Source organism: Amblyomma mixtum, chromosome 9 (assembly GCF_055824585.1).
Source record: "Amblyomma mixtum isolate Tamu chromosome 9, ASM5582458v1, whole genome shotgun sequence".
Classification (NCBI taxonomy): domain Eukaryota; kingdom Metazoa; phylum Arthropoda; class Arachnida; order Ixodida; family Ixodidae; genus Amblyomma; species Amblyomma mixtum.
In genome coordinates, this window is record NC_143020.1 from 29,237,135 (window position 1) to 29,309,223 (window position 72,089).

The window sequence follows — 72,089 nt, forward strand, 5'->3', positions numbered from 1 at the left end:
AGGAGAAATGAAACTAACAGGAAAGTACTAGCTAAAAATGTATAGTACTTGAAAACAACATAAAGATGAAGCTGGGATTTTAAGGCAAAAATGCAAGGAAAGCGTGCAGAAATATAATTCTGGACGTAAACGTAGTGCAACCAGTGTAAATGAATAGCTTAGAAATGATATGGCTCAAAGATAAAAAATAAAAACAATTTTTCAAAACCTAAGTTGGGACGATAAGATTGTCCTAGTAACGAAACAATATCTATGAATTGAAGCGGCTGCATACAAAGAACATGCAGTTATGCCTGTTAATAGCATGATTGCATGGTAATAACAACATGAACTGGTGGGCGAGTTGGTCTGACATATCTAGTGAACCAGCGCAACGGCACAAGGCCAAGGGAAGGGAGGGACAAACACCGTGCTGAACTGACAACAGATGTTTATTCCAGATGCTATCAGCATATATAGTTTAGCACCTTAGAAAAAACCAAAATAAAAGAAACAGAGAGATGCGGAAAGTTTCAAACAAACTCACTATGCGCATGCATCTGCATCGCGTGTACATCGATCATATGATATCAGACAATTGTGCTCTTTACACGAGATGGCTACGGAAGGGATGCTGATACAATTCGCACCCTGCTTCATGATTTCAGATGCTTCGATAATCTCTCGTGTAAGTTTATCCTTGTGTTTGGTAACTACATGGCTGTTTTTGAATACTGGAAAACATGAACACTCACATGAACGCGGCCGCCACATAGGTATTCACTGTCGAGAGTGTTCCTGTTTCCCAGTATACAAAAACAGCCATGCAGTTACCAAACACAAAGATAAACTTACACGAGAGATTATCGACGCATCTTAAATCATAAAGAAGGGTGTGAATTGTATCAGCACTCCTTCCGTTGCCATCTCGTTGAAAGAGCACAACTATCTGATATCATATGATAGATGTACACGCGATACAGCTGCAAGCGCATAGTGACTGGATTTGAAACTTTCCGCTCCTCTCTGTTTCTTTTGTTTTTTTTCTAAGGTGCTAAAGTATATATATGCTGATAGCATACGGAATAAACATTTGTTGTTAGTTCAGCGCTGTGTTTGTTCCTCTCTTCCCTTGGCCTTGTGACGTTGCGCTGGTTCACTAGATTTAGTAATAACGTAAGTTTAGAGTTCCGCATACTAATTTTAGACACATCGATCTGCTGTGCATGAGCAAGTCATTTGCCATGCTCTGCAATTCGCTGCCTGAGTTGCTGAGGAAGATAATTTCATCGGCAAATTTCTGATTAATAAAGTCATCATCATCATGAGCCTACAGGACAAAGGTCTCTCTCATATCTATTCAACTAACCCTATCTTCTGCCAGCTGCGGCCACCCTATCCCTGCAAACTTCTTAATTTAATCCGTCCACCTAACTTTCTGCTCTGCCGTGCTAGGCTTCTCTTCCGTTGGAATACAGTCTGTTACTGTCAGACCATCGGTAATCTTTCCTTCGCATTGCACGAGCTGTTCAAGCCCACATCTTCCTATTGATTTTGATTAGGATGTCTTTGACTTGTGTTTGATCCGTGACCCACAGCGGCCTCTTTTTGTCTCTTAACGTTAGACATATGATTTTGTTTCCATGGTTCGCTGAGCTGTTCTTAAGTTGAACGCTTTCTGTAATCACCATAGAGCATTAACTCTTATCCCCAACTGTTCTGAATCGAGGTCTCTAAATACCTCCTAGTACAATATTGTGGAATGGTACAATAGTACTAATACAGAACAGATAAAGCATAAATTAAGTATTGCACAAGATAAACACATCTACTTTTCTTCAAATCCAAAGGTTGAAAGCAAGACTAGCTGAAGACAGAAAAAGTGGAAGTCTTTAAGCCTATATATGCACCATGAAACGAATCAATAGAGAACTCTCCCCTTGTTCGGGTACAAGAATAAAAGGGACATAAACTTCTGCAACTGGCAAAAACTAGGCGAAGTTCAAGTTATGCTCAAGACCTTTCGTTTGAGCTAGTTTGTTCAGTGCTAAGGTTGATTCTGAAGATGGCGCGAAAGGGAAAGGAACAAGCCGGGTACAAGGAAAGGCACGGCGTCATTCCCGTTGTTTTCTGGCGATGTTTGGCTAAGTCTCTCTTTTTTATTTTTGTGATGATATTATGCTGTTTTTCTTTAAGCCTCTACGAAGGAAATGTCACTTTGGCCTTTCCCGCCGCGGTGGCTCAGTGGTTACGGCGCTCGGCTGCTGACCCGAAAGACGCGGGTTCGATCCCGGCCGCGGCGGCTGAATTTCTTGAAGGCGAAATTCTAGAGGCCCGTTGCTGTGCAATGTCAGTGCACGTTAAAGAACCTCAGGTGGTCGAAATTTCCGGAGCCCTTCACTACGGCGTCCCTCATAGCCTCCGTCGCTTTGGGACATTAAACCCCAACAAACAAACAAACTTTGACATTCCGCTTTTAGGCCTATAAGGTTTTTGCAGTTGGTCTATTCCTCCGTTTTTAATCCTTTTACCATTCACCTTTATGAAAATGTTTATAATCCTAACCCTGAAACTTCCTGCGCTGTACGTCAGGTAGTTTTGCGGCCTTCATCATAGACAATTAAAAACACTAATTTCTACCTGTTAGCTGTGCTATTGTATGTTATTTATTTACTCTATCTTTATCTTTGCTCATTATGATTTTATTTTATTTTGGACGCCAATAATGTTTTCTTTTTAGTGAACCACATGCCTTGCTCTCGTGCAGGCTATATGTGCCATATCGGGTTCTGAATAATGTCTTTAACTGCAACTGGTTTGGTGCCTGCAATGACAGCACTGCAAGGTTTTGTGCCTCGTTCCCCCCGACGCTGTTCACGTTTTGGTTAATTGTTCACGCTCCTATGTATGCATGGGATCGGCAACGGTGATGCGAAAACTGGAATTTCAGGAATACTGTCTGTTTTCTCCGTTTTTCTTATCCTGTATTCTCTGTTACATTTAGGACATAAGGAGTGGCATTGGCTTTATTTATTTTGTCGTTTCCTAATTATGGGGCTGTCTTTGAATTAAACAGTACATCTTCAGCGTCACAATCATTAGTCAATAGAGAACCCTGTTGCCTCTACTTTTTAATATGTCTCGAGTAACTACAAAAATTATTTGATTTTCGTAGGATAATATAGTTGTATGCCGAGCTGTCAGTCAGCTTAAAGAATTATAAAGCCTAAGTTTATTGCGTACAACTAATTATTGCAACATTATTTTTTGTGGAACCAACTGTATGAGAGGCAAAAAATTAGGACCCTTCTCAACGCTTGCTTAAAGAAGAAAATAGCATTTGGGCTGTCGGTTTTGCCACCTACGATATAATTGTGATATTTTTCTGCAATTATATTTTGTACCCTTCGCCATCAATATTCTCGGTTGACATACAAAAAGGAGCACTTCAAAGAGATACCGACATGCGGCTTCTGTATTCGTGAAATTCTGACAGACGGACACTCGGGGCACCGCCAGCGCACATATGCCTACGTTTCCGCCCAAGAAGCACGTCCAACCGGATTTTCCGACCATTTTCACATCGCGCGACCTTTTTCTGCCAAAAGCGGTTGAAACATAATTTTATCCCCCTTTGTCTGGCACTGCCCAACACAACGTTTTTTTTGGCGGCTTTTACTGAAGGAAGAAACGGTCTGGTTGGGATCGCAGCCAACAAATTGGCTGTTTGGCTTTCCTCGCAAGAGTGCACCGTACTGAAGCAAAAATATTTTTTTATCAAGTGGTTTGTGAGCTTCAATTGCGCCGTATACCACGGTAAGACTTCCGTTCAGCCAGGCGTGTTCTGTGGAAAGTTGTCTGATGACTTCTTAGCAATCGAAGACGACTTTTCTGAAGAGTGTGCCTCCTTCGACAAGGATTGTGTTAGCTGCAGCGACAGAACGACAAAATGTCGCAGAAGGGCGGACACAACTTAAAGAAACCGAAGTAGTTAACACTGGTACACGGTCCGCGGTGTACTGTATTACTCCGCCAGCTAGTCAAAAGAGTAAACGACATCAGCTTCTTAACGTTTGATATGATTAAACAAGCCAGGTGGCAAAATTGTAGAGGTTGTAACTATTTCTTTGTAGATTAGCTTTTTTTGACGAGGTGACCTGAGAAGTTTTAACAACGAACTTCTTTTTTGTGGTAAAAGAATTCTATTCCCCGGTCTTGAATGTGGGCGGAGCTCCACGGCAGCTTTAAGCTGTACCCGACTAAAGATTCTAACCAGTGCGAAAGCATGAATTTGTGCAACGTACAGGACAATGATGACCGGATAGTCCCGCAGTATAGAGCGCTCGCGCTAGGCCAGCTGCGAACACGCACCAAATGATTTTCCTCGTGTTTACTTCATTCGAATCAGGGCAAGTGCACGGATTTGTTCTACTTATAATATAGCAATGAGCGGAATGTGCCACACGGAGGAGCGGTTGCGCTTCTCGGGCATACAATCGGCAACAGACGATTTTGCTAGGCTCTGAACCTCCGTATTAGTGCCGCGTAGATGATGACGGTAAGCGGGCGCTGCCGCGGGCCGGAGCGGACGTACACGGTCAATCACTCTTAGAGGGAACATGGCTCCGCGTGGCTGCGCACACGCGGAACACTATTGCGACCAAGCCGGTAGCAAACCTGTGCAAAGGGGCAGATGACACGAAGCACCACGTCGAGGTCCCTCTTCTCGTGCGCCACTCTGCATTGATTAATGAGAGGGTTAGAAGCAACGGCGCTCCGCAGGTACGTGGTGTTCCCTCTAAGTGGAGCGGTGTTCGCTCTAAGTGTGATTGACCCTGCACATCAGCAAGAGACGATTTGGATAAGCTCGGAACCTGCGCAATAGTGATTTCGTACTCATAAATTGTCAATGCACAAGTTGTAGATCATCTGTCGCACAGGTGGCAAAATTTAAAAAGCTTCCATATGACAGCGATGCTGCTATAGCCTCCCAAGGCACGCCTCAAAGAACAACACTGTTTTTTTTCCGAAGCTGCGACATAGTTGTGATAGAGCTAGGCGAGTGCTTTTGGCGGGAGTTGTGTGCTAGCAGCTGTCACGTGGTAGCTTTCTTTTTAGGCCGGCAAATAAAGCCGCGTACCTATTACTTTGAAACAAAAAACTGGTAATGGCGCAAGAAACGGGGGCACAGAAGGCACACAAAAGACAGGACTGACGCCAACTTGCCGCTGGAGTTTATTGCACCAAGCCTGCCTTTTGTACCACAACCAAGCCATATCAACAAATGCATTAAAACCCCAGTTGCAAGTTGGCGTCAGTCCTGTCTTTTGTGTGCCTTCTGTGTCCCCGTTTCTTGCGCCATTACCAGTTTTCTCTTTCAACATGAACCAACTCGCCCAAACTAGAGTTTTACTGGTACTTTGGTGCGAAAATTTCAACTAGTTGTGTTTTTCAGGTGCATCTGAAACTTTTCTACTGCCACTTTATTCCTGGAGCTAATATTATAGAATTCGCCAATTAATGCTTGCAGATCAATTAATTTTGGAAATCGAAAAATGCTGCCCACTAGGAGATGTGCTTAAAAATACAGTTTGTTTCACCGAGCAACGACACTCGCTCTATTTTAAAAGCTTAGCCACTTTTAACAGGGGCGGTCGCGAGTAAAAAAGATTAGCCCTAGTGATGCGCTACCGGAGCGGCAGACAGCAACGCTCGGCGCTGCGATTACGAGCACGCCGATAACAAAAATGCCAGGTGCCTTCCCAAAGAAGAGCGCTGGGTAAGCCACAGGGTGCGATTTTCGCCGCTTCGGTAACGGCATAGTGCTAATCTTTTTCACTAGCGATTCTATATTTCGACGTAGCCAGTGGTTTTCCATGTCATAAATAGTAAGGTGGAACATTCGCTTTACTAACACTAATTTGAGCGCGGTACTTGGAATCATAAAAATGTGTTGGTTCAAGGACAGGGCTTATTTTGTATTAAGTTGAGTATTTTTCAACATAATGAATCATTAGTGTCCAAAACGTCGCTGACACATGTGAGAATGGTCGGTAGTAACAGCGGTACAACGGTACTTACAGCTGCAGGTAGTCAGAGTGGTTGTACGTTCTATGACAGCAGAGGTGTCATGATATTTTTTTAAGGGTCTGCTTGCAGGCTCAACCTCTGAAAATTGGTCCTACCAGGGACGCGGTTCCAGATTATATTCTTCAAAAAATAGCAGAAAGGTGTTCAGGAAGCGCTTATGTGAAACACTGTTCTGCATATTTTACTGACTTCTGTGTGCGAAATGCTGTTCCATTTATTAAAGTGAAACTTTTGTAAGTTCCACGCAAGTTTCTAGTCACTGAATAGAACCAGATTAAGTGTGTAATCTTCTCATAAGTGCCTTGGACGTACTGAAATTCTTGAACCAGTGCTCTGAAATTCCGTATCAGAAATTTGAGCCAGAAAGGCGTGGGGTGAACTATTTAAATCCTGAATCTCCGTTTTGCTATTGCACATCTTCATGTGCTATGTACAAGTGATGCCACGAATACACATGCACCTATTTAAAGGTTCGAAACGCCAACACCTGTGGCGTTACTGATGGCTTGCTTTGAAAGTATTTCTAGCGGTGAGAATACCCTTGTATATTTTGAACGAGCTAAGTTTGCTATTTCCCTAAAACATTTTTTACAGCTAATTGCCTTCCCGATCAGTAATGCTGCGCAGCGGGAGAAACCGTCTCGCCATGAATAGTGGTTTCGTGAAATACAACGGGGCATTTCAATGAGAACCAACCGTTCAATGTTCATATTCTTTGACAGCATCTCTAGAAAACAAACAGCTCTGCATATGATAGACGGTCATGAAAAGCAAATCTTTTAACCTTGAAGAAAACAATGACTGCGCTTAAATAAAATGTATGTTGGCAAACCACTTTAAAGCCTCTCATATCAGAATTTTCATGGGCCGACCTCGTATTTCTAGCAGTTCCTGCGGCGAGATAAGCGGCCACAAGCAATCTGCACCACAGTGTGTCAATTTGACATGACATGAATAAAGGCTTCTTTTAAGCTTCAGCTTTGCCTTGAGAATGTTGAAAATGTGTGCTGAGATCCGCGTGTTGAAAGAGACGCAGTAGTTGGAAAGCACTGCATTCTTCAAGGTACAATAAAGTTATTTGCAAGAATTGTAAACGGTCAGTAAGTTGCCTACGACAATTGTAAGAAACTGAAGTCACCTGTGGTAGCTGTTGTTTTTTTTTTTAGCTTAACCACCATGGATCGAAAACCTCAGTGTTCCGCAAATAAAGAAACTAAAGAAGGGGATGTGTGAACTGTGAAGCAGTAGTGTAGCATGAATGAAAATAATGAAATTAGATTTGCAACTTACTAAATCACTAGCAGCTCCTGTAATTCGTCCGGTATCCACTTATGGAAATTCTATTCCGTTGCTGAAATAATGCGCAGTGCTGACTTCACTCATATGGTGTTCTCGTCAAACAGACTGCAACATAAGAGCACTGCTTTGCTCAGTAGATGCTCACACTTGCCACAGCGACCGGATGGAGTCCCAGTTAAAGTTTGGCCTCCACGCGTACAGTCTAAAATACGGCGAATAGCAGACACTTTATTGTGCGTTCATTGTTGATGGTAGGTCAATGCACATTACTTTTTTTTTTCCTTCACAATGCCAACGGCGCTTCAGACGGAAACGACGCATCTGGCCTGAACGGTTGTTTTGAAGAGTGACATGCAGCAACTATCCTGTCCTGCATCGTCATGCCCGTCACTAAGCATGGCGGATGCCGACAAGGCTGAGTAAATCTGGAATTTCTGCTCGGAGTATAAGGCACCGTTGCTCTCATTCAGAAATGTAGGGACGATTGCTTTGCCATTTCTGCGTTTGACGCGGAAACTACGGTTAACTCTGCATTAAACCAAAACAGGAAACAAGAGATTTAAAATTCAGGGACGACCACGCACTCTTACAGAAAAAACTGCACCCAGTCAAAGCAGCCAAAAGTTAAGCAGTGTTGTGAGCAGGAGGCAGACAGGGAGGCGTACTAAACCTTTGAAGGAAATCATTTTAAAAGAACTTGTGCCCACGAAAAAAAACACATCATAAAGTCATCGGCGCCGGTGGTAGGAACAGGCGCGCTTCACTGTCACTCGGATCAGAATGACCGTCCCGTTTCAAAAAGCTCAAATTGTTGATGACTGTAAACTGTTCGTATAAAGGTCGAACCCCATATGCCATATACGTTGACAAAAAAGTGAAGAGCTTGATGCGATGACCTACGTAAGACGGCTGGCATTCAAACATTCGCCGGTCACGCTGATCTCCCACGATCGTATGTTTACGCCCGACGTCCTCGGATCTGGTTGCCGTAGAAGGCGCATGCTAATTGCAGCGCAGACGGCTGAAGTGTTGTCTGTATGAAGACTTTGCCTTGAAAGTTTGTTTCACGTCAGTTCGTGTTCATAGGCTTACGACACTGTTAGCAATCTCGAAGGGTGTAGAAAAACTTATCGTGTGGAATTGCGGCTGTTCCGGAGCAATCTCAACGACACTCACTACTCAAAGATAAATTGACAGAGACACGTGTTGACAGGAATGAACAAATAAATTGGCAACGCAGACGTAGCAATCTTCGCTGTACTACTTAATCACAGTGACAGCCTATAATCAGTGCCGTAGATAATGTCCACATAAGGCGAAGAATTAAGTTAGTGCTTATTCAATAGTTTACTGCCTAAAATGCAGTTAGATGAAATTTGCGGCGAGGTCTGTGGCGTGAACGATGGCGCCCGATATATGCTAGAATCTCGGGAAGCTTATTTGAAAGCAAATGTTGCATTTCTTCATAAAGAGGAGCCTTGTCAGTAGGTGTAACAACCTGCCAAGTGGCTACACACTTTTAGCACTGTTCTAGTCTTTTTGGACAAAATGTTGGCCTTTGCGGGGATGAACCGGGCTGCCGCAACTGTTGGCCTTTTCACGAGTAAATATTGAGCAGATTAACCGTAACACTGCCACCAATTATTCCTTAATGCGAAAAGGTTCGTCAGATGCGTTCTACGTCGGGGTGTAAGCGTTCATGCAAAGAAAGTAGCGGCTGAAAGAAAAAAAATCTTCCTCTCCGTGCCGGGAATTGAACCGTTGTCCTCTCGGTTGGGAGTCATGCGTGCTGTTCCCCAGACCAAGCCTACTCTATTTTTGGTATTGCGTTTATTTCAAAAACAAAATACTTACTGGAAAACAACCAGTCGTTGTGGCGTGAACACTCCTTCTCTTGTCCCTTGTTTTTTGTGACTGGTTTGTTTTGTGGGGTTTAACGTCCCAAAGCGACTAAGGCTATGAGAGGCGCCGTAGTGGAGGGCTCCGGAAATTTCGACCACCTGGGGTTCTTTAACGTGCACTGACATCGCACAGTACACGGGCCTCTAGAATTTCTCCTCCAAAGAAATTCAACCGCCGTGGCCGGGATCGAACCCGCGTCTTTCGGGTCAGCAGCCGAGCACCATAACCACTGAGCCACCACGGCGGCGTTTTTTTGTGACTGGTTGTTCGACATTAACAATGTACCAACTGGCCCCCATTTCAACCCTTCTGACCACGAGCACTAGTGCATTTCAATATTTCAAGAAGACTAAAATGAAAGGTTTCATTGTTACATCACGCAGAAATGTCACATCAGTGAAAACATTCCAAAAAAACAAGTACGAAAAAATTAACGACGATTACATTTTTGCCTAATGCGATATTTGAGCGCAGCTCATCAGCTGTTTCAGCTTTTCGACCGATTGAGGCAAAGAATTAGAGCAAGACATGTATGTACAACTACAGACAACTTGTTATTTTTCACACATATTCTTTTTTCAAGAGACACTCCACTAACAGTTCTTGATTGTAATGAAGGAAGCTTTGTGGCCGGAGAAATAGATAAATATAGGTTTGACTTGCTGCACCAATGCCTGGTTCTCAAAGACGAGGTCTGCGAAAGTATTTCGCGAGGTTGTCACAGATGTAAGAGCCGTGATGAGCGAGAGGAACGGGTAGTTCTCACGAATAAGTGGGAAGAAATTCCCGCTTGTGTTTATGTCTACATTAAAGTTCCCACCCACCCTGCCACCCCGGCAGGTGGCAGCGTTTCTGGCACTAAGTTTTCAATGCCAAAGTATGCAGCGCACATCTGTCACTACCGCCACATAGCTTAAAGCGCGATCTAGGTGTCCATTGTTCCAAGAGGGAAGTTATGCGCCTTCCCTCAGGTTGAAATGTACACCGAGATGTTTGAGACAGATGCTGCAAATTTCCATTCTTCAAAAAAATACCAAATACATTATGAGAGAAGCCAACAGCCACAGAAACCAAGGGGCACAGGGGATTTTTTTATTATTATTTATTTTTGTGGTGTCGTGGTGTCGGAGGTCGTGGGTTCGGATCCCACCGGCGGCGTGTGGTTGTTTTTCCTGCTGCTTTTCTAATCAATTAGCTTTAAGCGATAACATATTCAGTAATATTTTAAATTGATCAACACCACAAAAATAAATAAATTAATAAAAAAAAATCCCCTGTGTCCCTTGGTTTCTGTGGCTGTTGGCTTCTCTCATATTTATAACGAGCCCCTCAATCCCCTTCCCTTGTTTGCTCAAATACACTATGGAAATTCTAAAGTGTGCTTGGCGAAAGCCTTGCGTTGAACCCACCGCCGCTTCCAAGGACCGCTTGGCGCGAAATCACTGGGCCGCTTCGGAGCCATGCGTCACACTCATTCGACTGCAGCGAGACGTCTCGAGAAGGAGCGGCTGTGTAGCTGCCACCGCCGACGCGCGAGCGCTCGTTCTACCGCTATTGCGTGGCGTCATGGTTGCTACGGACAGCTGTGCCCCCCACTGGCGCGCCGGTTGCTAAGGGAGGCAGGAGGTTCCGCTTTCACTTCCTTCTATCTAAGCTCCCGCTCCATTGCTTTCGCAGCTTAGAGGGTGTCCACTCCTGATACAACGGACAACGGCGACGGCGACGCCGCGAAACGCAGAAACGGGAGCCTAAGAGCTGCGCTCTAAAATGGCATCAGGAAGATATGCGTCTAGGTCAAATATAGCGATAAGAAAGTTTTAAACTCGGAACAGGCTTTGCATTGATTAATGCTAGTGGCCAGCCTACTGGAGAGCGTGTAAGTTTGCGGAAAACATGTATTGCGATTAGCGTAAGTGCAACAGGGCGTTTCAAGAACTTCAAGATCATGACCACATCGGTTATAGATGAAGTACGAAGGCAAAATCAACAGATCCTTATATATTCCGGTGAAATCACGATATATATGGGAAAACAGTTCCAGTTTTGAAGTTAATTTACTGTGCGCTATTGTTTTCCCCCAAAAAATTTCTTTAAATAATTTAGCACAGTTGCGAAAATCAAAATTTGCAGAAACACATCTGGCAGGACGGTTTTAAATGCTTTAGAGCTTTTCTACAAGGTACGAGGTTGAAAGGCCTTATGCTTGACAAGTGTGCTCAAGTATGGAGCGTATATATGTAATCTAAAGTTGTTTAGTTTGAGCTGGTGCCTTGAGACATGTTGTCGTAACATTATTTTAAATGACCAGAAACTGGGTTTCAATGGAATATGAAGAGAACTCTTTCTGCAAAGTTCGCAGGAAAATGTTAAAAAAAACACATCCTAGCAATCTACAAATAAATTTTCAACAGCTTCCGGCTTCCTGCATAAAGGCTCAATGAACCGGCCTGCAGCACAAGAACTGTCCATTTCTAATGCGAGGCTAATACTGAGTGTGTTTTTTATTGAGAAAGCAAAACATAAACAAACATGGTTTCTGAGCTCAAGAGAAGCTTTTTGCTGCATAGTATTACCAGTGCTGCCCAAAAAGAGGCCAATTATGTTAATTTTTAAAATGAATAACGATATTCTAAAAGTTCGCCTGTAAACTATTACCGATAAACACATGTTTGCAATTAAAGAATGGTAGCCGTCCGTTAGTAATAGCCACACCAGTTATTAGAATTTTGAAAGCGGAATTACCGTGAACGCTGGTGGCTCGAGTAATTTTGGCAATTTTGCGCGTCTTTAGAAAGCTGCGCGCTTGCAGGAGAGCGCAGAGTGACGTGAATACAATCGCGGCACTGCGCGACGCACGTAGAACGTGATATTGTGAGCCTCGTTCATGCTGGAGCAGTGAAGTGGCAAGGAATGGGAGCACTCCAGACCGAGCAGTGCTGAGATTGTCTTCAGGAGCGTGCGTCATGGACTGTCGTGGTATGATTGACCTGGCTTTGTGTCCCCCCCCCCCCCCTCTCAAGCGCGCGCTTTTCGAACATCAGGAGAAATGGACCAAATTACTTGAGCCCTAGCAGCGACGGTAATCGCAAGTTTGAATCTCTAAAAACTGATAAGGCTATCACTAACGGCCAGCAACGAGCCTGTAACTGCAGTCAGGCGCATATCCCTCATAATGAAAATGTTAAGCACTTTAGTTAATAAACTTACTAGTGAGCATGATTCGACTGCTTTTTGAAGTTCGTCAACAAAGGTATTAATATGCTGCAAAAAGCTGCACTTTACCTGAAAAGCTTTAAAAATTTGGCATCTTAAAAAAAAGCATGGTATATGAAGCATGTAAGTTGTTAGTGTAAACCACTAACGATTTATGGACCGCATTGCTGTTGTTTGTGTCAATAATTTCTGCTTTATTGTGATTCGGTTCTGTACAAAACTCTTATGAGCCTTGAACATAGAAGCTGTGCTTAGAACGCCGTTCGTCGCGCAGAAACTGTGATCGAGCCGGTTGTGTCTTCAAGCAGAGCGCTTCGCTGCTGGCGCTGCCATGATCTTACAGCTTTCACTCAGTGCAACTGGACCCCTGCCGGCGCCGTGTCGGCGTGGTCTTCTTTCCTCGCCGCTGCCGCTAACAGCACGTGATGTTTTGCCGCCGAGGACAGTAAATAATGCTCCAGGCGACGTCTAATGCGCATTGCCGTGAAGACTACTGGACATTCGCCACCTCAGAGCCGCGTTTTGGTAATGCACATTAAAAAACCATGTACATAAAACAACACAAAAAAAATTTATATAACATTTATGCCCACCTCTCAGTCACCCCTTTACACGTTCCGAAAATGTTCTACTACACGTAGTCGAACTCTGAGCTTCCCGTCGCTCCACTGCCAATAACAGTTTCTTGAAGCTGTGGTCATGGCCCCTGCCGGATAGCGAGGACTGGTTCATGGACGACCTTATGGCATTGTTTCTTTACCGGCTGCGTACTCGCATTGCTCCGATTAGAAAAGGCTGCAATTTCATACGCAGGAAACAAGTCATCAAAGTTGGTCACTTGCAGCGGAGAAGAGCAAGGCTGCGGCGACAAAAATATGCTTGTGCTGCCTACTTTCTGTCTCTTTGCTATCGAGGGCTAAATATTTAGCCCTTACAGCTTGCGCAGGTCTTCCCTGTCCTAGGGTTATGCTTTTACATGACCAAACTTCATCTCATGGGACCAACGGTTGTCCTTTTTCCCGAGAGGACAAAGCATCGCTTACAGAGTAGCGTTCGGCTGCTAAACCCGAGTTCCTGGGTTTAGTGTAACCCACTACAACCACATACAAACTGACGCAAAATGTGTAAACCTCCCAGCGCGGACGGTTTCTTTATATTGAGAGGGTTTTTGTGACTATGACGTGCATAGGCTATTTTGTGTTTTGAGTTCATGTATGAACGTCGGTCCGGCTCTATTTTGGGCTTGCGTGATTAGCCGTTGCTCCGGACAAATAGAAAGCCCGGTACAGGTAATAAACACCCTCCCTCCGTGAGTAGACATAAAATCCTCACATTCTTCAGTGTCTGTGCTGGCGGCGAACTGTCTATGGCGGCCGCGCCATTACAGCGCCAAATACAGAACCTAAACAAATTTCAGTTGATATAGTTCGCTTGAGCGTCTCTTCAATTAATCTCTGAGAGAGGTGGATGGCTTCATGTGTTTTGCATAAAGTGGTATTTTTCCCAATTTTATTCAATTCTTTTTCATACAATTGGAAGCTAGACCGATACTTCCAAGACGTAAAGAGTTCATGAGGTGTTGACGTAATGTGATATGATTTTTGTTGACATTCGCCCGTGTTCTACTGGTGTTCTCAGTCATTTAAATCGCTTTTGTGACGTTGCTTTGTGAAGAACTCACGTCTTTCAAATACGTACCACACTCACGGTATATGGAGGGGAGAGTCATAATTACGTGAATAAAATGGGAGAGTTGCTGATCGTTCTCATAAGTTTAAGAGGCTTGGAGGAGCAAGGGCTGAATGCAATCAGAAGTTGAAGGGTTTTCAGTGACCATTGCAGCAATAGCGTTTAAGACAAAGACTTCAGAGAACATACGTCAAGGAAGTAAAGATCGTCGTGTCGTTGCTATGATTTCCGCTCCTATTCAGGTGAAATATAAGCAAAAAGGAGTCAGTGGCTGCAGCAGCAAATTAGCAAACAATTCAATGAAATATGTTGCACATAAAAATATCTGACGTTGGATCCCGCCTGGAAACCTCTGCATAATTCAGCCAAAATTTTAGTTATCGATTGCATTGTAAAGGGAATAAAGACCGTAGGTACGCAGATGTTATAACATTCAAGGCCAATAATTATCTATTACATAGAAGTTACTCCCTTTCGGCATGGTTCGCCACCGTGTTATCAATGCGAAACTCTCAGAGCTAAAATGTCCCTTTATTTGGCATAAAATCGCATTCTAGTTCGGGTAGAGGTAAGCTAGTGCCTTCCCTTAGGAAGTGTGCGCTGAAATTGCTTTCTTATACGTATAGCATTCAAGGCTAATAATTATCTATTACACAGAAGTTCCTTCCTTTCGGCATGGTTCGCCACCGTGTCATCAATGCGAAACTCTTAGAGCTAAAATCTCCCTTTATTTTTCATGAAATTGCGTTCTAATTCGTGCAGAGGTAAGCTAGTCCCTTTCCTTAGCAAGTGTGCGCTGAAATTTCTTATGCGTATAGCAGGCTTACTACTGACGTTCATTTTCCTGCATATATTCGTACCAGTGTACTCTAATTGGCATGTGGCTTTGCCTTCTTTTTGATGTGGGTCGCTTTTTGCGGGCTGTTTCGAAAGGTCTTATTTTCTCCCCAATTTAACCTTTGATTATACTCTATCCGCTTTCATATTTAGGTGCATGCAGGCGCTCTGCCATTTAACGTGCCATCCCCAAGCCTTCGCATTTTTACATTTTCCGCATCTGCCGCTAGTGTCTGCAATATGCTGGATGTTGGTGCCATCAGAAGTACTAAAATACTCGCGGATGATCTACACACTCAGTTGCACTTTGTGCATGTTGTAACGGGTCTTTCACTGCTCTGCAGGCCCCACAGTCACTTCTCTCATGCTAGCAGACGGTGTCCTCCTTTCACGTCGTCGACACTATACTATTCAGGCTCTGCTGTTTGCCACAAGAACATTCGCGTTATGCATCTGCTGAAATAAAACCAAAAATAGTCGTCTCTTGATAGTCAGCGACTTCTTTAACCTTTAGGTTTAACAGTACCGAACGGTTTCAGAGTGTTGAATTCAGCGACAAGTTCAATCTTTTGGTTTAATAGTGTAGAGCGTGTGCGGAAAAAGGAAATGTCACCACTCCAAGCTGCAGACGCCATTGTACAGTTGCTCATTTCTGAATCATAAAAATGTCGATACTGTTCCATTATTGTACAAACTGAGCAGTACTACATCTTAACAGGGAGTTTTTTTTTAGCTCGAGCTGACCGCTGAATGACAAAATTCGCCGCATTAATGCAGCAACAGCTCCTGCGTATGCCAATTGTCCATTTATTTTGTTGTTCTCCTTTTAACTACACAGATAGTACCATCCGATGACGTGACACTTTGAAGTTACTTTTTTTTTACCGACGTCTTTCTAGGTGGGCAGAGGAGAAATAGCACACTGGATTATGCGACACATGAGCTGATACAGCAGTTGCGCAATGTGACGCTAGATGTAGGCTTAGCAAATTTGGGGGACACTTTATCTCCGCCTTTAAGGTTACGGCTCGATATCGTAATTTGGTTCCGTCAGCGTGTTCTCTCACGCAGACACATATGCTGTTTCCTCATTATTTTTTAGGACAGCGACGACATATACATGGTGTCCCAGCTAACTTGGACCAAGATTTATTAAAGAACTGAGCGTTCTTTAGATCTGAAATCGTGTGGATGTTGTTAGGGTTTATCTAAAGTTACACTACTATTTTCTCGGTCCTCCTATTTCTATAATTAGTCGAGTTAAAAAATTAACTTTTTAAATATATCTTGAAACGTTCAGGCGTCAATAGGAAAGTTGTGGAGCTCCACAAATATTGTCCAACCCAGGCACTTCAAACGAGATACACTTCAGGACGAACTAGGCCGCCAGTTCGTCCTCAGCAAATTCATTAGCAGTTTTTCGGGCTCTTTCCCTCTGAACCATACGTGTCGTCTTGCCTCCTTCGTGGCGGTGGCCTCGTGCAAAGCAAGGTCACTCGGATTCTGCATTCGAACTGCGCTTTGTGGTGTGTGTATTCTTTCAGTCCTCGTTTCATTCTCGTGCGCTCGTTAAAATTTTTGAGATACACTCAGCGTGGCCGTTTTTATTCGGGAAAAACGAAACCCCGCGGACTTTAAAAGAATACCACGTGACAGCGCGCTCCATCCGCCAAAATGCGCCGCGATTACAGCGCTCTCATCCGTGCTTTGTAACAACCATCACTCGCTTCGCGCCTTTCGTGCTGCCCAAGACGGGGCTTCACGTTGCGCTTGTTTCCAAGATAAGCGCCAGTGGGTTCGGGCAGCAATTGAAAGAAAGCGCGGCTCCTGTTCTTCAGCGTAATCCACACGACGTTATCAGGCTTGTTATATGCGTCTTTGCTTGTTGGGATCTTGATCCCGAATTCAAACTCATGAGATTGTCATCGTTCCTCCGCATGCATTCTGCTAACGTCACAGCGCAATTATCGCCGCAGAAACAAGAGAAACTGCACGGACACGAAGGAAAAAGTCAAAATAGCATGCATTTTGGCAAGGATTCTTGCTTTAGAGAGCGAAACAGACGCCGCAAAGGCAGTCAAAGACCGTATTAAGCGGCAGTTGCTACTCAACGGGTGTACATTTTTTGCCTTGGCGCTTCCCACGAGAGTCTGCAACCGATTGACGTGGGCTTTCATCCGCCACGAAAAATGGTTCGAGGAGACTGTGCCTCACCTCGGTGGCCACAACTTCAAGAAGTCGTTTCGAGTGAACCCCTCAACGTTCCGGTTTCTCGTGGAAAGCTTGCGCCATGTGCTCGAAATACAAGTTACCAGCATGCGTGACCCGATCACTTCGGAAAAGCGTGTCGCCATTGGCCTGTACAAATTGTGCTCTTAAGATAGAACTGTGGCAAACCTCTTTCGCGTTGGGCGCTCAAACGTCAACGTCATTTACAGAGAGTTTTGCGCAGCTGTTGTCGCTGTGCTCGAAAGTGACTGGATCAGAATGATTACTGAAGAGGAAATGCCTAGGCACATCCAAGAGTTCGAAGCCGTGTGCGATTTCCCTCGAGCTGTCTGTGCCCTTGATGGCTGCCATTTTCCTATTTCGCCTCCAAAGGAGTACGCCACCGGCTACTAAAACTACAAGGGTTGGTAAGTGGCCAAGATTTAACTTGTTTCGTGTAAGTGTTCTGTTTGGGCCCATTTTTATAGTAGTAAAAAAAAGTAACTGACTGACCCATATTTTATTGCTAAGTCAAATGTTATACAATTTTATCAGCAGCTCTTAAGAAAACGCGTAATTTGGCTCGCAGAGTCTTGCAGTGTTTAAGCAACATACTTCGTATGCGACAATTTTAATGCGACGACGAAATGAGTTCTCCGCAGGACTGCAACTCCTATAGGATGTCGAGTACGCTAACAGCGACCGGTTGTGGCATTATGTGAAATAATTTAATCCGAGCTGCACTCACAGCTATTAATAAAAGCAAACTGTAAAATCGCATCACAGTAACTAAAGGCAGTGAACTCAGCAGTGCCATGCTGCACTCAACTTTTTTCACTTTGCACTTAGTTTTTTCTTGCCGGCACAGTATTATCCTACTAGCATTGGTCGACCACAAGTATCGATTCAGATACTGCAATGTCTGTGCCCAGGACGCTGCCACGACGCACATGTGTTTGGTGTTTCACGGCTGTCGAAGATTGTCAACAGTCCCCGTTTCAAAGCACCTGTTGCCGCAGTGGGTACTGATATGTGTTGCCGTACTAGTAGCGTGTCCCACCAGGCATCGGATCCAGGATCACCGCCGCAGTGCCGAAGGAGGAAGGGAACGTGGGCCGGAGACGGGGAGTAGGGGAAGTGAAGGAAAACTGTATTTACATGGTTACATGATTATTTACATTATTTACATAGAGCGCTGGACTGAGAATGGCTCTCAGTGGAAGGGGAACGTCTTCGTCAACCGTAGTCGACTGGAGCTAGCAGGCTTCTCTCGACCACACTCACGGCCGAGTTAAATATCGTTCGGTTTCCCCAGATCCCTGGCTGGGGAATAATGGTCGACGAGCACTGTCCAATCGGATGGACCGAAGGGGACGTTCTTGTTACCACCCACGGCTGGGCAGGTGCGAGCTTTTCCACTCTCTCGCAGCTGGGTCGATGAGAGGAGGAGATGCCGACTCATCCAGCCCTGCGGGAAAGGAATCTCCCGAAGTCTTCCAGCAGGTGAATGAACTTGCTTCCCCGCCGATTGCCCAGAACGCGAGTCGGGGCCACAGAATTGAATTATCCGCCAGCGTGACCGGCGCCGGCACGTAGCCTCCTCTGTGGTCGCTCGGACAATACCTCCGGCGCGTCCCCGGCTTTCGCCGCTATAGTGGTCATCTCCGCTGTGGTCGCTCGGACAATACCTCCGGCATTCCTGCTACACTAATCCGCTCAAGGAATTTCGCTGGGGTTACTGCTGACAATGGCCCTTGAAATTCCTGCTAAACTAATCCGCTGAGGCTCGGAGGGGCATTCCAAGCATCCCACTTCCCACCGCCGTCGCGGGGTTGTCGGCCTCGATGAATGTTCACGGTAGCTGCTTGATCGGGCCCACGGGGTCCGAAGTACAGTCACAACAGCACGTCCGCCGCCCGAAGAGGTCTCGTAGTGGTTGCAGCCAACGCTGCTGCGCGCAGAGACCTGGAGTTGTGTCCGTTCGGCTTTTGGTCACAGCTGGGCCCAAAGGTTCTTCTTGCTTCGTTGACAACTGTAACGGTCTCAACCAGCAAGGTACACAGCCCAACAAGCAGAAAGCGCCAAACCGACTTTAAGAACTGCCAAGCTGTTTTCGGTCGACAAAGTCTGTTTAGAGAAAATGGGCTGTCGCGTGAAATTTACGTCCTCCTCCGAAAGTTTCCAAGTTTGACCAAACCAGAATACAGAGAGCTTGTTTAGCCAAATGGGAAAAATTTCCTAAAATTTTGGGGGGGTGCCGTAGCACGGCGTATGTCACAGAAAGCCACCGCCCGTGAGAGCACGAAGGGAAGGTGGAGCTGCTGAACACACATACAAAACAGACAAAAATGATTCCCGCTAAAGCAAAAAAAAAAAAACAAAATACAAATTTGCATAGCGGATTAACGTCCGGGGAGTCAGGAAAGGGCATTACACGGGAAAGCTTCGGCTGAGGCCAACAGCGTTGGCATTATCTCGTCCCTTTTTGTAACGCATGTAAACTGAGTCCGGCAATGCCAATCTCCAAAATTTCGCTCTCATTTCGGATAGGAGAGTGTAATGAACAAAAGACAAAAAACAAGCATTAAACTCAATATGAGATTATGCGTCATATCCGCCCCTTGCGCGGCCGTGGTCCGACAGCTGCTTTAGCAGATGAGACATTACATAATGCTAGGAATTTCAGCTTGCATTTCTGTACAGGAGAGTTAAATGAACAAAAAGAAACAAGCAATAAACTGAACAGGATTATTCCTCGAAACCGTCCAGAAACAGCGTTACGATTAGAGGAATTTACTGGTTCCTATTCTTCAGCCGCCCCCTGCGCGGCCGCGGTCCGATTGCTGCTCTAGCAGGTGCAATAGGACACAAGGCTAGGAATTTCAGCTTGGGACCCTTAACTGTTCCTCGTCCAAGTCTCGCGGTTCTGAAGTTTGGCTGATGCTCAGAAAGCAGAATGCGAGAAGGGAACGAACGAGTGCGAATGCCGTGCCAGCGTATCCGTCTCTCTCGGATTGGGTTCGCGCGTTGCGTTCTCTTGGCTTGTGTTCCCACCGGGCCGGTGCGAACTCTTGAGCACCGAGGTGCCAAATTGGGGTGGCTACGCGGTTTGGATTTCAGTCGAGCAGACAACAAGAGCCGCACTTTCCCTTTTATTACCCCTTCCCGTTTGGCCACCTCTATACGCTTCCGCTCCGTGGAAACCCTCGCTGTTGGTTTGCGGGGCGCGTCACTAGCCATCGCGGAACCGTCACAGGTTAAGTCGTCGGCGTTCGCCTCATTGTCAGTTTGTGATCCAGCCTGCTCTGGCTCACTACCGTGAGAGTTTATCACGCTTACTGGGTCATGTTTGCCCTCGTTAACTACGTGCTCTGCTGGCGCTGCGAATTCTGGAGCCTTCGAACTGGTGAGGACCTGCGCAGCGTTTTCTCCAAAACTAAGGCCGTTTTCTTTGGGCAGCATATCCAAGCGAGTTGAGACAATCAAGGGATGCTGCATAGGCAGGTTTTGGGAGACGGCTGCCTCGGTCAGACGCAGCTCGAGCGGGCTCTCGATCGCGACGCGGGCAGTAAGTTGGTCGTGTTGGATACCTTTCCTATCCTTATACTGGCGGTACAGCAGGCCAGAACGGAGCTGGAAAGGTATGTTCTTCCGTGACACACCTATGTCACTTTGGTGACTCAAGTTGCGTAGAGATTGGTCTTTCTCTTGCTCAGCGGTGAACGTTTCTCTGTCCACACGAAGGAGTTCAAGAAAGCCATCTGAGTGGGGCAACACTAGATTGGTATTCAATTCCTCACCTAGCCCCAGCTCATCACTCGCGCCTGATTCGGAAGACTCACTATAGCTTGCACTACTATCGGTGCTCTTTACCCCTGTGCTACAAGTGAGTAAGTCCTGTGCTGACTCGTCATTAGGTAACGCGGAGCCGTCACGGGTTAAGTCGCCGGCGTTCGTCTCATCGTCAGTCTTTACTAGAGATTGCTCTGGCTCGTCACCGCGAGAATTTACAGGCTTCGGGCTTACAGGTTGAGGTTTGCCCTCTTCAACTACGTGCTCTGCTGGCGCTGCGAATTCACGAGCCTTCGAAATGGTAAGGACCTGTGCAGCGTTATCTCCAAAACAAAGGCCTTTTTCTTTGGGCAGCACATCCAAGCGATTTGAGCAAATCGAGGGATGCTGATTAGGCAGGTTTTGGGAGATGGCTGCCTCGGTCAGACGCACCTCGAGCGGGCTCTCAATCGCGACGCGGGCAATGGGCAAAGACACGCAGTTTTCATTGCCGACTTTAATTTCTTTTCGCGCCGAAACCTCCTAATTTAATGTCGAATTCCTGCCGGCGCGCTTCGCCTCTAAAATTTGTTGCAACTCCAAACGCATTAAAGCAAGTTGCCTTTCATCGGCTTCCTTGAGACGAAGGCGTTCTTTTTCTATCCTGTCAGCCTCCTCCTTAGCGGCTTCCTTGCGGTAAAGGCGTTCTTTTTCAACCCTGACGGCCTTCTCCTTGCGTTCCTTTTCAACCCTGTCGGCCTCCTCCTTAGCGGCTTCCTTGCGGTAAAGGCGTTATTTTTCAACCCTAACGGCCTTCTCCTTGCGTTCCCTTTCAACCCTGTCGGCCTCCTCCTTAGCGTTCCTGATTCCCTCCTGAATGACTTCCCAGGTCTCCCAAATTTTGTCACCCTCCTCCTTAGCACCACATTCCTTAATAGCCTCAATCAGCTGCGGCTTTCTGTGACTTTTCCTGGCATCAATACCCAGCCTTTCACACAGCAACATCAACTCTGGCTTCTTTAGTTTGCTCAAATCCATGGCAACTGCCGAACGAGGACTTTCAAAAATAAGCTGCTACGTGAAATGCTTAAGCGAGCACGTGCAGAAAACAATCTACAGGAAGTGATAAATTTCCAGAGTTATCAAGCCTGGCAGATTCTTAAAGAAAGTCAAGCGCTCACCACTGCTGAAGCTAGGACCAAGCGTGGAAGATCCCGCCGCTGCCAACCAGTTGATATATTTTGCCGTACTCGTAGCGTGTCCCACCAGGCATCGGGTCCAGGAGCGCCGCCGCAGTGCCGAAGGAGGAAGGGAACGTGGGCCGGAGACGGGGAGTAGGGGAAGTGAAGGAAAACTGTATTTACATGGTTACATGATTATTTACATTATTTACATAGAGCGCTGGACTGAGAATGGCTCTCAGTGGAAGGGGAACGTCTTCGTCAACCGTAGTCGACTGGAGCTAGCAGGCTTCTCTCGACCACACTCACGACCGAGTTAAATATCGTTCGGTTTCCCCAGATCCCTGGCTGGGGAATAATGGTCGACGAGCACTGTCCAATCGGTTGGACCGAAGGGGACGTTCTTGTTACCACCCACGGCTGGGCAGGTGCGAGCTTTTCCCCTCTCTCGCAGCTGGGTCGAGGAGAGGAGGAGATGCCGACTCATCCAGCCCTGCGGGAAAGGAATCTCCCGAAGTCTTCCAGCAGGTGAATGAACTTGCTTCCCCGCCGATTGCCCAGAACGCGAGTCGGGGCCACAGAATTGAATTATCCGCCAGCGTGACCGGCGCCGGCACGTAGCCTCCTCTGTGGTCGCTCGGACAATACCTCCGGCGCGTCCCCGGCTTTCGCCGCTATAGTGGTCATCTCCGCTGTGGTCGCTCGGACAATACCTCCGGCATTCCTGCTACACTAATCCGCTCAAGGAATTTCGCTGGGGTTACTGCTGACAATGGCCCTTGAAATTCCTGCTACACTAATCCGCTGAGGCTCGGAGGGGCATTCCAAACATCCCACTTCCCACCACCGTCGCGGGGTTGTCGGCCTCGATGAATGTTCACGGTAGCTGCTTGATCGGGCCCACGTGGTCCGAAGTACAGTCACAACAGTACCACACCAGTCCCACCGGTAATACTATGCGATCAAGCATTTCCACTAACCCCAAACCTCATGAAGCCATTTGGACACCGAACTCTCATCAGTGAAGCTGAAAGGAATTTCAACTGTCATTTATCTGGAGCAAGGAGGATAGTTGAAAACGCATTTGGAAGGCTGAAGGCCCGGTTCCGTTTCACTGCAAAAAGAATGGAGTGTTCTGTTGGCAATGCCTGTTTGGCTATACGAGCATGCTGCGTGCTCAATAACATTTGCGAGCACTTCAACGACAGTGCCCACCCACAGTGGCTAAGTGAGGTGCAGCAGTCCAATGATACATTTCCACAGCCATCACGCAGAACAGAAGCTGAAATTGGAAATGCATCCGCCATCAGGACAGCACTTGTGGAATATTACAACCGAAGGACCAGAACGCAAGAGTCCCAAGAATCAGCAAAAATTGTGGAACACCATGTCAGTTTTCACTAAAAAACTTCAACATTGCATCTACAAGTTTCTCTTGCCACTTGAGCCCCTCTTTACGGAGATCCATTTATATTTTGTGCGCATCCGCAAACTGCTCTCTCTGGCATCGCTGCTCCTCAAGCATCCTTTCTTGAAAGTCGCCAGCCGGTTGCCTTCTCTTCCTGCGGGCACATTCGAAACTGCTACTTGCGAGGTTCCTGGATTCAACCTGTTGTACTGGCGACTCGGAAAGTGAACAATCTTCGGCGACGTGTTCGCAAGAAGCAGAGCCGGGATCAAGCATGTCGAAGATCAGCTGCGTTTGAAGAAGGGATCCGAATACATTGACCACATTAGTTTATATGTGAAGCGGTAATCAATTAGTTCAGGGGTTTACTTGCAAGAAAGCCGCCTCTCCTTGCGTGTATGTATTTACGTTTTTTAGTTTAGAGTCTACATTTTTTTTATACTCCAAACAGCGCACTGCCAAGCTTGCAAAATGAACAGCGCGTGAGCACAAGCAGAAATGAACCACAATATTAACAAGAGCAGTCTGCTACACAGCAGGGTTGTGCAGATTATGGGCTTGGCAGCACAGCTGATGCTACATTATGTCTTCAAATTTAGTTGACTGTAATAAAACGTATATAGTCTCCACTATGCATTTCTTACTTCTTCGACGGAGGCAGTGCTGCTTGTTGTGCTCTCGCTGCACCCAGCCTCTTCCATTAAAGATGTATCGTGAACAGGCAGGGATCCTAGAAACCTATGGATTTCGGAGAAGAATGGCCAGCTCGGCGGTGATGACCCTGTTGTCATGTATTTCAGGCAGCTCCTGGATAAGAAAACGAAAGAACGAAAATTTTATATACTCAAAACGTAAAGATATACACAGAGCAAAACGTTTTCCGATAGATACAAACGCGACTTCATGGTACAAAAAGCCTGAGAAGCGAAGGTAACCCTTTTTACGCGACAAAATTTAAAGTTTCTTATCTTTTTTTGTCTGAGAACAGCACTTGTGCATGGTCCGAGAAAAATGCAAACCGTAGTCACATCTGCAGAAATGAAACATGCAGACGACTTCCTGCTTCGTATTATATGTCGCCGTGAGAAAGCGTACAATATAATGTGAAATGCGCCTGTCCATAAGTTAAGGTTCCCGTTATCTTGTGACGAACGAAATCGTTCTATTGACGACCTGCGCGGGTTGTCATTCTTCGCCGCATGTGAAGGCGAATTTGCGTTTACGCAGACCGACTCGAACTGTAAAGGAATTGCAGAAACGGCCTTTAGCGCGTCGTCGACTTTCGTGTGTGTAGGGCGCAGTTCAGCCCTGCAAAGTTCGACGCTAGCTGAAATGAAGGGTCTCTGCCTTAAAACCTTCGTTACTACGGCTCCGTCCGCTAGATTAGGGTTTAAGCCGTCGCTGCCTACTACAGAAACAACGTTAGATGCTGAGGACTACGCGACACCACAAACGAGAGCTTGCAGCTGGCGACCACAGCCTGAAGCCGCTTCAAGGTAAATTTAGCGCTCACAGCTTATTGCTGTGCTTTGTCTTACCTGTAGATCCGTCCCAGGTTCTCTATCTTGCTGTGCATTTGCGCCTTTGTGCGGGGTACACCCATGCTCGTCAATGCTTGTGCAATGCCATCGCAAACGCCTCCGTTGTGCTTCTGCGCACGCAGCGAGGGCAGGTTGTCTTCCCATAACTTGATTAACGCCCAGGCGTCTCTCTCTGACCACTGTACCTGCGGTTTTCTTTGGCGTGTCGGAGGCTGTTCGTCGGTACCGCTCGCCGTAGCCATGGCCGCAGAAAATGGCGTGAATTTGCATCGTTCGTTAGCGTCACGTGATATTTTTGAACTGCTTACGAGAGTGCCGTGCAAAAAGTGCAAAATTGCGCCTACTTAAGGTTCAGCGAAAGACAAACCCCTTTTTTGTGATGTGTACACTTGAAATAAAAATGCACTTTTGCTTCGTTTCTTTATTGCATGATAATTACTGGTGCCCACTGCGTTGGAGGCTACGCCTTTCCAGCCGTAAAAGAGATCGGCGATCTCCGGTTTCGGAAAAGACCACTTCTAAAAAGGAGATTAAACTTTGGCATTGTCTGCGGATGCAACTCGTTTGTGTGAGATGTCTTTTTCTTAATATGCCTTTAAAGTGCTCGTGTGACAGGGGTATTACAAATGCAGCGTTGGACGGACGGGGAAGGGGTTGTCTGTTGTTTCAGCCGGCGTTTTCGCTTCGGCGGACGCGGTTCGTGCTACGGGCGTCTCTGCTTTCATTCTTCCCTCTTATCTTTTAACTCCCATCTATCTACACGTGGCAGTGGTGGTGGCTACGCTCGAGCCAGTAGACAGGCCCGTGCACTTTCCTTTTCATCCTTCTTTCAGTCGCAACAACAATGGTTACAGCCGGCGTCGTAGCTTCGGCGGATGCGGTTGTTGCGAAGCGCGCGCCTGTTCTTACTGTCTATTATTTGCATGTGGCAGCCCTTGCAGCGCAGCTCGAGTCAGTAGGCAGGCCCGCGCAATTTCCTTTTCATCCTCCTTTCAGTCGCAACAGCCGGCCCTAAGGAACGTGCGGACGAAGAGCGGACAAAAGCATACTAGCACTAGCCAATACGTGACCCACTGGTTGTAAGCATCGTAAAGTGAGTGCAAATTCAGTCACTGTAAGAACCTGATTAAATATAGCGCATCAGTCTGCTATTGTTGGAAAAATTACGGAAAATCTAAATGTGCCACCTCAAGCCTAAAACGGGGTTAGCGTGTCCGGCTAACGGAATCATATGTGGCTTGTTATGATATTCACTCTGCCTATGGGTGTGTTAAATGCATTCGTGCTTTAACGAAGGGAAAAAAATTAGTCTCAGTTTTGAAAGCCGGCGCAGAATCAGCCATCATAGTTTTGTATATAGAGGCGATGGTTGACATTAATGCAGGAATGTTTTTAACGGAATAACGAAATGTCTAAATTCAATTCAACCTGCTGCACTAGCTACTGTCCTTGCGTACACACAGAGGCCGCGTGTTCTACAGGAAGTGGAGCTTGTGTGCTGCCCCGTGGTGCACGTAAATAATTTTGAATATTTGAGGATGTACAGCTTTTACTTCAATCCTTTATATATTGTTTGCAAGACACTAGATTCTTATGTTCATTATGGACAAAAATTTTTGAACCACTCACAGATGTATATTACAACATGAAGTCATAAACAACCTTTGTCTGCCGTAAGACACCTTTGTTTGCACTGATGGGCAGTGGCTGCAGTCTCTGTGACGAAATATCCACGCATTAAATACATAGTTTTCGTTCTAGTAGATGAAGCGATAACAAAAACCGCATTTCTTGAAAAAAAATGCACTTTTCTTTGGTGAGATAACAAGCGCCGAGAGCGAGTAGTGTAATTTTCGGAAGTATGAATGGACAAAACTTTAATCTGCATGCTAATAATTTTGCCTCTTGCCCAGGTTGCCAACAAAGCGATGCACTTAAAAATTACATCTGTATTTTTTTCCACGAGAAGCCTCCCACGAAGCAGTTCTTTTAAGCCCTGTGCATGATGTTACAGATCTTGACGAGAGTGAACAGACACTGCATGCTTTGTGTATAGGAAGATTTTATTTTCAATAAATCGCAATCATAACTGATGGTCAGTCATTTTTCGAAGGACCCTTTTAGCTGACGGAACCAGTGCGATAAGTTCTTTATCTTTTTTGAATTAGCTGCTCCGGAGGAATATGTCCCTAGAAAGAAATGCGAAATATTTATTGCACGATCAACTGGATTCCCCGAATTATGATAAATAAATCACACATAGAAGCAGATAAAAATTATTTGCAACCATGCCACACTTTTAAATTTGAGAAAGTTGCAATCTGATACAGGCTTTGAGGGGTTTGCGGTGTGTTTTGTAAGTTATTTGTGCCGAATTTTTTTCCCCACACTTCAATAATATAGTATTCGGAACTTAAAGGGCGGACGCATATCAGGCGGAAACACCAACGCAATCATGTTTTGTGCTGTAAAGTTACCGCTCTTAAAATAACTGGTTTGGTTTGGTTTATGGGGTTTAACGTCCCAAAGCGACTAAGGCTATAAGAGACGCCGTAGTGAAGGGCTCCGGTAATTTCGACCACCTGGGGTTCTTTAACGTGCACTGACATCGCACAGTACACGGGCCTCTAGAATTTCTCCTCCAAAGAAATTCTAGCCGCCGCGGCCGGGATCGAACCCGCGTCTTTCGGGTCAGCAGCCGAGCACCATAACCGCTGAGCCACCGCGGCGGCCTTAAAATAACTACATCATCTGACAATAAAGGAGACGAAAGTTTAAAAAGATGTCCACACTCTTCAATCCTCTTGATAATTATGTGTTCCGTGCAAAGGGGAAATAGTGGATCAAAATATGCCATTTTTATGCGCTTGAAGAGCTATTGCTGGTCACTCACGAAAATTAAAGTAACGTCGACCAAAGTCATAGAAATCAAGTTAAAAATATTTCCCAGATAGGGGGTTGCGTACTTATGATTAGAGTGAAGTTATCGTTATCAAATCGTACAGCATTCTAAAAGGCTAGGTATTATGAACAGGTGCTAGGGTATTTCTTAAAACTCAGTTGATTAAAATGTATTCATTACCGAGTTCAGGTAAATCAACTTTACTTGGAATACGGAGGCCGGAGGTCAGTGTTCTTCTGGCGGCGTGTGGTTAGTTTTTATTTTCATAACTGATCAATACAGCAAAATGATTATTAAATTAATAATTGCTCTTTGACCAACGCCAAACATTTAAAAAATACAATCCCGTGATTTTCCTTGCGATCAGTGGCTGTTGGCATCATTTATAAAAATATATCTTAGAAATAATTCAAGTGAAAATGTAAACTGGTTTTGATTAAAGGATATGGCGCAGTAACTTACTGATGTGTCTCAGTGGGCACCTGAACAACGCCGCAGGGAAAGGAGCAAGGTGGAAGTAAGAGATTAAAGAGCGAAAAAGGCACCTTAGTGGAGGGCTCCGTACTAATTTCGCCCACGTGGTATTTTAACGTCCACTGACATGGCATAGCACGTGGCCGCCTTCTTCCGTTTCGCCTCCATGGAAATGCGGCGCCGCGGTCCGGTTCGAACGCGGGTACTCCGGCTCAGTAGATGACCGCCCTAACCACTGAGCCTCCGCGGAGGGGAAATAATTGAAGTGAAAAGGCAGTTTTGAAGATTTTTTGAGTCTGTTGACAGGGTGCTAAGCTCTTATAACATTACGCAGTTTCCTCTGGTGTGATTTAAGGAAGAGACGCATTGCGGGGCAGAAGACTCACTGGCGATTTGAGACAAAAAAGAAGAGGTGAACATTGTGCTAAATCAACGAAGTTTTGAAGGGAAAAATTCTAGCTTCTATCCTCTGAGCATTCAAATAAGTAGCCTGGCGGCCACTGCGACGCCGGTCGACCGTTCCTAAACTTTGGCTCGGAACTGTTACTATCTCGGCTGCACACGAACGGAAACGGTGGATTAGTGGCAGGGATCCGTGTCAGCCTTCGAAGGATCCGAAATGACGGTGTCATAGGGGGCAACGGCGATAGAGCGTAGCGTTTTTTGTGCTATTGAGACGCCTTAAGCCTATCACTCCGAAGTAGCCGCGCCGGACCAGCGCGCATACTGACGGGAGGGTGGGTGTACACTTGCGCTGTGAATGTTTTGTTTTTGCCCCCGTTAAAGATCAAGGACGAACAGATGCAGAATGCCTAGGAAACGAGTGTGCTTAATGCCGCTGAACTGTGCACCTAAGATCCATCTTGTAACCTTGAACGAGCTCTAATGCAGAACTACTGGGCAACAGCAGTACTGCCGCTGAATGTCTCTTGGCAAATTGAGGAACAGGCACAACTTTGGCAGCCAACTCCTTGGCGAGGGATTCGTCCAAGAATGTTATATGCAATTCGTGCATATAACATTTAATGAGTGACAATGGGAACTGCCAACCAGTATTGTTTTTATGGGTATATAAATAAAAGTTACATCAAAATTAGCTGCTGGTTAATGGTGCACTTGTGCTCCGGGATTCCTCACAAACTAGCACTTTCAATAACAAAGGAGTAAAGTTCCTAAACGCAGAAAAATGTCTTCTTGACAGCTTTGAATTCATCTTACCTTATTTCAGTGGAAAAAATCGTGGACTTCGAGCAGCCTCTAGTGCCCTGAAATAGGTAAGAATCGTGAAGGTATAAGTTTTTCAGGCAACTTTACCGGAAATCGAGATACTCAAGAAGAAAGCCGACCGAGGAAATGCGCTTTCGTTGCGACGCTGTTACGCGCAAAGTAGGACATTAAAACTGTTTCAAATGAAAGAATCATCACTCGCTACTCCTAATATTGCTATGCAGGTCTGCCAGCTGCATAAAGACCCGGCAAAGGAAGAATCATGTGTATACATCGGGGTCTAGTCACACTATCTTTCGTAACAACCTTATAATGGGGGAGACCCTTTAGCAGCTCTTAAAACACGAGGAATGTCTGGGAATGCTTTCTGGTAGCATAACTTTTGTAAAAATAAAGGCACCTACACTGTTTGGTGATAAGTTTAGGAATACTTTCTTATCTGCATTTATAAACAAAAATTTCCCCTCCAAAAGTGTTTGGCATATACAGGGTGCTTCACATAAATTAAACCACGAATTAAAAAAAAAAGTGGCTCACCGGGGCTGGGCGAAACGTCTTATTGTTTCTCGTAATGTGGCGCTGCTGAGAGCAATTTTTAAATTCAGCTTAATTAGCAAATTGGCTTAGATTAATTCAACAAGTTTTTTATTATTCACTTTAAGGTCACGTGCTTTACCTTAGTTGTACAGGGGGTTAAGAAAGAACCGATGCAGTTTTTTGCAGCAACGTACCTGCTGCGGGGTCTTTTTTCCCGGCATTTAAAGAAAGCCCCCAAAATATGCAAAAAATACGTGCTTGCGTTCATGCGCTACCATATTCCAGCGCTCCCAAGCGTGTCTTGAACGAACGATACGTGCGCGCTTACCGCGTCCAAGTGAGCGGCCGCTGCTCAGTTCGACGGGCTGCTAAATGATAAATGTAATAAAAAAAGGCCGCTTGGAAATAGGCAACTTCACTGTTTCCCTTTGTTTTTTGTTTTGCCTATGTGATGGCTCAATAGAAGCTCCGTCCGAATTGGCTGTCGATGGCCATTCATCGCATATCACGCCGCGCACTTTTCGTGTTGCGCTGACGCACTTTGAAGACTATGCTGAGAGCGGTGTCGGCAGCTCACTTTGAGACGGTGAGCGCGCATGCTTGGTTCACTCAGGACACGCTTGGCAGCGCAGCGTTACGGCAGCGCAACAACGCAATCAGGTGTTTTTTTTTTCATACTTCATGGGCTTTCTTTAAATGCCGGGAAAAAAGAACCAAGTAGCAGGTACGTTGCTGCAAAAAACTGCATCGGTCTTTTCTTAAACCCCTCTAGAACTTAAAGTAAGACATGTGACCTTAATGTGAAAAATAGAAACATTTCATAACCAATCTTAGCTAATTAGCATATTGAGGAGAATTAAAAAAAGATACTCTGAGGAGCGCCACACGACGAGAAACAATTGTCGTTGGTTTGTCCCACCTCCGGTGCGCCGCTCTTTTTTAATCATTGGTTGAAGTTGCGTGAAACGCTCCGTACAATGTAGCGCACGTAGTAACCACGAGGTGCTTTGCCAGTGAATTGTTGCGTGTACACAAAGATTTTGACCTATCTTCGAGGCGAAGTCATTGTATTGGAAAATAAGTGTTCGTGACGAAGGATTTTCCAAAAACACCTTTATAATGCTCGAGACGGCACAGCTGTTAATGGGAAATCGTAAAGCTGGAAGATGGAACACTGTTTGAGGTCGAGATATGTAAGCATGTTCGACAGTTCTATTAAGCAGCTAGAAGATTCACGGCCCTTGAAAGCGCTGTAATCTTTTTGTTTATGATTAGGGATCGCCACGTATACATGAGCCACACGTGGAGCCAGTTCACCCAGTTGGTATTGAAACCTTTTATGTGTTGTCCCATGTTTTTACCTTATATTGCAGCAGAGCTTCTGAAGTATTTTCAAGAGAATACAGGAGGTGCTTTGCCAGATCTTTTCTGGGCATTTATTTTTATATACTTGAAGAATTAAATGCATAGATGGCCCCTGCTACCTTAATGCCCGGGCTGACCACACACTCAGGACGCGCGAGTACTATTGGCGAGTAAGCAACTGAAGATATTGTTCTCCTACGAGCAGTACACGATTGGTGATGTTGTGCCGCATATTGAACTGTTCTGATTGTGTGTATATATGTGAGTTCATCTTTCCATAGCAGTTCTTTTCAGTTTCTAGCTTTGGATCCGATACTGCATGGGTTTTTTGGGTACTTTGCAAATTGCGTCATTTCGATTTCAGTCGATACTGGGCTGCATAGTATACGTTTCATGCTAGATATGATAGTTCCCTTTACAAGAATACACCAGTGCGGGTGCTTTAGATATTGTTCAAAATATAGAAATAAACTAACACAAAATCAGCAAGACAAGTATAGTTTAACTGTTCAGTGCCGTGTTTAACCACATATCGTAGTAAGCCTAAAGCCGCAGCAGCATTAGTGTCAGCACTACTAAGTTTTATGATTCAGCTAGCAGGCTAGGCCACCACTTGCAATTTTCGATGCTTTGAAATGATGCCATTTATTTTGGACTTACTTGCGCAGTGCCTCATGCAGGCTTTGTAGTAGCGGAACCTGTTTGCGCTTCCTCCGCAACCATGGTACCAAAAAGGCATGCACTGGCTGGTGGAATTATCATAATAGAATCGTTGTGAGCCGTTGCGCTGCGGACAAGGGTGTCCTTGACTCACAACCGCAAAACACTTCTGACGTTTTGGTGATGCCGGCGGACCTGTGAATCAACAAATGAAGATTCAATTCATGACAGCTGTGCTAACTGTAAATTATTCGCCGTGCATATGAGTTCATGTTGGCAGTGCGCAAAGATTTCACAATTTCGTCATCCACCCATGACGAAAACTCGCTTATCCTAAGATATAAGAGCTCGCTTATCCTAAAGTCTGAATGAGATTAGTATCGTTCGGCAAAATTTAGGTACAGAAACTTTCACATAATTAAGAAATACCTTCATCACTGCACCGCTGAGCACTCTCAAGCTATATATTGCCACGCGCCTAACGCGCCGCGCGGCCTCCGCGCCGAGTCGAAGACGACGACGAAGCGGCGATGGGCTCTCGAGGCGCGCTGTTCTGTTCTGTGTCTTGGAACCTGGCTCTGTAATTAAAAGAAGACTCCCAGTTTTGGATTCTTCCCGACGCCTACCTTCACGGCTCCTCTGGTCGTGATAATAATATTGTTCAGGTGAACTAGAAAACGCGTCACCTATACAAGTAGAAATCTTGTGTCGTTGCGACCAATTGATTATAATTTAGGTAGAACAGATAATTCGCTTATTATGCATAATCTAAAGCCACTTTACTGCTGCTCAGACCTCACGTAGCTTCATCATTAGTATGTTACCAATTAACGTGAGCATAACAAAAAGGTTTGCGCCTGTGTTTTTATTTTTTTGCCAATTTGACATCTCCGCGCTCTTACAGTTTTCTTTGAATTGTGATACGTCTCATAGGAATATTGAATTTAAAAATACCTAAGAAAAGAACTTGTGAACTACAGCATTACACCGCGGACTCGGACGAAAATAGGTCTATCGGAATTCTCAATTCTTAACGAATACATTGTCGACTTAAGCTTCAATGTCTGAACTAGAGAGTAAAATTCAAGAAAGTGGCATGAAACTTTATGATCCTACGGCATATTGTTTTCGCCCACGCACCTGAGTTGCGAGCAACAGGGGTAAGAATTTAGGGGCAATAGATCTCGCAATGCGAAGTTTAGGGGCGAAAAATCACAGTCAAATTGTGCCATTCGAAATGGCGTTTTTCTTGCGGCATCCTCTCTGCTAGGAACCCCATCTAAACAACTAAGGGAAAAGCATATCCGAAGAGTGAGAGCGGCATACGGCACGGGACACAGAAAAATGCGGTAACACAGGCCCTCTCCTCGAGCATTTGCTCGCACATATTTGGCGTACAGGTCATTTCTTCTACTATCCAGTTTTCTGTCGGAAGAACTGTCAGGGGCGACTGCATCACGTCGTTCTATGCCATGAAAGCACCAGCCTCACGTAGGCTAACTGCCTCGCTTACACTGAGCGACCGACCACACACAGTTCATTCGCAAGATGAAATACTGTCTAGATGCCATGGACAGCAATGGTTTCTATCGGCAGGAGAATGGAGAATTTTTTAATGCACCGTCGTCGTACAATGGAATCACTGATGACCATGTCGTAGCCTTGTATAATATCCTGAATTTAACTGCCATAACTAAATCAACGCACTGTTTGTTATTGAAGCTCGCTGTACAGCCTGAGACTATTTCGAGTATACAACACGTTCTTCTACCAATTTGTGAGCTGCTTATGCGCCAATAAACCCAACACAACAAACGTGGAACGTGGAAATGAGCACTGATTTCAATATTTTAACACTGCTTCATAATTTCCCTTAGTTCCCACTGATGAAAAATATGCTTATTATATTCCGCAGTTGATAGCTTTGAAATCATTGCAGGAACATGACTTGAGCAATAATTTCTATTAGGGGTAAATGTTGGAGTACTTACGTCCTATACATGTCTCCTGGCACTCCCCAATAGTAGGAAAGTTATTTCCGGAGTATATGCACCCAATATCCTTGTGACACTGGCGTGTATTCGGATCGTAGTAGTAAACAGGGTGGACCTCGCCGCCACAGGAAGACACAGCACGTGGTTCCTCGCACACGTCGACTGAAGTTCGCAAGATAAAAAGATCACAGTTTACTTACTTTAGTTTTTGCGCTTCAACGTTCCAAAGCGACTCGTGGTACGAGGGAAGCCATAGTGTTAGAGCTGCGGGTAATTTCAACCAGCTGAGGTTGTTCAATGTTCACTGTCATCCCAGAGCACACGGGCCCCTAGCATTTCTCCCCAACAAAAATGTTAAACGTTTTGACGTACACAGTGCGTATTTTTATTTTTGTAATCCTTCTCCATGAAAACAGTTTTAGTTGACGCAACAATGCCATAGAAATCGCTGGAAAGGCATGTCACATTAATATATTTATATCTCTAGGGTTAATGAGCTCCCAATCTTCGTTGTAATGCTGAATACTGGGCACCCTATCGAGCCATTACAGGTGTACCGCCTTTCCCAAAAGTAACCTGGCAACGGTGGTTTGTTTCTTGGCACAGTAGCGAAACAGTTATGGCAGCCTTAAGGTATGAATCTGCGTAAAGTAGGATGAACACTTGTACTCATATTTTAACACCTTTCGGTCTTTAGGGTTGCCGTAAAAGGTGCATTATGCGTTTAAGGAGCAAAAACCAGCTGCTTGGTTACTTTTGGCAAAGGGCGTACATGTTACAATAAAAGCAGCCGAAGTCCGTGAAATCATTAAAGAAACACAGTGGATTTTATCAAAGAGTAAAAACCATGGAACACCGTGGCTTACTTCTCTAACATGGCATCAATAAAATGAGTTCTGTGTCCGAGAGCAGTTCGAAACAAACAGAACGTGCAGTTTTTGTATTTACATTCACAAACACAGAAATGACATTCAAAAGAAGCAAGTTTACAGGTCAACTGTGGAGGATGACGAAGAACTGCACACACTGCACATTACAGATCACATGAAGGGATATGTGATATAGGATGGCGTATTCTCTGAAAAGTAAACTAAAAGCCTATCTTTGCCATTTGAAATACCGCATAACGCCTATTAGCAGGTTACAGCCGGCTCTTCGATCCCACAGCAGCAATATATCCGCAAACTCGCTAACGACCACATCACTACAAACTACAGATCAGCTTTGCTACCAAGTGCGCGAGGGCACCAGGCCATCGTCGCTTTTGAAAAAAACATTGTATTTATTACAGTGATTCAATGCTCTATGTATATGAAATATATAAACAACAATGCACAAAACAATCAGATATGAACACAATGCACCCGATTACGGCTCGTGTTGAAATGCAACACACTCTCGCGCTGTGCATTGCAGATCGTCGTCTTCATCGACTTTCTTCTACGGCGCGAAGACAGGACAGAGAATTTTGTGTCGTCATCACCGTTGTTGTAACAGTACATCTTGCTGGGCTAGCTGGTGGACCATAGTCAAACAAAATGTAAAAACAACGCTAATTTAAAACAAAGCACACAGAAAGACAGAAAGGACGCGCTGTCCTGTCCTTCTTTCTGTGTGGCTTGTGTTAAATTTAGCGCTGTTTTTACGTTTTTGTTAGACGACGCCGCCGTTATAGTTCATGCTATTCATCTTTCGGATGTTAATAGAATTTAGGCCAAATCGAGTTCATTTCTTGCTGTGTTGTTAGAAGGAGGAGTCATGAATATTAGAGGATCAATCGAAAACATATCCTAGACCATCAGTTGGCGGCCGCTATTTAGGTCGTTTTATGTTTTTCCTTTCATTTCGTCGCTATGCCATTCGTAATAAAATAGCAGGAGATGAACTATACACCCGATCACAGGCTTGTGTGGGCAGGACTGGCGTTGCCACTAACCACACCATGCCCGCCGCATTCCTTCCGGATCTCTCATAGGGACCATGTTCCACAATCTGTCGAACTTTTACCACATAGCTTCTATCGCGAGACCGATGTACGGCCGAAAAAAATTCGCTGTGGCTTAGCTTGGTTAAGCCCGGTAATTGCGAAAGCAATATCCGTACCTACGCCATGGTACAGCTGGTAGTGTAGCTGGTGGTGGTGCTTGTGGTTAGACTTGTGGTGATGCATCGGTTATATAATCCAATCCAATCCCATGCAATCCAATCCAATCCAATCCACTCCACTCTAATCTAATCTAATGTAATATAATGTAATGTAATGTAATATAATCTAATCTAATGTAATCTATTCTAATGTAATCAAATCCAATCAAATCCAATCCAATGCAATCCAATCCACTCCGATCTAATCCAATGCAATCCAATGAAATCTAATGTAATCTAATCTAATCTAATCCAATCCAATCCAATCCAATCCAATTCAGTCCAGTCCAGTCCAGTCCAGTCCTATCCAGTCCAATTCAATCTAATGTAACCCAATCTAATCCAGTCTAATGCAATCAAGGTGAAATGAAGGTCAATGGTGGTCACCGCCGCGGCACGGCAACGGCGTGAAAGTGCAAGTAGTATTGCTTTCGCAATAAAAACCTCGTCAGGTAGGTCAAAGCGTCAACGTACACCTTTATTTGTTGGAGTAGGCGTAGTCGGCAGTCCGCCAGCGCGGCCTTAGAGCAGCGCGTGCTTACGCAAGTAAGTGGCATCATTGGCATGTTTCTTTCACAAGCAGCGTGAGATGACCCTTGACGGAGTACGCCATCACTAGCAGTACCGAATGTTAGATTACCAAGCCGATCAATAAAGAAATTGAAAACTACGATATGCAGCTACGAAATAGGTGTAACGAAGTGCAATGATATGAATGCTCCCGACAGTACGCCAACAAATAGATATTTTTACCTTTTCTGAGTGCTGGAAGGGTATTTTTTAGCGTTGTAATTTAGGACTGAGTGCGAAGCTGGTATCTGTACATCTGGTGTTTATCTTGTATTAATTAACAGTTTAAAGACAGCAGTCTTCAGTGATAATGATGGAAGTGTACGAAATTTATTGATTTTGCAGAAGTTTTTACATCTACACCGGTGCTTAACACTACGTTCTTATTGAAGGTCACGAATTACGAATAAGCAATAGAATGATTACGTGCAGCATTCCTACTATTTGCTGCGAAGTTGTAGCCGTTAGATAATTAGTTTTGTATTCACTGGGCAGTGACATGATTACCGAATGAAATTCAGGCTACTAATGTTATATTCATTTCATACAAGGCACAAATATTTCTAGGAATAAAAAAAACTAAGCGTTTCTGCACCCTAAACAGTTAGCAAGCCTGGTAGAGATTTAGACTCCCCATCCAAACGCTATTCCCGCTTCACACCCTCCTCCCACTAATCGGGCCTTCCTCCTAGGCTGGATGACCCAATTTAAACCCTGCTAATGATCAACGCGTTTCCCAGACGAAGACAGGCCCATTTGTCGAAAAGTAAAAAAAATAAAAGTCCCCCCTTGTTCACTTTGTGAATAGAAAACGAAGTAAAGTCATTTTCATGAAATTTAAAAACATTCACATAAATTTGGTTAACCTCACGACTGCAATGAATGTTTAAAGTCGCCTATGAAATCTTTTTAAAAGGACATACATAGTGCGCTTTCATTTGTAAAATGTAAAGAGGACAACGGATTTGTTTCTGAGCAGCTTAGCAGCAGTGGTACGTTTGACTCTTTTCTGGTAAGGAGAAGGCTGGTATTGAGAAGGCAGGTTTAACGCTGGAAATGCATACTGAGTTAACCAGGGGGGCCCAGACGCGTACCGCTTGCTACTGGTAAGGTGAAGATTGCGCTAACACGGGACGGTCTACAACGAAGATCAATGAAACCAACAAATGCAACATGTGCAAAATGAAATAATACGTAATGAACCATGGTTTTACGCGCGAACAGAAGCCGCTTGCTTACTAGCTTTTTTAAATAGGTTGGGATTGTCCCGTCATATAGTGATGAACTGTGTTATACACGTAGCTTCAAGCTGCTTAGGGGGATCACGACATCTGCGGTTAATGTCGGGCATCAGTCTGCAAATCCTTCCAGAGATGTCTAAGATCGCACGTGGGCTTTGAAAAATACTCACTCCGCATTTGAAACTTCCGGTATAAGCGTTAGCACATGAACAATTTAAATCCCAGTGTACTACCTATTCCCACCGGTTCCACCTTGTATTGATTTTTTTATTTTGCAAATGGCAGCCTAGTTGGTTTGGTTGGTTTGTGGTGGTTTAACGTCCCAAAGCAACTGAGCCTATGAGGGACGCCGTAGTGAAGGGCTCCGCAAACTTCGACCCCCTGAGGTTCTTTAACGCGCACTGACATCGCACAGTACACGGGCGTATAGAATTTCGCCTTCATCGAAATTCGGCCGCCGCGGCCAGAATCGAAGCCGCGTCTTTCGGGTCAGCACCCGAACGCTGTAACCACTGAGCCACTGCGGCGGGGCGGGACCTAGTTCAGAAGGGTTGTCCAAGCTTCAATAATATTACGGTTCCATAGCATTAGCTATGCTGACAACAATTTTTCAGGGTGAAAATAATGAAATCTAACAATTCTATGTTCTTTGCGACTTGGCGGAGTCCATATTTAGGAGTTTTCTCTGTGGGATTTGCGACAGTAATGGTTCAGAGTCTGATAGCGATTCGCACCTGGTAGCTCTTATTTTTAATGCGTGAGCATTGTATGTCTAAGTTTGCGGAGCTCGTTCGCACGATTACGTCTCAACGAAAGGGTTTATGCGAAAAAGAATAATAAAATCGGATAAGGCATCAAACATATCTCGTACCAGAAATTAGGAGGTTGAGGTGCGTTATTAGTTAATCATTTAGAGAAAAAAATGTATGAAAAGTGGGTGGTTTCGTGTCATCACGACCTTGCCCGCACGATTACGTCCAAACGGATGAGTTCATGCGAAAAAGAATGGTACCATCGAATAGAGCATCAAAAAATCTCGTATAGGAAATCAAGGGGTTGAGGTGGGTAGGTAGTTAATTAATTAGAGCCAGAAATGTCAAAAAGTGGGCGGCGCCGAATCAAAAGTGGCGCCAAACTTGAAACGTCGGAAGTGTGGCACCACGTTATCGGAGACGTGGGCGGGGCCAAGGCGTGGGGCCAAATTTGAAAACGAAGCGTGGCGTGAAGTTTGAAAAGCAATGCTTACGCGTTTCTCTAATGCGGGTGCCGCAATGACCTCTAACGTTTTTCGGCATCTCAAAAGGCCCCATGAACGGGCCTTCGAAGTACACGGCTGCGTTGGTAGTTGTTTTAGAGCGCAGCTCTTTGGCGTCCGTTCCTGGGTTTCGCGTCGTCGTCGGCGTTGTCGTCGGCGTCGGCCTCGTAACCAGCTCCGCCCCCCTTTCATCCGCAGCTGGGGTTGACTCACAATCGGCGTCAGCGGCATCAGTCAGTCGCTGGTGTCTCTTCCCTCCTCCCTTTATCGTGTTGTCCGCTTGCTGCGCGCGCTTCTGCCCCCATCGTTTGCCGCTGGGTGTACACGCCGCCCCCCTCCCCCCTCTTCCTGCGAGTCTCCGGTTGTCAAAGCGCCGGCTCGAACTTAATTCCTTTCTTCGCTCCTCCTCCAATGCAACCCCTGTGCGGTGGCAATCAGAGAGCCAGATCGGTGGCGGCGGATCTGTATATGTGCACCGCCCGAGCCGAAATTGCCGCTGCCGTTCGCCCTGTGCGGTGGCAATCAGAGAGCCAGATCGGTGGCGGCGGATGTGTATATGTGCACCGCCCGAGCCGAAATTGCCGCTGCCGTTCGCCACTGCGAAATTATCTGCCAGTTCTTTCTGAGCCATGAGCGAGACGACCGATGGAAGTCCTCCGTCTGCTAAAAAAAAAATTCTGTGATAGCGCATACATGTGTTGCTCGATTTCTTTGCCTCAATCTATCGAAAAGGTGAAACAGCTTATTTGCTGCGCTCAAATTTCGCATTAGAAAGTAACGTAATCGTCGGCAATTTTTTTTTAAAAAAACCTACTATAAACTATGGTACCCTCCCCAAAAACAATACTTAGAGTTTGGTAAATTATTTAACGTTTCACAACCTTTATGCAAGTTGAAAAATAATGATGTGCGGTTCATCTTGGTTAGGAGAATTGCTACAGGGGCGCACAAGCAGAAGTTGCGGGTAGTTTGATTTCATCATTTATTTGAATTAGATGTTTACATTCTTAGATAGCAGGGAGACCTTATACCACTCCTGCTTATGAGGCAGGGGGGTAGGAGTTAAGCCATGCGCCACTCCCATGCGATCGCAGGTGCTGCTACAGTGGGGCTTGTGAGGCCGAAGTTGCTCATCCCGAGGAACCTCTTACGGCTAAGCATTTTTTGAACTGCCGCCTGGTGCGGTGGGCACTTGCTTACAATCCGGCGGGCAGGTTTTGATGACGTCACAAGGTCATGTGACCTCTGTGTTATTTGAGCCTCCTGGGGGAGGTTCTGCACAACGCAGTGGGCAGACAAGAGGTCCTCGTGTAGTATGGTTAGGCGGCTGAGTGCTGGTTCTAGTGCTAGCGCACTAATATAGTCGCCCAATGGCTTACAGTAGAGTTTCTGCATTGTTCTCCGAAATCAGAAAGCTTGATGGTGCAACTGCCAGTAGCTTCTGACATTTATTGTGTAATTTAATAATGTTATCAACGCTCTGATTTTGGCGCGTGCCTCAAAATCTGAAATTCCACACAAACACACACACGCACGCACACGCACACACACACACACATACACACTGCCATACATACATACATACATACATACATACATACATACATACATACATACATACATACATACATACATACATACATACATACATACATATATATATACATACATACATGCATACATACATACATACATACATACATACATACATACATACATACATACATACATACATACATACATACATACATACATACATACATACATACATACATACACTCCAACAGCATTCCAGCGAGTAATTTTCTAGGCGCGGTCAGTTGTAGTAAAAATGTACATTCTTGAGATAACTTGTCGGCCGTGTAACAGCCTTCGACTGTTTCACGGCAGGAACGTCAAGTATTTGTCTGTAACGTTTTATACACTTTTAATAAATATATATTTCCAAATATGCAGGGTTACGACCTTTTCCGGTATGAGCGAATTAGGAGACTTCAAGCCAAAATCTACATCTAAACTTACGCGACGCATCCACCACCCAATCCTGGGCTCGCTTTTAGAACGCCCTTCCGGCAAACTAATACAACACAATGAAGGCCAGAGAAGAGAACAAAACGTTTGGACTCACCACTACGACAGATTCCGTCGCAAGCAAACTTGCTATCGAACGGGCCGTCCTTGTTGCATGTCTCAATGCACGTCCTTTTAAGTGGGTTGAACTGCCATCTCTGCGTGAGGCATCCTGGTGTAGTAATGATTGTTTTGTCTGAAATGCATCTTGGATCTGAAATGAAGCCAGTGTGAAGGCATGGCGCCAATTTTGCTTCTATGTTCTGCTTTTAAAGGAAGAGTCCTCCCATGACTGAGTTTCTGAAAGTGTCCTTTGTCCAGCACATAATTAATAATGAAGCAGCTCTTTTGCTTAAGTAGGAAAAAAAATTAGATACTAAACCAACAGTAGGATGTGCGACATCTTTATTACCTTAATTGCCTCTTTAAATATCTCTTGACACTTTATTACCTCCCATATCAGACACCTTGCAATAACCTGTTGACACTGAGAGTTTTTTGAACATTTTAATGGCCTGCTTGTTGTGGAGCTATGGAGAGGGGATTTCCGAGGTGTAATTAGAGACGCGCACATGTAAGTGCCCAGGAGAGTGCGGTCGAAGTCCTGAAGGTGAAATCGTACCTGCATCCTAAATAAGCGACTTCTGCGTCTTTTTGTAGTATAGATAAAATAGACCGAAAGCGCAAAAATTTAAAGGTTAACTTCTTAGCCGTGGGTTTTCAGCATTAGAAACATGGCCGAGACACAGGTGCCCCAGAAACGCGTTGGGTCTCCCTTCACTTCTTTTATTGCGCGCTGTCATAGAAGCTAGAACAGCCTTTTCTGGCACACATTCAAGAATCTGGTTGGTTGGTTTATGGGGTTTAACGTCCCAAAGCGACTAAGGCTATGAGAGACGCCGTAGTAGAGGGCTCCGGAAATTTCGACCACCTGGGGTTCTTTAACGTGCACTGACATCGCACAGTACACGGGCCTCGAATTTATCCTCCAAAGAAATTCAGCCGCCGCGGCCGGGATCGAACCCGCGTCTTTTGGGCCAGCAGCCGAGCACCATAGCCACTGAGCCACCGCGGCGGCACATTCAAGAATCTGTTTTTTGCCCTGAATATAAAATAATTCAGATCACCAAGCGTGTCCGCTGAACGTCTGCGCAGTAGACATATGTAGTAGCACATCGACATCGCAAGGTTAGTGGCTCCAACGTACGGTGAAAGCGCTAAGCTGTGCGGCTCCTCAAAATACACCACGCTGCACTGAAAACGCAGTCGTTTCGTTGCTATCGTAGGCGCAGTGAATCGTACGTCTTTAAGTCGCCCTATTTCAATATGCCCTGAAAAGCACAGTGCACATTATGGACCACGTATTCAAGGGGTGGTATCAGGTGTGTTTAGAAACACGGTACTTGATCCATGTATCAAAAACAACATGTTTCCTGAAGAGAGTTGCGTCATGAGTGTATAAAAAAGGCATTCCTTGCCATAAGTCGCTCATTTTAAGTTTATGGCCATATTTCTTTTTAGAGAATACGCTTCCGTACCTTGCATTAATATTAAGAAAAAAGTAACATGATTTATATAGCAACGAGTAAATATCAATAAAAACCCCAAAGTATTCAGAAAGGAACTTAAAGTTCGGATTCCTCTCGCTGAATCAGCTTTATACAGCGGTCATGTTTGGGCTGGAGTGTTGCGAACAATCGCCTCTCACTCGATATAGTGACGATAAGCTCTGCATGAAAGTTTGAAAGCAGCTTCTTCCCCGTAGCAATCACTGCAGAGAAGCTGTGTCCGGGAAATTAAATAGGAGCAGAGGATCATGACAAGACAAAGGAATTGGTGAAATAAATGCCGGGGCCAAGAAGTGAGTTATATCAGTTAGCTATTACCTCCTCGCCCTAATTATCGTTTTGAAGGGATGGAAGTGCAATTAGTTACGTACAGAATGCGTCATTAGATTGGGACGAAACCGCAATTTTCGAAACGACGAATTACTGCGACTTCAGCAACCTCCTTTTACATCTTAGGACAACAGTTTGAAGTGCAAACACATAAAAAACTTTGTTCCAAGTCTATGAGTAGGAAACATCAGGGAGCAGCCCTTGAATTCCTTCAGTGTTAATGTCATTATGTTCATCTGCAGCTCACATCATTTTATGTACACATAAGTGATCCGTCTCTGACTACCATATTCATATCTTACACAATGATGTGCTCAGGCTATCAACGCCCGCTCTGACAATTTTTGCGTTTGTAATAGCGCTTAGTGCTTATTCTTGACCACCTGTTTTTACTTTGACTGTGCGCTTATTATTTGATCTTACGGCAATTAATTTCACCTTCACAGCTATTCTTCCTGCTGTATAGTATGCACTATAGGGAAAGTTGCGTTGATGCATTGTTTAAATTTCACTTCAGCAGACATAAATTGTCAACCTTTACAACTCAACTTCATCAATATGGTGATGAGCAGGAACTGGCCAGTTACGCTTTGTGCTTGATAGAACACCTCGCCGAATTGCCTTCTTTTAGCGCTGTTTTGTGGCAGGGTACAATATTCTTGAAAGGAACCTGATTAAATCTCCCAACTTGGCCGTTCGCGAGTGCCGGCAGCGTGTATTTACTTTAAGAATGAATAGTACTTTAATTACAATGACTAAAGTTCTGGGGTTTTTCTACAAAGCCTTTATTATGATTCTATTACACTGACTTAACGCTACCTGCCTGTTGTGTTCGAGCCGCTATAAATGTAAAGCATGTTAAATGGTCATTCAGCTTGTCATCGAGGGATATCTTTATAGAGAGCTCCAGGTGGTGATCGCTCCTAAAAAAGAGAGAATGTAAGAGCTGAAGCGTTTTCTTCGACGCTACTTTCTTCTGATAAGCACCAAAGCACCAAAAGATGCCACTTGTGGCATTGCATGGCGCTCTAATTACGCCGCTTCGGGCGAGAGTGGCATCAGTGAATACTCTCAGTATTAGGTTTTACTGAACAAAAATATACTTCAAAGTAGAAGGCAGGACAGCCCCTAGCGACACATGGAGGTCATATGTTGGCATCCGATTTGCAACATCTGGTTGTGTTTTCTTCTACCATCAAACCAATTATGCTTCGGGGAAAAACTGATTACTAGAGACCGGATTTTAGGCAAATGCCTATTTTTTTCAACGCTTCGTAGTCTTACCATTTTTACATATGAGCACAAATTAGGTGTTGACATTATGTTTAATACTCTCTTTATAGTGCCTATAAATGCCTATTTCCTACGTCGGTGCCTAAAAATGCCCTATTTTACAGAAAAGGGGCCTGAAATACGCTGTGGTTTTGCTCTCAGGTTCTGTTTGCTCTAGAATCCATTTCGGTTCTGAGTAGAACACACACGTGGCAACATTAGATGACCTCGTCAGTTGGCTGTAGTGAACTGTGTAAAGTCATCAAATGTTCCTAAGTACAAGTACGCTCCTGTAACATCCGTTGATGTTGAGCGTTCCTTTTCAGCATACAAGCTTGTTCTTACTGATAAGAGGCATAAATTTGGGTCCATCAACCTGGAGATGGTGCTTGTCTGACACTGCTTCCATAGCCTTAACAGTGATTTCTAGATGGATGATGTTTATTTTACCATGGATCCTCGTGGATGTACGCGGGCCCGTGCAGAATTATGATCCTTTACGGCATATTCCGCATCAAGCAGCACTCTGTGTAACATTTTCTAGCATCTCGTATTTATGGTTTCCGGACCCTTTTAATGGCAAGCACCATTTGATAGTCGCATGGCTCCAGACACGTGAACCCACAGACTATAAAACACTGTTTACACAAATGACAACATATTTATTAATGTTGAAGCATCGTGTATGCCAGCAATAAATAAGTTCAATTCCTGTGTGAGCGAAGACTGAACTCATTTGTCATATGCTTTGAATTGACAATGTTTCTATCAATTTCTGAATACATGGCCTCTTGTTAAGGTGTTCATTGTTTCTAGTTTTGTACACGACAAGCGAATTGTTTGTTTCGAAGTATACCAAAGTGTATTAAAAGGGTTGGTAACCGTCCCTTTTGCTGTGCTGAAGCATGTGTATTGTACGAAAAGTTGCGCGACAGCCTAAAAAAAAACGGCTTCTAATGTTCGCACCTTGCTTAAGGTCCCAGATCATTCCTGCTGTGTTTGTTTTATTTTACGGCAGATATTGCGCGCTGAAGTTCGGAACTGTGTGCACTTTTGATAAAGTTTATAGTGCCTATTTTTCTCCGTTAGGTGCCTAAAATGCAATTTTAGCCGCCTATTTATGGCGCCTAAAACGTGCTTTTTAGTGCCTAAAAATCCGGCCTCTACTGATTACACTACTTATTTCCCACAGATCTACTCCAGAAAGTTATAGAATAAATTAGTATATGCTTTCCATGGTTCCGAAGACTGCTGGCCTCGTTCATACTGTAACGTACTTGTTGACGAAGGGGGGCTTTAATAACAAGTGCGAAGACAGACAAGGCCACGCAAGCTGGGGCAGCAAGGGCGACAGATTCCACACGGCGCGAGCCCTTCTTCGTCGTCGTCAGCAGCTATGCGCCACCTGGCAATGCTAGGTGGCATTATTCCCCCCCTTATGAAAAAAGAGCGCTGTCGACGTAACAAAAAAATAAACAAAAAACGAGCAAAGTTCCGCAAGTGAACCGTTCCAAGACATCAACACGTCTGCGTCACCGAGTATAGTACGGTTTAAGCCGTACAACGTGCACAATGTCAGAGCTGGGCTGTCGGCGTCGGGGTTGCGCAACACCGTCCGGAACCACTTCATAGTTTACGTCACTCACACGCCGGATCACTCTGTAAGGGCCAAAATAGCGGCAGAGCAGTTTCTCGCACAAGCCTTGGCGACGGACAGGAGTCCATACCCAGACTTGGTCACCGGGTTTGTAGTCAACCTGTCGGTGGCGAAGGTTGTAACGGCGCGCGTCGGTGCTCTGCTGTTGCCCGATGTGCACGCGGGCCAGCTGACGGGCTTCTTCAGCACGTTGGGCAAATTGTTGGGCGTCTGGGTCGAGTTGGTCATCCTCTGGGCACGGGAGCATGGCATCAAGCATGCTCTGAACTTCACGTCCGTACACAAGGCGGAACGGTGTAAAGCGCGTAGTTTCCTGCAGGGCGGTGTTATAGGCGAAGGTGACATACGGCAGGACCTCATCCCAAGTTTTGTGCTGGACATCTACGTACATGGACAACATGTCCGAAAGGGTCCTGTTCAATCTTTCGGTCAAGCCATTGCTCTGCGGATGGTAGGCTGTGGTCTTGCGGTGCGTTGTGCAGCTCAGCCGAAAGATGTGGTCGATTAGCTGCGCTGTAAACGCCGTCCCCCTGTCTGTAATGACGTGCGATGGGGCGCCGTGTCGCAAGACGATGTTGTGCATGAAAAACTCCGCGACTTCGGAAGCTGTGCCACGAGGGATCGCCTTGGTCTCGGCGTAGCGAGTCAAATAGTCGGTAGCAACTATGATCCACTTATTGCCGGCCTGCGACAAAGGGAAAGGGCCGAGGAGGTCCATACCGATCTGGTCGAACGGAGCGCGAGGGGCTGTAACGGGCTTGAGAAAACCCGCCGGCTTAAGTGGTGGCGTTTTCCGGCGCTGGCATTCTCGGCAGCTTTTAACGTAGCGTTTGACATCATCTGAAAGTCCAGGCCAGTAGTACATGTTCCGCACTCTGGCGAGCGTACGTGAAAAACCCAAGTGGCCAGATGTGGGCTCATCGTGGCAGGCGAAAAGAACGTCACCTCGGAGATCGGCTGGAATGACCAGAAGGTAAGGTCTATCGTTGCCTCTCGAGTTCTTCTTGTACAAGAGGCCTTGCCGCAAACAGAAGGAGCCAAGACGTCGAGAGAAGTGGCGAGGTATAGCCGTATCGCTACCTTCAAGGCCGTCAATGAGAGGGCGAAGTTCCGAGTCCGCCCTCTGCCGGGTCAGTAGGTCGGAGGCGGTGAGCGTACCAAGGAATCCGCTGTCGTCATCGGGCGCTGCGTCGCCAGGATCAACTGGTGCACGCGACAGTGTGTCGGCATCTTCGTGTCTGCGGCCGGACTTGTAGACAATAGTGATGTCAAATTCCTGGAGCCGTAAGCTCCAGCGTGCCAGGCGTCCAGATGGGTCTCGCAAATTTGCCAGCCAGCATAGGCAGTGGTGATCGGTTACGACTTTGAATGGGCGGCCGTATAGATAAGGGCGAAACTTCATGGTGGCCCACACGACCGCAAGACATTCTTTTTCAGACGTGGAGTAATTGCTCTCGGCGCGGGAGAGAGTACGGCTAGCATAGGCGATAACCCTCTCAAGGCCCTCTTGGTGTTGAGCAAGGACAGCTCCAAGACCGATGTTACTGGCGTCGGTGTGAACCTCGGTATCGGCATCTTCGTCGAAGTGCGCAAGAACGGGAGATGTTTGAAGGCGCTGGCGGAGCGTAGAGAAAGCGGTCTGTTGCTCAGAGGTCCAGACAAAGGAGGTGGTATTCCTGGTGAGACGCGTCAACGGCTCGGCAATCGTGGAAAAGTCCGCAATAAAGCGCCGATAGTACGCACAGAGACCCAGGAAGCGCTGGACAGCTTTCTTGTCGGTTGGAACGGGAAAGCGCGCGACGGCGGCAGTCTTTTCGGGGTCCGGCCGCACTCCCTCAGCGCTCACAACGTGACCCAGAAATTTGAGCTCTTCGTAACCGAAATGACACTTCTGGGGCTTCAGGGTAAGGTCAGCCGAGCGGAGAGCGTCGAGGACAGCCCGCAGGCGCTGGAGATGTTGATCAAACGTTTCCGAAAAAACGACGACGTCGTCCAAGTAGACAAGACAGCTTTGCCATTTGAGGCCTGTGAGGACGGTGTCCATCATCCTTTGAAACGTAGCCGGGGCGGAGCACAAACCGAAAGGAAGCACTTTGAATTCATAGAGGCCATCTGGAGTCACAAAAGCGGTTTTTTCGCGGTCCCGTTCATCTACTTCAATTTGCCAATAGCCGCTCTTCAAGTCAATAGATGAGAAGTACTTAGCACGCCGTAATCTATCCAGCGAATCGTCAATGCGCGGCAACGGGTAGACGTCCTTTTTGGTCACACTGTTCAGTTTGCGATAGTCGACACAAAACCGGAGAGTGCCGTCCTTCTTCCGAACGAGGACGACAGGCGAAGACCACGGGCTTTGGGAAGGTTGAACAACGCCATCATCAAGCATTTCCTGAACCTGGGTTTGAATAACTGCCCGTTCTTTAGCAGAAACACGGTAAGGCTGCTGTCGTATAGGGCGAGCGTCGTCGTAGGTGATGATGCGGTGCTGCGTGATGGGTGTTTGACGAACCTTGGAGGTGCGGGGTACCCGTGAGCCCATGCAAGAGACCCCTCCAGGCAGCCGTCGCGCCAGCCCTGTACCACTCGACACCCCGGTACACCGCTTCAGTCGGAGGATCCAGGGACTGCCTTCGGAGGTAGGACTAGTAGAGAGCGGCGCCATGGAGACAGCCGCTCCTTCTCCTCTGCAAACTGCCGCTGCCGCGCCATCTCACTATACCCCGCACCTCCACCAAACTGTAACGTACTTGTTGACGAAGGGGGGCTTTAATAACAAGTGCGAAGACAGACAAGGCCACGCAAGCTGGGGCAGCAAGGGCGACAGATTCCACACGGCGCGAGCCCTTCTTCGTCGTCGTCAGCAGCGATGCGCCACCTGGCAATGCTAGGTGGCAATACGTATGTGATAACCAGCCCCTGGTGTCCTACATTTGCTTGATCACTATTGAGAACTGTCTGCCATCTTTTCTAGCAAAATATTTAAATTAATTTCTCCTTTTTATCTGTAATTATTGTGATATTCTGTTTCGTGTCTTAATACCTGTTAGTGAGCAGACTGTTATTTTATCCAACGAACCTCGTTATTTTATCTTGTCAGCGGCTGAAAGCAAATAGTTTACGGTGGCATGAAAAGGGTGGTGGCGATTTGGCGCGCGTGAGCACGTGTTTCACTGGATACCCATCTTTTGCGAGAAATTTACTGATACGTAAAAATTGCTGCAGTGGACACCTTTTTCGGAATTTAATACCGGCAAACACAGCGTGAGATACGTGTGAACGAATATTATGTGCAGATACTGGGCGAAGCCTCACGTCCTAGGCCGTCTTTGAAAGCATACGGAGAAAAACTAGCAGTAAGTAAGACTAGTGGGCCAGGAGGAGGTTCTCTGCTTTATGAATATAATTTTACTGTTTAATGAATTTCTTGCAGAACTGAGATGCGTGAAGGATCGTTGGTCCTCTATTATGCTCCGCTTGTCACCTCCTGTTTCATAAAAAAAAACACATTGCTGCATTTTCTCTACAGTACAGCATTCTTTCTTTATTCATATTTATCGATGTTTTGCTGATTGTGAGTCAGTTCAAAGGTTTTCTTTGCCAAGCTTGGTCGCTACCACTTCACTCATCAAGAGCAATTTTATCTTTTCCCACTATCAAGTACTTGTTATGCAGACTCTACCGTCATTAACGTATGTCTGAGTGCGCAGCCATCTCTGCTAACTTATTCGCGACAACCCGCATATCACTGGCTCCCACAGCATTGAATATAACTACCACATTTGGAAGGCCGATGTGGTGCTCGTACGGTGTTCTTTCCATAACCTATTTGTTCAGCTATCCAGTAGAACTGCTGTTGAGCCCGTAATAGTACGATGCATGCACAGGAGGCTAAGGCCTGCTCACAATGGAGCGGCAATACCGCAATTTGCGCATCACGCACCCCTTTTGCCCAAAGTAACCGAGCAACAGGTTCTTTCTTCTGAACCATGTAATGGAGCCTTTACAGCACCCTTAAAGACCCAAAGATGTCAAAACGTGAGGACAGCGGTTCACCTTACTTTACACAGGTTCAGAGCATAAAGGCTGCCATCAGTGCTTTGATGCGTGGCCAGGAAACAAACCACTCTTACCCGGTTACTTTTGACAAAGACTGTAACTACTGCAGTGAGACTACCGCATTCATTAGCTTATACGACTGTGCATGTGAAAACACCCGCGGTGATATTTCTTCACACAGGCTCACTTCCTTACTGCCACTGGACTGCACCCACGTACCTTTCCGCATTGCAACAGTCCACTGATAATACGTGCAGTTTCGGCGATACGTGGACGTCTTGCGTACCCACACCCCTCATATCAGCTAGTCATATTTGTTTCCTCATTACTCGTACTACGCTCTTCACACAACGTTTATTACGACGTGCGGACGCGTCCGGTTTGTCTGCCAAAGTAACAGGAGACGCGCCGACTTACACGGACTGACAATTGTGCTGAACACAGGAAGCTGTCTCGAAAACCATTTTTGTTGCATAATATCTTTCGAAAGTGCAGTGAAGACAAATACCAGTACGCTTATATTAGAGTAAAAAAAAATAAGCTGTCACCTAGCCCACATTAATAGAGGGGCAGGGTAAGCTGCTCAAGATTTTGATGATTAGACAAAAAAATGTTATTCTTGTTCAACTTAGTTTATGGGCAGAGGCAATTTAACGGCGAATAAATCCAGTAGAGACTAAAATTCTATTGTGCCACCCTAAGGGAAAAAAATATGAAGACCTATTGAAGTCCTATTCATTAATAAATTTATAGTGCTCGATGAGTCGGCAAAAACTCTGAGAGTTACCTTTACTAACAATTTAACGTGGAAAACTCATGTAGAGTACATTCGTTTAAAGGTCTCTTCACCTGTCGGTATACTCACACAGTTTGGACACATTCTTCCAGTAAGAAGAAAAATAATGCTTTATAACACTTTAGTCCATTCTCATTTTGAATATTGTACTCTAGTTTGGGGCACAACGGGAATAACAAATCTTTGTAAGCTACATTTGCTTAAGAAAAAAGTTGTGCGATGCACTGCAATAGTCTCGTGCAGTTTTCCTACCGGATATATTTTCACGAAGTTTGATATTCTTCCAAAATTTGCGTTATATTCTTGTAGGGATCAGTTATGTTATCAAGCTCATTTAAAATACCCCGTCATCCCTTAATTTTGCTCGCAGACCTTAAATAAAACAGCAGCTGCCGGGGCACAACACACAGAGAAATTTGGTTTGCCCCACCACCCAAACATTACAGCATAGATCAATGTTTAGGTCGCAACCTTCCAGTTCTGCTGAGGAAATAAAGCCAGGACAATTTTAATATGACCGTAAGCCGAAATTCGTAATTTGGGATTACTGTCGGGAAAACTTTTGTCTGAGTTTTCAGTATGATGTCTGCTGTATAACCATTGTAGTTCTTATTTTTAATCTTTTGTAATACGATGCAACCACCGTCTTCCTCCTGGGCTGTCGGATATTTAAAGTTACCGGGACCACTACGAAGCTGTTGACACAGCTTTTAGTCCCGGCTCCTCCTTTGCAAGAGAAGAAATAAACTTTAACTCAACTCATATACTGAATGCTTACTCTTGGCAACAAAGGTATATTCCCACTATAAAGCGTAGTATGTTTATGCAGTTTGTAATGGGAGGCAGCTTGAGGGCGTTCAGGTTAAAAAATAGAAGAGGTTTAAAACACTGTAGGAAGTCTTTCAATCTGCCAGAACATCACATGTTTTGAAGATGAAGTTTGTTTCCATTGCCAACCGTAATTATTCTCTATTGTTAGTGAGAGATATCTACACTACCACTTGGGTGGAACGCCTTGCCCTGTTAAGGGAGGGCGCTAGTGGGAAGCCTTCTTCTTCCTACAACTTTTTTCTTGCACGTTCTTGAAGGATGAGAATTCTGGCAAAGATGTTACGTGTAAATTTCTGGTATCCCGACCTATATCTGCTAGAGAAGCGTGTTTTTGTCTGAAACTAAGTAAGGAATCCTTACTTTTTCTAGACAAGTTTAACAGCTAACGGAAAAAAAAAACGTTTTTTTAAAGTATTTTGTTCCGCATTGCCTTAAAGGATTCGACACGCTCTTCAGAATATCTTTGCGGTTAAGTGTTCACAATCCTATCGCTGAATATCGCTTCCGACTAATTTGCTTGTTTCAGAGTTACTCTCCAGTGATGTCAGTCTCCCTTTTCGTAATACCGTCTCACTCAGTCGTTTAGCAGAGGAAAAAACTGCAAGAAGCAAAATCCAAACGCTACTAAAGGTCGCCCGAAATGCACAATAACACGGTTAGTATTTACCAGCAGTTACCATACGTGCCACAAAGACGCCTATCATGCTGTCCGCACGGCTGGCGCAAGGAGGAAGCAACATTTGAGTGTCTTTGCAGCTCTTTATCTAAATAACGAGAAACGAAAATGATTACTTACAAGCCGCATATCTTTAACTGACCGCTTGGAAACTACTGCTCTCGCTGAAGAGAGCAATACAGAGCAATTTTCTTACCTTTCGTGGATCGGCTTGCTGCAGTGCAAAGCCCTAAACAAAGAAAAAATGACAGTGCCGAGTACATGTCCATGGTTTCTCCACGAAGTGGAAGCAGGGTTGGGTAAAGTTTCTGCTCCTTCGTTCATTTATAAGCCCTCTACGACGCCTCGTTTGCGTATGGCTGTTGCAGAAAAAAAAATTAAGTTTAAGCTTCACATGTACATGAAAATCAAACGGCATTGTTCATTGTGCAGGGCTCTGTGCGAAACTATACAGATGTAACCAATAGCCTGCGAACAAGAGATCCTGGAAAGCTTGGTCTGCTGTATGGCTCGCGTGAGCATTCATTCGAACGGGAAGATTCGTGCATCTTAAGAACAATGAATTGTGCCGAAATATGCTTCAAAGTTCTCGGAATTATACGAAAGCATGCAATGTATTTTGCACCGGAGTTACAGCTGGGGAGACTGCTGTTCCAAGAAATTATGATGTAGAAAATAGTTTAACAAGAAACCATCAAAGCTATCAAACGTTAACGATCTTGAACCATCAAAGTTCAAGTGTAAAAATACATAAAAGAAAACAATCGCTGCAGTAGTGAGGAAAACATTTTTTTTTAAACAAAGCGGGCTGTTTTCGACTCTTGTTGCCATGGTTCTGGCAGCAGCATGTCGCAGGAGTAGACATCTGCGCTTAGCTGTTTCATGCAGACAATGCTTTCTGGACCTAAAAAGAATAGGTCTCAAGCTATAAACACTGCCTGATCCGCGAAATAACGCAAGCGAAAAATCGCCTACCTCAGAATATATGATCAGGGTTTACATTGGGCATTGTGCATGAGCGGAGTACTGTGCGAATATCGCCACTTGTTCTTCGCTGCAAGGACAAAAAGAACATGTCAAATGTTTTGTTTTGCAGAACTTTCGGACAGCATTCGCTGCTCTCTGAAAACACAAACAACTAGCAGAAAATTTAACGCTTTGTAAAGCGAGAGTCGGAGGCAGTTGTTGAGGTATTACGCTCTCTCCCCCTTCCACTTTAACCGCTCTGCGAATGATTCTCAGGGCAATGTGCCTTCAGTTGCGCGTTTCTTTGCGGTCAACAGACCCTACTCTCTCCACGGTAACACTCTCCGTTTGGTTAGCGCGGCAACATCTATTTATGTTATTTATCGTGTTAGACATCTCCTCCCACTACAAGTTAAAAAACAATTATATTCTCACCTGGTGTATTGCAACCTAGTGTAGGGTACATGCAACAAAACTGATTCTTACAAATTGCTTTCTCTCCAGAAAAGAGCTCTACGTTTAATAAGTTCAAGTTCATAGGTTGAAGCAAATCTTTTCGAAACATTTCATGTTCGCAATTTCTTTCATTCATACAATTTTAGTTTGGCTCTTCACATTTTTTATAAAGTCTAGCACGACTTTAGCTCTTTTTCTAATACTTATAATTCAAGAAACGTTGAGTATGGTCTACGTTCCGTTGCCCTACCTACTGCAAGACCCAGAACAAATAATGGTAAACAAACAACCGATTATCAAATTATAACATTGTGTAATGCCTACCAGTCTCTTATTCAGATTGCTTTAGAAAGTTATAGTGTGTCTATATTTAAGAAAAAACTGACGATTCTTCCCCCCCCCCCCCCCGGTTAAATTTCAGCTCTGTATACTTAGTTTTTTGAGTGTGTGTTTGTCTTCTGCTTTTTTTTAATCTGCATATTATGAAATGTTTTGTTTATTGTTAACTGCTATTTATTATTGTCTTTAATTAACTATTTTATAATGTGATCATGTTTGCTCATTGTTTTTTATCTTTTGTCCATTCGGCCCCCGTTTCCATGATGTGTTGATCCGGGTGTAGGCCTGGTCAGGAGGCATGCCTGGTCTACCTCCTTTAGCCTCACCTCGAGGGCATATTGTATATAATATGGCCAAATAAACATACTACTACTACTACTACTACATCTCTCATTTGAGCAGCAGGGGACACAGCGCAACACGAACGAAAGACGAAGACCACACGGACGAGAAGCTTAATAAAAACTGAAAATTTATTGAAAAAGACATACATGATATACAATCAGTCTATTCCCAGGAGCGCATGCACTTCCCGGTCATGATACAGAGTATGTTACTGATGGGAATCCAGATACCTGATTTTGCAGTCATGGATAAAAACGGAAGGAGCGATCACGTACGTGTCGTTTATCGTGTGAAAATCATACGCCTCGGAGATTTCTCTTACTGATCTTTATGGATATACAGTTTTATTAAAAAAAGGAGAGCATGCGTTTTTAGTACGGCAACCGGGATGATTATGAGAACAACATCGGTAGTGTAAAGGAAGGTTATAGGAAGGAGGAGATTTCAAACACATAATGTGCTGGCGTAGTCGCTTGATCAAGTATTTCCCGGATTCCCATACATAGTCCGGGCCGAGAGTGAAAGGAATGTCATAAACCAGATCTTCATAAGATGGTAGAAACTGCGACTCTGGTTTCACTTGCCACACTTTTTTGACTATTTTTTCTTGGAGTAAAATACATGCATTAGTCTATCAAATCAAACTCAAGTTATGTATAGCTATAAATCTACTTAAAAAGAGAAATCTTAGAGGCATATCATATTCACTAGAAAAGCGACGTGTACGTGAACACTCCATCTGTTCTTATCCTTGAGTGCGAAACTATGTAACTGGATTCCCATTACTAACGTATTCTTTGTCATGTCGGGGAAGCGCTTGCGCTTCTGATTGTAGACTTAGTGTATATTCTCCATTTCTTTTTCAAAAAACTTTCAATTGTTAGTAAGCGCTCGTCCGTGTGGTCTACTCTTCGTTTTTTGTCTCTTTTGCGTTTTCCCACGTGCGGTGAAGTGCCAACTTGCTCGACTGCCCGTTCTACGGCTGAATGAACTTTTTTACACATTATAGGACATATCCCACCGTTCATGCGGCCTTTACTGTCGGCGTTATAACCTGCGAAGTGATGTCACACATGACATCATGACAACTCAGCCCGCTCATTAGCAAGAATGAAAATCACAGTGGCCCCTCTCACTCGGCCCAATCTGTCCACTCGCAGCATCCGCAACGCTGAAAAGCCGCCTTATATTGATGATGTTGAGCCAATGGTAATGGAGCACCGCGGTTACCATGCATCACATAAGTTAGTACGCATTGTCACCAGCTATCGTTAAAAACCTTATTGCCTCTCTGTTAAAAGTTAGGCATTTTCGTTAAAGAAGTGTAAGCTAAGGAGTTGATAAAAAGAAAAAGGGCATGTTGCAGAAATAATTGGCGGACACTAAACAGCTACGTGCCTCACGGATGACTAAGTACACTTGGTAGCTGTTTAAAGAATTTATCTTATTTCAGCGAACGCTTCCTTTGGAAATTGCCAGACGTCAGCGGCTGCAGGAAATGCTGCAGTTTTTGGAACGTCTACTTTTGCGTTGTTTTCCAACGTCCTTTTTTAGGCACAGAAGGGAATGTTTCTTCCCACTTATTCGCAGTCAAAGTCCCCGCAGCCGCATAAGTCTCGGTAAACTGCCACAGATATTGCGTTCAGACATTCTACCAGGCCGATCATGCGAATATAATATAGCAGGCGGGGTTCGATGGCAAGAATTTCGTCTTCCATGCCCATTCTTCTCACTGCCACACAATAACTGACCTGAGCCATCAACTGCATCGCACATTTGTGGAACTAACGTTTGTAGCCGCTCGCTCGGGCTTACAAAGTAAATAATTGCTGTGAAGAATCAGTTATTGCTAAAGTCATGAATAAACTTCTGGAGTTTGACTTGTTTTGATGCAAAGAGTATTGCCCTATGTTCCAACGCAAACGAAGACCAGAAAACTTAGGCCCTTACGATATCGTCTCTGTGGAATATTCTTATTTCGGGTGCAGTACTTACCGTCTTCTACAAAGCAGCTGTTAGTGGTTGACTTGAGGATTTAGTGGTGCCGGTACTGGCGATGGTGCAACCATGTTCCACATGACCACCTCTTGCACGTGCCTCGCGCTTCCTGACTCATTTTTGGCTACGGCGACACTCACGTCGGATCACGTGACCTCGCTAGCTATTTTGTGCGATCGGGTTATCGAGGGGTGCAATCGGAGGACGGGGGGGGGGGAGGGGAGCTCCGTCGTGTTTTCGTAGGCGTCATAAGAAATTTTAGAAAAGTGTGCCACAAGCGCAGACGCCTCACAGCGGGTAGTTACCCGGACACAACCGTGCAGTCACAGAAAAATAACATACCTTTCCAATCATTATCGCCTTCGCGCGACCCGCCCTGAACCATAGCGCCGGTTCCGCCAAACTCTAACTGTGAAAGTTGCTGAAGAATACAGCATAAAAAGTTTCGGTGCAGGTGTTATCAATGCATTACACCGAAGTAAGTGAATGCCATGTCGCCATACTGAGCAGAGGTAATTTATTTATTTATTTATTTATTTATTTATTTATTTATTTATTTATTTATTTATTTATTTATTTATTTATTATTTATTTATTTATTTATTTCATTCAATACTGCCGGCCGGCTTTTGGTGGCCAAGGTAGGAGTAGGGATGGAATTTCACAGTGATTTTTACTGTTAGCACTCTTTCAAGCTTCTGGTACGCTCCGAATTGTAAGGCGTTGCGTGTACTAGGTGGCTAGGTTTTCTAGCACAATCTCCGCTCCGTCCTTCAAGAGGTTTGCTTTTACCTGATCCTCAATAGCTCCTCCTTTCCCCCTTTGCATTCCTAATAAAGCTTTCTCTACTTCCTCTTTGGTTAGTGGCAGCATTTCGCATTGCTGTGCGCTACTGCCTATCCCATTAACATTCGATTACATGGACTACTGTATAGGTTTGTGTAGAACTCTTCGGCTACATTAACCAGCTTATTCAAATTGGCATCGCCCTGTTTGTCTCGTCGCGCATAAAGACTGTTTTTTCCTATGCCTAGTTTACTCACTGCTTTTAGCTTTCTCCGCTCTTTAGAGCGTGCTCGATTTTCTCCATAATAAATTTTGTTATGTCGGCTGCCTCTCGCTTATTAACTTTGATAGCTTTGCCATTTCTATTCTATCGGTAGGATGAGACGCTCTGATTCTTTACGTTCCTTAATCAGATTTTTTTCTCCTGAGATATCTCGCTGGTATCCTGTCGAGCAGTCCTGCCGCCTACTTCTACTAAGCACTGCGTAATTATAGCTGTGACATTATGGATCATTGCTGAAACATTAACATCGTCTTGCTCAGAACGGAATATCTGTTCTGCAGAGATAACCTGAATGCCTCTACTTACGCCCCCTACAGCTAACTCGTTAACAGTTAGGATTCTGCTTCACTAATTTGTTCCGTTCCATATTCCGGTCAAAGCTGACTGGTGACCTTACCATTCTGTTGTCTCTACAACGCCCCTTTCCGAAGGCCTCCATATGCTGAAGGATACCAGGGTGCGAAGAAGGCATTAAGTCTATTATTTTTTAGTCTCAACATTGGGACTCTTCCACGCCCAGCTCCGGTTCTTTCGTATCTGGAAGAACGTATTCATGATCGGTAAATTATTTCCCACTGCGAACTCCCCGCATCGCTCCCCCTGGTATTCTTGTAGCCACTTCCATAGCCGCTGCCCACCCTGTCTTCGGCCTGCTTCTTATCTGTCTAAGTCGCCCATTGCTACATTGTACTGTGTTCTTTGCCGATTGCACGTCTTCATAAAAAAGCATTCAGCGATTTGGTCATCATGGCTGGATGTAGGCGCGTAGACGTGCACCACCTTCGACTTGTACCTCTTATTAAGCCTAATTACATTTGCTGCCACCCGCTTGTTCATACTACACGGCTCCTCTACATTGCCAGCTATATCCTGATTGATGAGGATTAGCACACGTAGATCTCGTCTGTCCGCTAATGAACGATAGCACAGCACATGCCCTCCCCTTAGTACTGTATCCGCCTCATCTGCCCTATTTTCATTAAGCCCCATGACATCCCATTTAATACCGGGTAGTTCCTTGAACAGCACTGCTTGGCTAGCCTCACTGGATAAGGTTCTAGCGTTAAATCTTGCGCGTTCAGTTTCTAATGGCGGCATGTCCGGCGCCAGAGAATCTTTGCACCCTCCGCTGCGTCGCAGGTGTGAGCGCAGCCTTGGTAAGTTGATCCGCAGCCGCTGGGGACTGAGGGCCGAGGGTTAATTGGTTTGTTCATAGAAGGTTGGAGCTAAGTACTACACTAGGGTGGCCAACAAAGAGGGTTCAGCTTAAGTTAAGGACAACGCTGCGAGCCATGGAAAGAAAAATGATAGTTGTAACGTTAAGAGATCGGAAGAAGGCGGAGTGGGTGAGGGAACAAACGCGGGTTTATGATATCCTAGTCGAAATCAACAGGAAAAAATGGGCTTCGGCACGGCATGTAATGCGAAGGCAAGGTAACCGCTGGTCCTTAAGGGTAACGGAGTGGATTCCAACAGAAGGCAAACGTAGTAGGGGACGGCAGAAAGTTAGGTGGGCGGATGAGATTAAGAAGTTTGCGGGGTACAGTGGCCGCAACTGTCAAAGGACAGGATTAATTGGAGAGACATGGGAGAGGCCTTTGGCATGCAGTGGGTGTAGTCAGACTGATGATGATGATGAGGAGGTTGGCCAAATTCTGCTTTAGTGAAGGAGTGCGTTGTCGGAGTTATTTTTTTAAAACCAGGTGAAGAATTGTGCGGAACAGAGGTTCGAAGCCCGGTACTTTTGCAGGTGAGGTGGATGCTCTACCTCAACGCCTTCGCTGCAGCAGCTTAAACAATTTCAGAGTTAAAGGTAAGGTGGAAGCGCTTTTATCGCTTAAGTTGCATCGGAAACAGTGGTGTGAGGTCATGTCATCGCGTTCTTGTAACTTTAGATTCATGATACGAATTTTTCCCCGTGCTCCTGCCTCCTAGCTAGACTGAATCGTCGTTCCAGGTTTGATCAGCGGCACAGCAGTAGCGACTCACAAGGTGCATCTACGAACAGGAGCAGAGACGACAACAACGCTGGACGGTGACGTTGGATGCCAGCGCTCCTTTCACTGCCCGTTTTGTGAAGAACTGTTTTTAGACGCTGCGCTTATACTCTTGCTTTTATTTCCATTTCCTGCCCAAATACGCAGCACGCACCAGCCAGAACTGCGCCGTGCGAATGCTCCGGCTCCAAGAGGTGTTCACAACGAGATTCGAGTCAGGAATACGCCGTTGATGACAGCTGCATTTGCGCTGTATTGTGTGCTGACAGGCGCTCTTTCTTTTCTTGGCGTGAAACGGAAGCTGCGCTATCTCGGACGTGCCATGTGCTAAATTTTAGATCAATGAATTCGCAAGTATATTTTACGACAGTGTGCGCCTAATTTTTGCTCTAAAGCAACCCAACGTCTACTGCCAGCCACATTCACGTTGCCCAAGTGGCGCGGTCAGCTCATGTGGCACCAGCGCGTCTTGATCACTGTATGGTCCGTCTGCAGTTTAAGGAAGTGTGGATTGCGAGTTACTGCTGGAAAAACTCTAGTACTGCAGTCACTGGCAAAATTTGTGAATTCGCTATACACAATCGGCGACATAGGACGCATGAATTCTTTGAGCCCAGTAGGCTTACTCTTTGTGAAGTGTGCCGGCTTCAACTAAAATTTCACTCTAACAAGTTCGTACCACTGGCGACTGTAACCTGCGAACGTGTCGAGTGCAGCAGTCAATTTTGTCGCTGATTCCTCGAAGGGATAAGGCAGAGTGAAAGCCAGTTAGCGAAGGTTAACAATGGCGCAAAAAGAACACGAAAGAAGAACAAGAACGACGAAGACAAGCACTTATCGTGAACGCGCACAAACTCGCCTAACATCTGTAAGTCCCAGCTCTTTACGTTGGCGAATAAAAGTGAAGTTCTTGCTCTCCAACCGATCTGTCAGCGTCTTGCGGACTGATCGCCCATCGAACCAGGTTGTCGGGTTCGCTGGGTTGAAGCTCTTTTACACTTTGGAGATAACCACCAACAATACTGTTGGTGTAATTGTGATTCAGATGCGATCCCGGAGGTTTCTCAGCACTGTAGGGTCTGGTGTTTTGACTAGGGGCTCTCTGCGCAGCCCTCAGATCGTCTACATTGCAGCCTATATGTTACTAATTTTTGAAGGACGGACTCGGCGACAAGTCAAAATATTTGTGGCAGTGCATCTAGATGGTATTCTATGCTCGTGCGAATGTCGAAGCGGCTTCTAAGACAATATTCAAGGTCATTATTAACTGTTAAGCTCTATACCTTTGACTGACTTCTGTCAGAAGGCACCTCCTTTCACCACGGAAACAAACGACGTCGCTCATTAGTATTTCAAATTTTGTGTTTTGTGTACCTTTGAGTTAAGTCGTAATTTAACGCGGCAAAATAAATGATAGCAGGCATGGCGGCGATAACAGAACACCTGCACACTTCCTACGCATGGCAACAGGCAGCTACTTTTGTGGGCACTAAAGAGATTGCCATATCCGCATACTTTTCTCACTCAACTAAATATAGTATTGTCACGTTGTAGTGACGGCAGTCCAGCGGTCAGGAAGACACCAGAAAGACTTGCAAACGAAGCTCTTTATTTGGGCTGACTTGCGCCCGCAAAAGAACTGAATCACTCGGTGGCGGCGTCAGCAACAAGCGTGCTCGTCAATCGTCGAACTACGAAGGCCCGCTGCTCGCGGCATCGTTCAATTTAAAGCCGGCAAGGAAACTTCGAGATAACAGGTCGAGATCGTCTAGAGTAATCTGGAAACACGTAGATGCAGCTGTTCATGGCTGCGAACAATTGAGATTAGACCGGTCGCTTCTCACGTCACGAACGAAAATGATAACACCCCTTTTCTGCGGCCTTGCAAGAACGAACGGGCGCTAGAAAGATACGTGGCATTACCCCCCTCCCAAAGAAGCATCGTCTTGATGCTTTAAAATGAAAATAAACACGGAGAATGGAAACTTCGAGTCCTTTAGCGTTCATAATATGGCTTCAGGCGTACGACATATACGACTTCCGGGCGTGTGCGGCGTCGCTGAGATGCTGTCGTGCCGTCGGGGATGACTTCATAGTCGAGGTCACCGATGCGACGGAGAACCCTGTACGGGCCAAAGTAGCGTCGCAGCAACTTTTCACTCAATCCACGGCGGCGAACTGGCGTCCATATCCAAACAAGATCACCTGGCTTGTAATGCGTGTCTCGTCAGTGCAGATTGTAGCGTCGGGCGTCGGTGTGCTGCTGGTCTTGAATGCGAAGCCGCGCAAGTCTTCGGGCTTCCTCGGCGCGATGAAGGTAGGCGGCGACGTCGAGGTTGTCTTCGACGGAAACGTGCGGGAGCATTGCGTCGAGTGTTGTCGTGGGCTTCCTGCCGTAAAACAGTTGGAATGGGGTAAACTTGGTTGTCTCCTGGACCGCAGTATTATAAGCGAAGATCACGTAGGGCAGAATAGAGTCCCACGTCTTGTGTTCGGCGTCGATGTACATGGAGAGCATGTCTGCGGTGGTCTTGTTCAGACGCTCTGTGAGTCCGTTGGTTTGTGGATGATAGGAAGTTGTCCTCCGATGGCTTGTCTGGCTGTAGTTTAAAATGGCTCGCGTCAGCTCCGCTGTAAATGCCGTTCCTCTGTCCGTGATGAGCACTTCGGGGGCGCCGTGTCGCAGGAGAATTTGTTCGACAAAAAATTTAGCGACTTCTGTTGCGGTACCATTAGGCAACGCTTTTGCTTCGGCGTATCGGGTCATGTAGTCGGTAGCCACAATGATCCATTTCTTACCCGATGATGAAGTCGGAAAGGGGCCGAGGAGGTCCATCCCAATTTGCTGAAAGGGCTTAGTTGGAGGTGGTATGGGGTTCAGCTGTCCGGCTGGTCTAGTCGGAGGCGTTTTGCGTCGCTGACACTCACGGCACGTTTTCACGTAATGGGAAACATCGGCAGCTGGCCGCGGCCAGTAGTACTTCTCCTGGATGCGGTGCTACGTGCGAGCAATCCCGAGATGCCCTGCAGTCGGCTCATCATGGCATGCCTGCATAATTTCTTGCCTGAGATTTTTGGGCATGACACGAAGATGCACTATCCTGTTGGGTGCAAAGTTCTTCAGGAGGACGTTATTGTGAACGACGATGGACGACAGTTGGCGCTTGTACTCTCGGGGAGGCGATGCGGTCTTTCCTTTCAGATAAGCAATTAGGCTTTGCAACTCAGGTTCCCAGCGCTGCTGCTGTGCGAAACTGCTCGCGCTTACCGGTCCTAAGAAAGCGTCGTCGTCTTCCTCTTCCGGTGCTGCGTCGACGGGGGCTCGGGACAAGCAGTCTGCGTTGGAACGCTTGCGGCCAGATTTGTAGACTAGAGTTATGCCAAATTCTTGAAGACGCAAGCTCCAACGAGCAACGCGGCCAGAGGGATCCTTCAAATTGGCAAGCCAGCACAGAGCATGGTGATCGCTCAGAACCTTGAATGGTCGTCCGTGCAGGTAGGGTCGAAATTTGGACGTGTCCCAAATAATGGCGAGATATTCGTTCTCGGTCGTCGAATAGTTGGCTTCGGCTTTCGACAGTGAACGACTTGCGTACGCGATAACTTCCTCCTGTTTACCCCTTTTCTGAACGAGGATCGCTCCTAAGCCTACACTGCTTGCGTCGGTATGGATTTCGGTTTCGGCGTTTTCATCAGACTGCCCGAGCACAGGAGGGGACTGTAAGCGGCTCTTCAGCTCTTTGAAAGCTTCCGCTTGCAGCGTTTTCCATTTCAAAGGCACGCCAGCCTTGGTAAGTTGGGTCAAAGGTTCAGCGATGTGCGAGAAGTTCTTCACGAATCGCCGGTAATAAGCGCACAATCCAAGGAGTCTGCGTACAACTTTCTTGTCATTAGGCTGTGGAAACTCTGCGATGGCAGCTGTCTTCTGAGGGTTTGGGCGAACTCCACCCTTCCTTACGACGTGACCAAGGAACAGCAGCTCCTCGTAGGCGAAGTTGCACTTCTCTGGTTTCAGTGTTAGTCCTGAAGACTTGATTGTTTCCAGCACTATCTCAAGCCTTCTGAGATGGTCTTCAAAGCTTGAGGAGAAGACAACAACGCCATCTAAGTTGACTAGACAAATCTGCCACTTCAAGCCTGCGAGCACCGTATCCATTACTCGCTGGAACGTTGCTGGGGCAGAGCAGAGGCCGAATGGCATCACCTTGAACTCGAAGAGTGCGTCTGGTGTAATGAACGCAGTCTTCTCGCGATCTCTTTTTTCAACTTCAATTTGCCAGTAGCCGCTCTTCAGGTCCATCGATGAGAAGTATTTAGCGTTGCACAGCCTGGCCAATGTATCGTTGATGCGGGGGAGGGGGTATACATCCTTCTTCGTAATGCTGTTCAGGCGGTGGTAATCGACGCAAAAGCGAAGGGTGCAGTCTTTCTTTTTCACTAGGACGACTGGTGCTACCCAGGACCTCCACCAGATGTCACGTTTTAGTGGCGGCAGTTCAGCGCTCAGGAAGACACCAAAAAGACTTGCAAACGAAGCTCTTTATTTGGGCTGACTTGCGCCCGCAAAAGAACTGAATTACTCGGTGGCGGCGTAAGCAACAAGCGTGATCGTCAATCGTCGAACTACGAAGGCCCACTGCTCGCGGCATCGTTCAATTTAAAGCCGGCAAGGAAACTTCGAGATAACAGGTCGAGATCGTCTAGAGTAATCTGGAAACACGTAGATGCAGCTGTTCATGGCTGCGAACAATCGAGATTAGACCGGTCGCTTCTCGCGTCACGAACGAAAATGATAACACCCCTTTTCTGCGGCCTTGCGTGAACGAACGGTCGCTAGGAAGATACGTGGCAGTAATAATAGGTCTACATGCGTTACAGCATTCTGCGTGGCACTATATGCGTTGCGGTCCCACATTTGATGAAGTAAACCTTTGTAAGAATTCCCGGTCTCATCAGCATCAATATCCTACAAGACAATCGATGTTATCTTAATTCGCAATTCGTGCTTGCAGTTTTTACCGTTGTTACTTTTTCGGATACCTGAAATATGGCTGTGGTGCGCACACTTAGAAATTGTTCAACATATATCTCTAGGTAGAACCCTTGACATTTTTACCTCTTCTTCATGAAGCCAAAACCACCACATGTTCCGCCTGGATGTGTGCACTTTTTCCTACCGTGCGTACGCAGCGAAGTTCGGAGAAAGCATTCGCATTTAGCGGAAATCTCAAAGAATATGCAGCAAGATAATACTTGGGAAAAAGAACTGATAGGACACAAGAACGTTCATGCTATGCTGGAATTTTTGCCCTACACATTGCGCCCGAAGTTTAAAATATAAAAATAAGATAATGAATTCATTGAACCCTTCAACTGTTAGGCTCCTATGCTCCTACTTCGAAGGAAGGCTTACTTCATGCGGAATTCATCTTATACCGCGTAAAAGCGTTCTCAACAAATGTGATACCGAACCAATGGCGCTCTTACTTACCCAACGTTGAGATTGCTAAGATGAAAATTGCGCCGCTCGTTGTTCCAAACGCAAGTGGAAGGGTCTGCATCTTTTCGCTTCACTTGCTAAAGACTGAACAGATTTTTAAATTTCTAATCTTATATTTAAGAAGAAATTTGCAGGTCCTTGCCAAAGAAGCACTAAGCCCAAACTACTTGGATCATGGAGCCATAATTCCGTGCGGATGTTTCGGATTAAATATTTAATGGAGCAAGGCACTATTGTCCCCAGGCTGCAAAAATGAATCGCGGAAGATGGCGAGTCAGGTTCTCGTCTTTTCGTAGACAGCCGTGGCCGGTCGAGCAGCGCGCACATTGTTGACAAGCAACACGACACTGAGTGAGTATCAAAAAACCTCCAACGTGTCAAATCACACAATTGGCCCGCGCAGTTGCATCCATATCTGATCTGTGCCTTGAGATAAGAAAATATAAAACAGAGCAAATCTGTCAACCTCAGACAGCACAAATAAATTTTCCGCAGGAACATGTCCTCCCCTGGAGGCGTAGAAGAAGCGAAAATCTGGAGGCCACATTGCACATTGCACGCAAATTATTCTTCTTCCCTGAGAAGTATGACCTCAAGGCAGTAGTCGTGAACAGTTAAAATTTCAAGACTGTCAAAATACCCAAAATACACAATTTTTCAATTTTGTCTTCGTGTGTGGAGGTAGACTTTTATGAGGGAGTAGGAGTATCTTTACTTGTGCTTAAAAGAAAATTTAGAACAAAAGGCGCGGACCTGCACGTGCATTAGATTGAATACAGCTAGAAAGAAGTAAAAAAAATTAATAGCAGAAACACTGTAAAAAATTTCCAAAACTTCAAGCTGTTGGCGACTGTCGCAGATCAGCAAGTAATTGTGATTTTGAAATGTCGCAGTCGCATAATGTACCCATGTGTGAGCAACATTTCACACGAAAAAAACATTTTGCAAGCTGGCACCGTCAACCTCAGGCCGATCACTCCATCGAAGGCGCAGAGGCAAAAGGACCCAAAAAGGAGAGCAAAAGTTCGTTTAATATAATTCGCCAATCCCATTGGTAGGACACGCACAATATGATGAAGCAAAATAATCAAAAAGGTGCGCTAGACAATTCTGTGTGTATCTGTAGTTAAGGCATGCATCGACACGTTAAGTTATTTTTTTTTCAAATGGTGCGCTGGGTATCCTAGCTCCGTTAATAGTTTGGTTTGGTTTGGTTTATGGGGTTTAACGTCCCAAAGCGACTAAGGCTATGAGAGACGCCGTAGTGGAGCGCTCCGGAAATTTTGACCACCTGGGGTTCTTAATGCATCACTCACCACTTCAATAGCGCTCAGGTTAAATTGTGGTGTGTAGCAGCTCCCTCGAGTGGAAACGTTAGTAAGGGTGCACGGGCGCTTATAGACTTTTGAACAAGTTTTATATTGTTCACCAATTGTGGCTACAAAACGTATAAGCTCTACGGCCTTTACAGTAAATGACAGCTGCAGGGCTTACTCGAGCCGATTCTCTAACTATACGACCGTTGACTTTTCAGAGTGACTTCGCTTTTTGCTACACTCCTTTCTCTTTAATTTTTTATCTCCTCACCCTTTTCCCCCCTGCAGGGTAGCAAACCGGTAATATTCCCGATAACCTCCCTGCCTTTCCTCGTATTCCTGCTTTTCCTCCTCCTACGCGTGCAGATACGGCTTTGGTTTGCGGCAACATAATTTGTGAAATAACTTATTTATCTTAGTTCAACTGCTTAACCTCATTGGGTCCCGATGGGGATTCGATCAAACGGTCTTTCTAAACGAGTACAAAGTTCATGTCTTGTTGGCAAGTACTGGTTGCGCGGCCATGATTTCCTGTTGTGTTGAGATCTGTCACCTCAGTAGCAGTTTATAAATAAGTAATCAATAACAAGTCAGCCTGACTGTGCGCTTCCCTATAAAATATGTGACGCCCACTGGCGCCAAATTTCTGTGCGGGCATGTTTCCTTAATTTTGGCTGACTTGGGGGATCAGTATTTAAGTTCTTTTTGAATATGCAAAAAAAACCGCGCTGCTAGTATCATGAGAATGTTACAAATATAAACCACTGAAAAAGTGCAAATCTGTTGCATGCGTCATAATAGACAAATCTGGAAATTATATTTTCAGTTGTAGATACCCAAATTTTACTGTTTATTAAGACAAGTTATCGCTAGATATTCATGAAATAAATTTAATTGTCACCATAAGAGTGCGAGCACCGCATAAAGAAGTGAGCTCTTTTTAGAAGTTGGTACGTAGACAGCAGTAAGGCAACTGAGACATGGGAAACTGTTAAGAAGCCGGCAAAAGGTTACAAACGACAGCATAACCGCGACGGTCTTACATTGCTCCCGCTTGCGGAAAGGTGGACAAGGGTGCAATTTGGAGACATGGAATTCACTATTGGCTTTAAAAGTCCTTTATAGTCTATAGCCCGAAGTTGATAATTGTTTTTCAAAGACGGACACACTTATAATCTACATATAATGCACAGGTGTACGGGCTGCCGGAAAACGTTTGAGGTAGACTGGCCAGACGACATGCAGTTCGGGGTAGGGGTCCGATGTCGTAAGACACTCAGCTGCTTCAGTCTAAACCTACATAGAATGGAGTGTGCGCCTACGAATACTAAACAAAAATAAATACCCCGCCAAAATTGCCTAAGGCATCGAAAGTGCAAAATTAGGGCCGGTATATGTGGAAAGTTTGGGCGACAGAAATGTTAATAAAAAGGTAGGGGTGTGAGGTCACCTGTCTGAACCGAAACCCGCCAAAAAAAGGCTGAGCGGCGCTTACATTAAGTAAGCGAATGATTGCTCCTAGAATATAAATTTCAGCATCTAGTTTACGGTTAGTAGCTTTCTTACTTCGATGTGTGATATAGTGCGGTAAGCTGTGCCGAAAAAAAATCCTCATAGTATGAGGTATCCTGTTATGTAAACTAATTATATAAAATATTATGTATATTTGTATTATGAGCGGACTATGCATACTCACGTGATAACTATTGAAATGAGAGACTATGGTTATATATTTAAAACAAATTGCGTGACATCCCAGCAATATCATCTTGAGAAAAATTATACTATTTCTGTTATCTCTAGTTCGGATTTTAAAAGGTGTATGACTGGTCTGAGCGCTTGTGCTGACCAAGATAACTGAGAAAAATTGCAACCTGCACATTGTGCAGGTTCCTTACTCTAACCAGAATTTCGACCTGGATAACCAGAATTTCAAGCTGCAACAGGGAACTCGAAACGACTCCAAAAACAGTTATTTAGGCAGGCATTTTGAGTAGTATATTTGCCTACGCTCTTCAATAATTATATTGTTCATATGTGCAATATCGCCGTTCCCGGTCTCCTGCTTTTATGTATTGCTGTTCTCCTCTTGGCTTTTTTTTCTTCCGGACGGGGTTAGAAGTATTTCCTGCGTTATATGGCATCATGGAGGTTATATGACTTGCTTACTGTTCACTTTTTTATCGCCGGAGAACGTTGAGGGATGGATCGTTAAGCAGAAAGTGGCTGATAGCCTCCTTTTGTGAACTAGGGCTGATGTGTCTGCAAAAGTTTGCCAGATCCTCTTTGTTCAGGCCTACTTGCTTCCTAATCATTTATCTTTTCTGTTAGCAACCTTCCAGGGGTTTAACAACAACCGTGAATTCAAAATCTAAACACTCAGCAACGGAAACAACGAGCGATCTCTAACAATTTTTATTGAACGCAAAAAAGTTAAAAACTACAACGGTTGGCAGTCGTCTAGCTTTCTTGTGATCGGCGGCTGAGCCTTCAAAATCGACGCATATTCTACTGACGAACATGATCACAAGCTTGACGTTTTTATTTGGTCGCCATGCTCTCTTTTGCAAACTGTTCCCTCATCAATAGCTTAATCGCTCTGAGTCACAGCTTGTCTTTGCGGTTCTCGTGCGTCATTCATTTTTGTTGTAGTGGATTCCTTTCAGTGTCCAACATTATACAGCTTTAAAGGACGCAAAGTTGGCCTACCACATGGCGTTCCCGACATGTTAAAGATGACTGAACATGGAAGCAAAATCTGAACGTTGTTGAGACATGCATGAGATTTTATTGTTAAGTTTCCACAGAGGGCCATATAATGGCGCTTTTGTCCCCGACTGATAATGAAATGAGCTTTTGCTTGTTCTTCAAGGCTACAGCTTTCCGGTACAACAGTACCGTGTGAAAATTTGTGCACGTTCGGCTCTGCAGATATGGCGGCAGTAAAGCGACGTTACGAGGCAAGCAAGAGCACAACCGTTTTAACGCGAGATCGTTAAGGGCCCCGTGTCTTAGAAAAGCCGGTGTCCTCGTCGGCGGCCTTTGTCGTGAGCGAAAAATCCCAGAAGCATTAATAAATAAAAGCGAGTAGGAAATTGGTTGAGTTGGGGAATCGAACCAGGCCCTCCGGAGTGCGAGGCGAGCACGCTAGCCACTTCGCCACGCAAGCTCGATGTTTGAAATGAACAATGCTAAGTGTAGTGATTACGGGTGTTGTCTTAGAAGGGTGCTTTAGAGACATGTACTGTGGTGTCCATTCCTTTCGGGTGCACATCGAGATATGAGAGACAGGAGTATTTCCTTTCTTTAAAACCAATTTTTGTTTCTTTTTCCTTAATGCCCTCAGGGTGCTGTTCGGGAATCGACCTGTAGAGAACATGAAACGACAGTACTAAACAATGAAAGACGCTGCCTTCCAGAGCATGTTGCTTCTCATAAATGCAAGCCATGGTTCAGCAGTACCTCGATCCAGGCACATGCAAAAATTAAACTTAGGAGAGAAATATTAGAAACCTTTCATATTACTAACACTGGTCGCAAATGCAACAGCAGTGTTTCTCTCGTACTCCTGGACAAAGAGATAACATTCTCAGATGGACACGTGTGAATTCCTTTTCTTGCTTGCCTTACCTTGGTTTTCTTTATACTTTTCTGTTGGCCAAGCCTCCGATTCATGATTCTTTAAATCAGCCTTTCTCCACAGCTTGAGTAGCTTGGGACGTTAAAGCCCACATACCAACCAACCATATTTGCTTGTTATTAGCCTTTCGGTTTCTAGTGGTTCCTTACTATACCGACACTGCTTTTGCTACGATGAGCAAATTTTGCGCACTGACAACTTTATTGTTTTTACTTACTTTCACAGTGCTTTTGCTAAGAGTTGTTTTGAAGCTATATTCACCTCATGCATATTCATTCCCTTTGTCTTTGTCTTGTTCTTTTCTTTTATATGATTATGGTAATGAAGGATATCAATTTTACACGTATTGCTGTCTGGTGGCACACTTGGCGGCGGGATGCTGACATGAACAGAGCGTGTATTTGCTTTGTGTTTGCCCTGCGCGGGTATAAATGTATCTGCCGTTGACGAAAATAAACTAGTTGGAAGTTGCGCTCCGTACACATCGTCTCTGTTCCTTATGAAATAATAATCAAACAAAAATTTGATTATTATTTAAAAAAATATATACGTATGCATCTGACGCTCTTTGCAAGACAAATTTGCTTTGTTATTATACACATAAAAACAGCAGCTGCGCAACGAACCAAAATAATTATAATGGTGGTAGAAAATTTTCTGCCCATGTTTGCTTCGTAAAATTTGCTACCATGAGTCTTTACAGACTGATTTTATCATGCTGCCAAGACGAAATTTTTCGCGCGCAACTGCAGGTCCAAAGATTATTATTTTCCTTACTTAATGAAATGCTGGGTTACAATGAATACAGTTGTCCTATTCGCCACTGTTCTTTATAGTGGTACCACAACCAAAGCTCTTAGATGTAGCAAATCGCCGCTCATGAACGCCAGGACTCTTGACAAACATGCACTGCTACAAATCCTGTTCTGGTAGGTCACACTACCTTATTCTGGATGTCGCTTGTTTGCATGACATCATGCTACTGGAACCACATTTTACGCATTGGACGAAAGCATTGTTAACAGAAAGAAATTTCGTAACGCCATATTTACCGAAACTGACATGATGGGTTCAAAAGCGCGACAAGACGGAGACGAAAGGAACAGAACACTCACAAAGTTTCTTGCTGTCGGACAAGGAACTTGCGTTTTTAGATAGGAATGGCTAATCTTTTTCTGCCTTGTTATTTTATGGCTCTTTGTGTTTACTGTGAGCCCTATTTATCCCCAGCTTTGCAATAAACGTTTTTTGTTGCTAGTAAGTGCTTGTCGTGTGTCTCCGTCTTGTCGCGCTTTGGAACCCGTCATGAATGTTTACCGACTTGCCCAACTTTTTGCCCTCCTTTAATACCGAAACTGAATTCGCTGATTATTTCATCGCCTTTTATATGGCTATTGTTTTTATTGTATTTTTTATTGTATTAATTCACTCCCCTTTATAATGCTTCACCCCTGAGGGTATAGGTATTATATGTAAAACAATAAATAAGCATGGACTCGAGGAGAGACCACACACGCAAAGAAGCCAGAACTTGTTGCCTTAAGACCCTGTCCCCCCCCCTCATTCCACTCACTACTCATAAGCAACCCTCTCCACCTCCAAATTTACGACTGCGTCTGTAGACTTCCGCCACCAGGAAGTGCGTAGTCACAATGGCAGTCATCACTCCCCTGGAGCCACCTCCAAAAGCCACCTCTGACGCCATTCTTAACCACCTAA

The 72,089-nt window shown here is 45.2% G+C and overlaps 1 protein-coding gene and 1 pseudogene across 2 annotated transcripts; both read right to left on the bottom strand.

The window, feature by feature from the left end:
• Nucleotides 1-23,559: 23,559 nt before the first annotated feature.
• Nucleotides 23,560-25,360, bottom strand: LOC149328627 (uncharacterized; annotated as a pseudogene). Its single transcript, XR_016285679.1, has 3 exons — nucleotides 25,116-25,360; nucleotides 24,222-24,384; nucleotides 23,560-23,865 (listed from the first exon to the last, which is right to left on the bottom strand). The product of XR_016285679.1 is annotated as an uncharacterized LOC149328627 (transcript).
• Nucleotides 25,361-27,235: 1,875 nt separating this feature from the next.
• LOC149328628 (doenitin-1-like) lies at nucleotides 27,236-53,036 on the bottom strand. The gene is made up of 6 exons (XM_089558903.1): nucleotides 52,941-53,036; nucleotides 41,617-41,772; nucleotides 34,275-34,439; nucleotides 32,284-32,478; nucleotides 29,713-29,759; nucleotides 27,236-27,307 (listed from the first exon to the last, which is right to left on the bottom strand). The coding sequence occupies exons 1-5, from the start codon at nucleotides 53,011-53,013 to the stop codon at nucleotides 29,752-29,754; spliced, it is 597 nt and encodes a 198-aa protein (XP_089415029.1). The 5' UTR covers nucleotides 53,014-53,036; the 3' UTR covers nucleotides 27,236-27,307; nucleotides 29,713-29,751.
• Between the last annotated feature and the right edge of the window lie 19,053 nt (nucleotides 53,037-72,089).

Coding starts and splice junctions, on each gene's coding strand:
- LOC149328628 (XM_089558903.1), bottom strand. CDS start 53,013: ATGGACATGTACTCGGCACTGTCATTTTTTCTTTGTTTAGGGCTTTGC. Junction 41,773..52,940: donor AGCAAGCCGATCCACGAAAG/GTAAGAAAATTG, acceptor GCTTCATTTCAG/ATCCAAGATGCATTTCAGAC. Junction 34,440..41,616: donor CGACGGAATCTGTCGTAGTG/GTGAGTCCAAAC, acceptor TGCGAACTTCAG/TCGACGTGTGCGAGGAACCA.